At 34.9% G+C, this 72,089-nt stretch overlaps 1 protein-coding gene and 1 non-coding gene across 2 annotated transcripts; both read left to right on the top strand.

Moving 5' to 3' along the window:
• Positions 1 to 34,133: 34,133 nt before the first annotated feature.
• Positions 34,134 to 34,241, top strand: LOC112715994 (small nucleolar RNA R71). The gene has a single exon (XR_003160124.1). It is a non-coding gene; the product is annotated as a small nucleolar RNA R71 (small nucleolar RNA).
• Positions 34,242 to 48,407: 14,166 nt separating this feature from the next.
• Positions 48,408 to 50,157, top strand: LOC112800240 (LOB domain-containing protein 38). Its single transcript, XM_025842412.3, has 2 exons — positions 48,408 to 49,107; positions 49,284 to 50,157. The coding sequence occupies exons 1-2, from the start codon at positions 48,924 to 48,926 to the stop codon at positions 49,808 to 49,810; spliced, it is 711 nt and encodes a 236-aa protein (XP_025698197.1). The 5' UTR covers positions 48,408 to 48,923; the 3' UTR covers positions 49,811 to 50,157.
• The last annotated feature ends 21,932 nt before the right edge of the window (positions 50,158 to 72,089 follow it).

Raw genomic sequence — 72,089 nt, 5'->3', positions numbered from 1 at the left:
GATGAATTGTATTCTTTTTTAGTCATATTTTAATATCATCTTATAATTATTCACATACAATAAAATTATATTTTAAGTGTATATTCATAAATTTCAATAAAACCTTTGAGGATACAAAGTATTTTTTTAGACTGTATTGAACCCTTTGAACTTCATGATATTATATTTTTTAATTATTTTTTAAGATATTATTCCTTCAAATAATCAATTCTCTCCTCTTATTTATTTTGGTTACATATATATATATATATATATATATATATATATATATATATATATATATATATATATATATATATATATATTATGATATTAAAATGCATTTATATTTATATGATTTGAACATAATTATGTACTTATATAAAAAATGAATAAAAGAATGTGATTGTGCATAAAACTTGTTTCTTTAAAATATTTGTTCATTTTTCATAATATTACCTCATCCTATGTTTTATTTATGTTTATTAGATCATTTTAGATAGATTAGATCACTTTTTTAGAGAAATAATTGTCCCCAAATTTAGTTGCTATAGAGTTTATGACAATACTTTCCTAAGATACAATGAAACTTAAGAATTTCTTAATTAGTAATAGTAAAAAATTCTTAACTCTCTTGAACAAAGAAAATCTCTTGATAGTTGAGCAAAATATACACTTAATCTTGTGTTTCTGAAAGAGTGGACAAGGACTTATTTATTATATTGCACGTAGCAATTATAATTAGTTACATACACAAATGGTTGTGTCTTTTCTATTGCCAATAGATACAATGTTTTGAAGATATATAATTCTTAAAGAGTTGTCTCTCTTTAGCCAATAAACACAATGTTTTGAACATATACAATTTTTAGAAGGTTGTGTCCTTTCAGCCAAATGGTACTAAACGGTTAGTAACCATTTATTAATATTAATAATAATATCAGTAATATTAATAATATTAATTAATCAAATTTGTAAATGCCCTTCAATCTCCCACCATTTACAAAATTTAAATGTCATACAAGTATATGCATAAAGAATATGTCACTAAGATTAAACATTCTTTTTGTGTAAATTTTTAGAGTTCTAATGAAGTAATAGGTGTCTAATCGATTAAACCTATACTCCATATGTTAGTACCAAAAATCACACACATTACTTATACCCTCAAAGTTCAAGAGTTTATAATTTAAGCACTTATATGGCCTTATACTCATTCTAGTTTCATGAATATTTACGAGAATAAAACATCTAAAATTCTCGATTAGAGCGGCACCACTCCTATATTCATATAGGTGGAATCTTTTGATAAATAAAATTATCATTCCATTAAGAGTTTTAACTCACCCTCCTAATTTATTGTAAATAGCACTAAATCCTATATCTTAGTGCTCCAATTGCTAAATAACTTGTTATTACCCACTAAACCTTAAAACTAGTGGTCTACTAGAATAAGGTTGGGCTCCCATCATTTAGCAATAATAGGTTTTAATCCCATTTTAGTAGTAGTCTCTTTGATTTTATCCCTTGACAAACCTTTAGTCAAAGGGTCTGCTAAATTTTCTTGAGCTCTTACATGAGTGATGGTCATTACACCATCATCTATTAGTTGCCTCACAAACTCATGTCTCAAACTTATATGTCTAGACTTTCCATTATAAACTTTATTAAATGCTCAAAACATGATTGATTCACTATCACAGAAGATTGAAATGGCTGTCATCTGCTGTAGACATAGCTTTATATCATACAACAAATTTCTTAATCATTTTGTTTCTTTACTGCGGCTGATAAAGCTACAAACTCAGCCTCCATAGTAGAATGTGTAATACATGTTTGTTTCTTTAAGGCCCAACTTATTGTTCCACCACCTATGGTGAAAATCCATCCTGAAGTGGATTTGTTTTCACTAAGATTTGTAATCCAACTTGCATCAGAATAACCTTCTAAAACTGCAGGATAATCACTATAATGTAATCCCAAGTTTATGGTTTTCTTGAGATAACCAAGAACTCTTGTTATAACTTTCCAATGTTGATTGCTAGGCTTTCCTGTAAACCTTGATAATTTGTACATAGCAAATGCTATATCAGGTCTAGTATAATGCATTGCATACATTAAACTTCCTATAGCATTAGCATATTCTAATTGTGCTATAAGTCTTCCCATGTTTCCTTCTAATTTAAGATTAGGATCATATGGCTTATTGGATTCTTTAATTATGAGATTATCAAACTTTTCCGATACCTTTTTGATATAATAAGATTGACTTAAAGTAATGCCAACTTCATTTTTATGCACCTTTATACCTAACATTGTATCAACTTCATTTAAATCCTTCATCTTGAATTTAGAAGTTAGATACCCCTTCGTTACACAAATTCCTTCTAAGTTTGTTCCGATGATCAACATATCATCCACATATAGACAAATGATTACTCCATAATCTTTAGTAAATTTTGAGTAAATACATTTATCCGCACTATTATGAGAGAATCCATTTGATAATACTACTGAATCAAACTTCTCATGCCATTGTTTAGGCACTTGTTTTAGTCCATACGAAGAATTAATTAATTTACAAACTTTATTTTCATTTCCAGATAGCACATAGCCTTCCGGTTGCTCCATATAAATTTCTTCATTAAGATCTCCATTTAGAAAAGCCGTTTTAACATCCATTTGATGTATATGAAGCTTGTGAATGGATGCTAATGCTATAAGAGTCCTAATAGAAGTCATTCTTGCCATAGGTGGGTAGGTATCAAAATAGTCTAGACTTTCTTGTTGTCTAAACTCCTTGGTCACTAACCTTGCTTTAAAGGTTTGTAATGAACCATCAGTATTATACTTTCTTCTAAATACCCACTTACATCCTACAAGCTTTGATCCTAGAGGCAAATTAACCAAGACCCAAGTATTATTTGATAATATTGAGTCCATTTCATCATTTATTGCTTCTTTCCAAAAAAATAAAATCTCTTGAAGCCATAGCCTCTTTGAACGTTTGAAGATCACCCTTTATGTTCATCACAATAGGAATCTTGTTTGTCATAAAATTCCTAGTTCCTTCTACCAAAAAGGTGATATCTTGAGAAGAAATAAAATCTAGACCCATGTCCTTTTCATTTCTTACTCTCAAGCTCTTCTTTGGTTCAATCAACTCTTTGTCGCTTAGACGTTTATTATTTTGATTATTTATTTCTTGTGAAATATTAGTATCATTTTCAAGATATTCTGAATTAGAAGTTGAATCATTGATAAATTTATTTTCAATAAATTTTATCTCTCTTGATTCAACAACTACATCGGACACTAAGTCTAATATTCTATATGCTTTAGAATTTTGAGCATATCCTATAAAAGTGCCTTTTATACCTCTTGGCCCCAATTTGGTTCTCTTTTGATTAGGAACTTGATAAAAAGCTAAACACCCCCACACTTTAAGATAATTCAAATTAGGTTTCCTTCCTTTTCAAATTTTATAAGGAGAAACCTTTCTATGTTTTGATAGTATCCTATTATAGATATGACATGATGTCAACAATGCTTCACCCCACAAATTGTAAGGCAAGTTTGCATTTAGTAACATTGAATTAACTATATCCATTAAGGTACGGTTTTTCCTTTCTGCCAAACCATTTTGTTGCGGAGCATATGAGCGGAAGATTCATGCACAATACCATGTAATTCACAAAAAGTTGTCAAATTCATTAGAACAAAATTCTCCACCTCGATCACTACGAAGAGCTTTTATTTTCTTATCATGCATATTTTCTACTTCCATTTTGTATTTCTTATGTAATACCCGGTCTAACCGAAATTGATTAAATAATAAGTTAAGTAGGAGCGAATATGGTTGGAAGATTTTGCAATTGGAATTTGATGATTTAAATATGATATTTGGATTCAGTGAATTTTTCCGAGTCGGAAAACATAGTTTTCTGCGTAAAAGCGCGCAGTGGAATTTTGACCGGAAGTACCGGCTGAGATTTGTCTGGTACTACAGTTGAGAAAATTGATTATGGGTAAATAAGATTAAGAAATGAGGAATTATAATTAGGAGAGGTAGAAATATTTGAAGTGCGATTTAGAGCGCTAATCTTAAGGGTTTTGGTCCAAAATTGGGCCAACGGACAAAAATAAGTGAACCGGGCCTAAGTGGGCCCAAGACCCAACATATATAAACATTAGTTATGAGCATTTCAGCTCATTTTGCCCTAAAGAAGGGGTGTTGGGCGCTGAAATTGAGAAGAAAGAAGAGAAGAGAGAAAACCTAACTCCCTTTGATCTTCAAACCACCATAACTTGAGCTACGGAGCTCCGATTGACGAGCCGTTTGCGGCCACGCATCGCTCTTCTCATCCTCTACAATTCTATCTAAGTTTTGTGATGAGTATTCCATTCATCTCTGCCCAGTTTTCGAAATTCTCCACTGTTACACGTTTTTGGGTAGTTAGTGTTGAAATCTTGTGATTTTGGGTGTTTAGGGATACTCCAACATGGATTCTAAGTGGGTTCTATCCCTACTTCATATGGGCTGAGGTAAGAAGTGCTCAAACCCTTGTGATTTGTCATTTTTATGAGCCCTAGGTTGATGTATGTATGTGATATTGGTTATGTTAGTGTATTTGATGATCTTGGTGCACAATTGGAAGATTGGTGTTGCTTGAGGAGCTTTGGTGAGGCTTGGGACTAAGATTGGTAGAGACTTCTAAAGAAGAGGCTCAATTGATTTGGCTACAAGAGGTACGGTTTAAGTTTCATTTAAGTATCGTGTGGTGTGATGAGAATTTCTAGGCTAGATGCCCTAGGATTAAGTTTGGATTGTGCAAATGGTTGGTGCTTATATGCATAGTTGGTATGTAATGTGAATCAATGATTGGGTTGAGAATTTATGTATTGGGTAATGAGTATTGATTTGTGGTTTATGCATTTAAATTGTGAAATTGGGCCGGAGGCCGTAAATTTTGGGCCGGATGCCGGAAAGAGGTAAGGAAGGTAAGTTGATGTGTGCATTGTATGATGACACAAGTGATTGGATGAATTTCAGATAATGAATATGCGAATGCTTGGGTTGATTATTGAATAATAATGTTTGAGGAGTTGAAGTGTGGAATTTGGTAATTTTGGGTGAAAATTATGTAGATGAGGTATGTTTGGTTTTGGTTGAGAAATATTATGTGGTCATATATGTGACTATGATTATTGATGTCTTGATGGTATGATGATGCATGAGTGGTATATATATTATGATATATGCTTGAGGAATGATTAAGGTTGATTTGTGGGTGAAACCACGTGATAGTGAGTATGATATTGATTATGTGTAATGATGATTGATTGGAAATGGTATTGTTGGAAATTGGGATGAGGAAAGATGTATGACATGTTAATGTGTTTGTAATTTAGCCATTTGTTTGAAATGGGTAAAAATGGTTATATGGCGGTTTTGTGAATCGTGGCAAATTGTTAATGTATGAATTGAGGAGGCTTAATGTTGATTTTGGCATATTTTGATTGATTGCAAAAAGGGTTGAAACTAGCATGTTTTGGTTGATTTTAAAAAGGGTTGAAAATGGCTTGTTTTGGAAAAGGGCACCTTGTGGTTTTGTATGAAAACATGGTTTTTGGGCATAATTTGATGGGACATAACTTGGACTCTGGATCTCCGTTTTGTGCCAAACTTGTTTAGAAGTGAAATTGGATCCGGGATGTCCATGCCGTTCGAAGAACGGGCGAAAAATGATTTAAAATGAGAAAGTTATGTCCATCGGAAGATTGGGGGTTGAATCTGTGAATTCTGCAGCTTTTAACTTAGAAAAAATTTTAGCAGAATAACCCCTTGCGCGTGGGCGCACTTGGCGCGTACGCGCCGATCTTCCAGAAAGCACCATCCACGCGTGCGCGTGATGTGCGCGGGCGCGCCGATTGTGCTGCACCCAATGCCCAGTCATTTTCCAGAGAGTTGTGCCAGAACTGTGCCATCCTTGTGCCTGGGGCACGGGAGTATCCATGCGTATGCGTGGTTGACGCGTGCGCGTCGATTGGAAAAATTTTATTCCACGCGTTAGCATGCATGACGCTTGCGCGTCGATGAGTTTTCGAGGCCATCCACGCGTGCGCGTGGAGTGCGCGTACGTGTGGCCCTGTTTTCATCCCAAAGTTGATTTTTGAGTTTCAAAAGCCAAATCTCATACTTTTAAGCCTCCGATCTCACCCCTTATGTATTGAATCATTATGATATGCCTAGCAAAGAGGAAAGAGCTAGGGGATGTGGTAACTTGCGAATGAAGCAAGGGGAAAAGTTGTGATCAATGATGATTATATGAGATACGGAGGATGGCGGTAGAAGTACCGCGTATGCCATGAGCCGAAGGGCTACAATTATTGATAAATGGTTGGTTCTTGAATGAACCACGAGCCGGATGGCTGAGTTATTGCTGGATACGGCGGAGCCATGTTGATAAATTGGCTAGTTCTGGATTGAACTGTGAGCCGAATGGCTGAGTTATTGCCGAGTTACGGCAAAGCCATTATGGATTATGGCTGAGTATAAAGGCATATATGATAAATGAATAATGATGAAAAATGTTGAATGTAAGCATGCTTGTGTTTTCTCTCTGGTTGTAAGGGTGATAGGGCACCGATACCCTCTAATGGCGACAGGGCGCAGATACCCTCTAATGGCGACAGGGCACATATTCCCTCTAATGATATTAATACGCAATAGAGAGACTATGCCCGGGTTAGCTACCGGACACGTCGGGTTGGTTTGATAACCGACAGATGATATCATCAGCCATAAGGCAGGCATACATCATTTGCATATGTTTGAATTGTTTGGGTTTGCCTATTTGTTTTGGATTTCTACATCATATATGCTATGTTACCTGATTATGTGCTACTTGTTCTACTTGTACCTTAATTGTGTATTAGTTGTCTGTATTGTTTGTGTTTGTACCACTGAGAGATCCCTTATGTTGGCGTCGTGGATGTTGATGGCTGTTCTTGATGAGATGAATTGATGATGCGATTGCATGATGATAATGATTTTTGAATGGGATAATTTGAGCCCCCCTGGGTAGACGCAGTGATGTGATTTCACTAGCTCCAGGCGAGGGTACGATGTATTGATATAGAGTTGCTGAGGCAGAACAACTGGCGATGGTTTTGCTTATGATTCTGAGTTTGATTCGTGGAAGAATCAGCGAGTCGGGAAACATGTGTAACATGTACTAGATTTAGTATCCCCTTGTCACAGATGCCTATTTATGGATTAGTGAGAATCTAGGCTGGATACTTGGTGAAAAGGAGTTTAGGATGCTTAGTGAGTTTTTATTGCAGTGCATTGTATTTATTTGGCACTTTTACCGTACTGGGAACCCATGGGCCCGGGGTTCTCATTCCGTATATATCTCTTGTTTTTCAGATACAGGTTCAGGTGCTCAGAAGTGAGCTGCGGTTCGTCCGAGAGACGGCGAAGATATTTATTTTCCCTACTTTGTGTTTTGCTTAGAATCTCTCCACCTTTGTTTTGAAAAGATTATATTATGTATTGAACTCTTTTGGAACTTGCCTATAGAGGCTCTTATGTTTCCTTTGGGAGAGATTAGGATATTCTGTTGTCAACTGCTTTCATACTCTACCCTAGCCGGCCTAAACTTCGCGGGTCGCGACTAGTGGCTATTACTTATGTTATATATACATCTATCCATTATCTATCTCTTAATCTCCTTTATGCCTTGTCCGTATATCGCTTTCGACTTCACAGTTTAACTTTTCGTTGTCGAAACGTGAGTGATGTGTTTTCGCGATTTTATTTCTACTCTTTTCAGGCTTCTCGATTAATACTCCTTTCGAAATTACCTATATTTATATATTAAAAATCCACCTGAGGGTCGTACCACCGTAATATCATTGACTTATGACTTGAGCATAAGGATTTGAATATTAGGGTGTTACATCTTAAACATTTCAAAAGCTTCATCTTTATTTATAAGCAAATACACATAAGTAAATATAGAAAAATCATCAATAAAAGTTATAAAATATCTTTTTTCCTCCTCTTGTAATATTGCCATTTAATTCACAAATATCACTATGAATCAATTCTAATAAATGTGTATTTCTTTCAACTTTAGGAAAAGGTTTCTTAGTAATTTTGGATTGTATGCAAATATCACATTTCTTATTAAAATCCTTGTTACTAAAATCAATATAGTTATTTTTTTGCATATATTCAATTGATTTGTAATTTAAGTGTGCTAATCTACTATGCCATAAATCATAAGAATCAACACTATACAAGGAAACATTCACTTTATTAAAACTATATTTAAACATGCCTTTAGTACAATATTCTTTTCCTATGAATACATCACTCTTAAGCAATATCACTTTATCGGATTCTATTACAACTTTGAATCCTTTCTTACACAAGAGACTAACGAAAACTAAATTTTTTCTCAAATCTGGAACATGAAGTACATTTATTAAACTTAATTTCTTTCTAGGCGTAAAATTTAATTGCACAGTTCCTTGACCACAAATTTTGGCTGAGTTATCATTGCCCATCAAAACTTCTCTATTGTTCACTTTTTCATACGTTTTGAATTGGTTGCGACCATTGCAAACGTGAATAGTGGCCCTAGAATCTAACCACCACTCAAGTGATTTTTCTTATGTTGCTATGTTGACTTCTATAACCATGCCAATATGCATATTTTGTATTTTTTTCTGCAACCATAGCAATTAGATCATTCTCTTCCACTAAGTTGGTCTTTGGTGCTTCCTTTTTCAAAAATCTACATTCTTTGATGTAATGTCCTTTCTTGTGACAATGATAACACTCTCTTTGTCTCTTCTTATCTTTCTTTGAATCTTTAGAGAACTTTCTTTTCTTCTTATTGGTGATGTTTTGACCAATATGATTCACTTTAGGACTTTGAGAAAGATACACATGATCATGTTTTCGAGTTTCCTCCTCGATACGTATATGCCTTAGTAATTTCAAAATTGTGAAATCCTCACCAAGATGTAAAAGTTTCTTCCTATAACCATTCCAAGATGAAGGCAATTTTGAAATAATTGCTCTAGCTTGTAATGATTCAGGGATCACCACTTGTAAATCACAAAATCTACTTACAAGGATTTGTAATTCATGAATTTGATCCATGACAGGCATAGTATCATTCATAATAAATTCAAAATATTTCACCATAATAAATTTATCTGTTCTTTGTCATTTAGTATTGTACTTTCTTCCAAAGATTTTCAAATCTCCAATGGTGATTGAATTGACATATAGAGATCATAGAGTTGGTTGGATAAAGTATTGAGAATATGACCTCGACATGCAAAAGTATCTTTATCATGTTTCTTCTTCAAATGAACAATCTTTTCTTTCTCTTCCGATGTGGAATTTTTAGCTCCATCAGCAATTGGTGTAGTCTTTCGGTCAATCACATATGCAAGATTGAGAACTGAAAGAAGAAACATCATCTGTCCTTCCAACCGTTGAAGTTCGTCCCATCAAAGTGATGTAACTTGACAAACTCTTGATTCATGCCTTTGAACGTGGTGTTTTGATATTGTGCTATCTTCAAGTAATATCTCTCTAAAATTATTGGGTATATGAGATGGTTTCAAAGCATGATTAGATCGCTTTCTTTAGAGAGATATTTGTCCCCACACTTAGTCGCTATAGGATTGATGACAATACTCTCCCAGGATACAATAAAACCTAAGAATGTCTTAATTAGCAATAGTAAAAAATTCTTAACTCTCTTGAACAAAGAAAACCTCTTGATAGTTAAGTAAAATATACACTTAGTACTTGTGTTTTTGAAATAGTGGACAAGGACTTATTTATATATATTACACATAGCAATTATAATTAGTTACGTACACAAATGATTGTGTCTTTTCTATTGCCAATAGATACAATGTTTAAAGATACACAATTCTTAAAGAGTTGTGTCCCTTTAGCCAATATACAATGTTTTGAACATACACAATTCTTAAAAGATTGTGTCCCTTCAGCCAAATGGTACTAAACGGTTAGTAACCGTTTATTAATATTAATTAATCAAATTTATAAATACCCTTCATATTTCTAATTAGATAGCTTTTTCTATATTTTAAATCTAATCAATCCACTTTTACCAATTTAGTTTCAATTTAAAAAGATGAGCTCAAGTCCTTAAAGTGTTCTCTTGAATTTCATCCTTTTAACCCGACATTCATATGAAGAATTTTATTTTATTTTTTTAGCCATATTTAAGTCATCTCGTAGTTATTCACATACAATAAAATTATATTTTTAGTGTACGATCACTCTTCAATATAACTCATAAGTTGATATTAAACTTGACAATATAAGTGACTTCAAACACCTTTCTTATGTGGAGAGATACTCAAAAATTTTTTTATTATAAATTAAAATAAATATTTATTTTTTAAAACAAATAAAAAATCTTTAACTATGAAAATTTATTTTTTTTAGTTGGAGGACATTAGGCAATCTAAGTTCTAGGATAGCCCCCACATAAAAAAATCATTTTTTATGGATAATTAGAAAAGAAATTAATAAATGCTTTTTTATTATTTTAAAAGATTATATTTTATACTTACAAATATCTATATGTCATTTATAGATGTATGTTTACGCTGTAAAAGATACATAGATATTTATAGATATTAAAATATAATATCTTATTACAAGAAACATCGTTAAAATCAACAGCCAAATTGACGGTAAAGCCGTCGATAATATTAAAAATTGACGGTAAAATCAACAATATTAGCTGTTGCTTTAAAACGAGTCAATTTTTCAAAAAAAAAAACTAACAAAAGCGACAACTTTTCAGGTTGTCGATAAACTTTCAATAAAATCGACAGCTACCGTGTCGATAATATAGGTTAAAGATTTTTACATATTTACTAAAAGTGACACCTTAGTTGTCGATAATGTTATCTAAAATCGACGACGCTTGTATCGATATATGATTTATTAAAATTGACAAATTAGCCATCGATTTAATTATTAAATTACCGACATATTTTTCATTTTCTTTTGTCTATTTTACATTAAAAATTGACAACATTGCCGTCAATTTTTATCTATATTAAATTTAAAAAGCAACAACATTGCCATCGATTTTAATAGCCATATATTATTAGTTTTTCCATATCTTGTTTCTCCTTTTACAAGATCTCTAATATATTTTGCTTCTATTATTAATATTTGGATCTATTCCTTGCTTCACTAGTAACCAAAGAATCCAATCATCTTAACATATAAATAAGTGTGCCTAATGTTTTTAGAAATAAAAACTTCTTATAAGATACAAATGAACTACTCACAAGATATGCTTTTACAAATAATTCAGAATAACCCCTTGTCTTTATGAATTGCTCTAAGGTCTCATTACGCTCCATATCCAGTTTGTTATCTAGCATATCAATATAGCTTCATTTTTTAGTATCTATAAATATTCATGACCATAAACCTATTTTTGGAATGTGATTAACCTATCTAAATATTTAATATAGTTGCATTTTTTAGTATCTCTAAATATATCAAACATATCAATATTGTTATCAATATATCAATAAAGCTATCACATTGCTATCAAGACCATCACCATCTCTGCTATCTGAGAGAAAAATTGCACCAGGTCTGTCAATGGACACCATGTCTACTTTCTTTGGTCTTCCCCATCCAAAATCACTTCCATAAACCTCAAACCTTTGTGTGCCAGTAGCACCAGTAATCTTCATTTCTTCATCACTGTATAGCCCATCATGCAAAAATGATGACCAAGTCTTAGCTTCATTCAGAACCCCATCCTTTAGTGTCTCCAAAGCAAAACTCAGTGATTCTACAGCCACAACTACTCCACCATCTTCATCCAAGAATTCTCTTGTTTTAGCAAATGCAATTCTTGCACCGATGCAGTTTCCAAAGTATGTTTGAGGAACAGGTGGATCTAATCAGTTCCTGCAATCAACATTTATAGCCATACCAACTTTCTTGCTCTTAGTTTCTTTAACTTTCACCTTGCAAACCCAAGCATATTTAAGAGATACAACAAAACTTAACAAGTGAAGATTATGACTCCCTTTCTGTCTTGAAAGTACAAAGTTCTTGAGCTTCTCAATGTTTGATCTAGACAATTTGAACAAACCCCTTACAAAATTCTATTCTTACAGAAAAGTCACAAGACATGAGAAATCTTAGTAACAATAGCCATTTTCTCTTATATCAGTGTCCTTATCATTGAACTGTATTTCACTTCAAAACCAAAAAATAAGAGAGAAGAGAGAGATGGATCAATAAAAATAGTAAATGTCATGTTAATACCAATAGCAAAGAAAAGAAAAATCACCATACCAAACTTATAGAAGAAATATAAACTGCTCAAGATATAGCATGAGCCATTTAAATAAACGTAGATATCAATAGGATAAAGTACTATTATCATGTTTATCGAAAATCAAGTTATGAAGAGTTACCTCACTTGTTTCTCTATAATGCACAAGAACAATATGCTCATATGCCCTGCCATGAAACAACAGAACATCAGTTATTCTGAACAACTATTACAATAACATATGCACAAACATATCTCAAAGAGCAGTTATGTGTATATTAGGTTCATTATTCCAGAGCTAAGAAAGGTTAATTTCAGAAGTTCTTCTTCAACATTTAATTATCCCCAGTATGAACTTTTCCCCCACAATGGTGCTGATTGGTAAAGTAATAGTTGAAATTTACTCATGGATCTAACATTCAATAGCTCCATCTCTGGAAAGTAAGGTTCTGCTCTCCATGTGTATAGTAACAATTTAAAGGTTCGAGAGTTCCAACCTAATGATGCAAATCATTATAATTGAAGATTGTGGAAATCAATATAGGGATCAAAAGGCAAATAAGTATTCTATAAATAAAAAGTTGCAAATCACCTTAAGGAGTTCATGTGCCTCTCCGACAGTCCTTCCGTCTTTCTTCTTGCGCCAGTTATGGCCATCTCTACGAAAGAAGCGCATGACTCTTTTGTTAAAAAGAAAAAGTGATCCACCTGTTGTGGAGAAAAATGAAACAAGATTAAATCATTTAAAAGAAACAAGAATGAAATTGATGAGCATAATTTGATGCCAAGTTGCATAATCCATCTATAGAATCCATCTATAAACAAGACACCTGATGAGCATAATTTAAACCACCTGTTTGATCTAGACAATTTGAACAAATCCCTTACAAAATGCATAATCTTAACAACTTAACCGCATAGAAGACTGATCATAAATAATAAATTTAACTTGAATGCTAGACATTAGACAACTTTGTTTAAAGCATATCTCCCATAATAATTTATACGCTTTTTGGCATTGTTTGTAGTATGTTTTTAGTATGTTTTAGTTAGTTTTTAGTATATTTTATTAGTTTTTAGTTAAAATTCACTTTTCTGGACTTTACTATGAGTTTGTGTGTTTTTCTGTGATTTCAGGTGTTTTCTGCCTAAAATTGAGGGACCTGAGCAAAAATCTGATTCAGAGGCTGAAAAGGACCGCAGATGCTGTTGGATTCTGACCTCCCTGCACTCGAAGTAGATTTTCTGGAGCTACAAAAGCGCAATTGGCGCGCTCTTAACTACGTTAAAAAGTAGACATCCTGGGCTTTCCAGCAATATATAATAGTCCATACTTTGCCCGATATTTGATGGCCCAAACCGGCGTTCCAAATCAGCTCAAAACTGCCCGGCGTTAAACGCCGGAACTGGCACAAGAATGGGAGTTAAACGCCCAAACTGGCACAAAAGCTGGCGTTTAACTCCAAGAAGAGTCTCTACACGAAAATGCTTCAATGCTCAGCCCAAGCACACACCAAGTGGGCCCGGAAGTGGATTTTTATGTAATTTACTCATCTTTGTAAACCCTAGGCTACTAGTTCTCTACAAATAGGACCTTTTACTATTGTATTCTGATCTTGGTAGCTATCTTTGAGTAGTCTTATGCTATCTTAGATCATGGGGGCTGGCCTCTCGGCCATGCCTAGACCTTGTTCTTACGTATTTTCAACGGTGGAGTTTCTACACACCATAGATTAAGGTGTGGAGCTCTGTTGTACCTCAAGTATTAATGCAATTACTATTGTTCTTCTATTCAATTCAGCTTTTTCTTGTTCTAAGATATCACTTGTTCCTCAACTTGATGAATGTGATGATCCGTGACACTCATCATCATTCTCACCTATGAACGTGTGCCTGACAACCACCTCCGTTCTACCTTAGATTGAGTGGATATCTCTTGGGTTCCTTAATCAGAATCTTCGTGGTATAAGCTAGAATTGATGGCGGCATTCAAGAGAATCCGGAAGGTCTAAACCTTGTCTGTGGTATTCTGAGTAGGATTCAAGGATTGAATGACTGTGACGAGCTTCAAACTCGCGATTGTGGGGCGTTAGTGACAGACGCAAAAGAATCACTGGATTCTATTCCGACATGATCGAGAACCGACAACTGAATAGCCGTTGATGAGCGGATATTTTATACGCTTTTTGGGAGTAATTTCATGTAGATTTTAGCATATTTTAATTAGTTTTTAGTTAAATATTATTAGTTTTTAGGCAAAAATCATATTTCTGGACTTTACTATGAGTTTGTGTGTTTTTCTGTGATTTCAGGTATTTTCTGGCTGAAATTGAGGGAGCTGAGCAAAAATCTGAGTTAGGCTGAAAAAGGACTGCTGATGCTGTTGGATTCTGACCTCCCTGCACTCAAAATAGATTTTCTGGAGCTACAGGAGTCCAATTGGCGCGCTCTCAACGGCGTTGGAAAGTAGACATCTAGGTCTTTCCAGCAATATATAATAGTCCATACTTTGCGCGAAGATAGATGACGTAAACTGACGTTCAACGCCAGTATCATGCTGCTGTCTGGCGTCTAGCGCCAGAAACAGGTTACAAGCTGGAGTTCAACGCCAGAAACAGGTTACAACCTGGCGTTGAACGCCCAAAACAACCCCAAGCACGTGAGAAGCTTAAGTCTCAGCCCCAGCACACACCAAGTGCCCCAGAAGTGGATTTCTGCACTATCTAGCATAGTTTACTCATTTTCTGTAAACCTAGGTTATTAGTTTACTATTTAAACAACTTTTAGAGATTTACTTTGCACCTCATGACATTTTCAGATCTGAATTTTATACACTTTGATGGCATGAGTCTCTAAACTCCATTGTTGGGGGTGAGGAGCTCTGCAGCGTCTCAATGAATTAATGCAATTGTTTCTATTTCATTCAAACGTGTGTGTGTTCCTATCTAAGATGTTCATTCGCGCTTAATTGTGAAGGAGGTGATGATCCGTGACACTCATCACCTTCCTCAATCCATGAACGCGTGCCTGACAAACACCTCCATTCTACATCAGATTGAATGAGCATATCTTAGCTTCCTTAATCAGAATCTTCGTGGTATAAGCTAGAATTGATGGCGGCCATTCTTGAGGATCCGGAAGGTCTAAACCTTGTCTGTGGTATTCTGAGTAGGATTCAAGGATTGAATGGCTGTGACGAGCTTCAAACTCGCAATTGCTGGGCGTGATGACAAACACAAAAGGATCAATGGATCCTATTCCAACATGATCGAGAACCAACAGCTGATTAGCCGTGCTGTGACAGAGCATCTGGACCGTTTTCACTGAGAGGATGGGAAGTAGCCACTGACAATGGTGACACCCTACATACAGCTTGCCATGGATGTAACTTTACAAACAATTGAGTTGAATATTACATTGCAGAAATTCAGAGGACAAAGCATCTCCAAAGCTCCAACATCTTCTTCATTAATAAAGTAACAATTCCTTATTCCAAACACTTTTACTTCTTACAATTAAATCCAAATAATCTTATTGGCATCCTGGCTAAGATTAATAAAATAAACATAGTTTGCTTCAAACCAATAATCTCCGTGGGATCAACCCTTACTCACGTAAGGTATTACTTAGACGACCCAGTGCACTTACTGGTTAGTTGTACGGATTACAAATTCGTGCACCAAATATCTATCTAAATGGTGTAATAACTCAAATTTTTAAAATTTCTATTATAAATTATTTATGGCCTATTTATTAGTTTGAACTATTTATTTAGAAACTATTTTGTTAGATAACATCAAATTGATTTTATGACTATCGAAGTTTAAATTGACTAGAATTATCATATATAATCATATTATAATAAAATATTTTATAATCGAAATTAGAATTTCAGTAACTAATAGACAATAAAAATTATATGATTTAAATTACGTAATTAATATTTTGCTAAATATCTTATTTTAAATTATTAATTATGAATAACTTGTAACTTATTTTATTGGAGCTTTTATTTTTGAAAAACTGCTTTATGCAAGGTTTTGAGAACTGGATCGGTCATCGAACTGTTCTAATTATTGGTTTATTGGTTCACTAGTCTAATCGATCGAACCGTAGTTCAATCGAAAAAATTGTTTTAAAATAAAATAATAAATAAATTATAAATAAACATCCTAAAATATAATTATAGTCTAATGTAAATCTTAAAATATTTTCTAATTTAAAACACTATATGAAATATTATCAACCAAAAATTAAAAAACAACACCAGTAGCATAAGTGCATAACAATGTTAGAGACAAGCAAAGTAGACGATATGACTTGTTAATTTCAAACACATTAATTTTAGAAATTATTAATATCATAGTTGATCAATCAACATTCATCAGTCTCCAAGAAATATTCCATCCTGCAGTAGTTAAAAATTACCAGTAATAGATGAAATTTCCTCTACTTGGTCATAGGAAGGTACCTTCCATAGGAGAAAAGAATATTCCTCTTGAACACTTCCTTTTGAATAATTGGAACATAGTGAAATTAGATACGAGTATTATGTTTAAGTGTTTTCCTGGTAAAATAACCAGCAAACAACCTTCTTTGACATCCCGAATATTATCCTCAAGAATTCACAATTTCACCCAAAGAAGCTCTAAATTCCAAATCCAACAAAGAAAGAGCAAAAATCACCAAGGAAGCTCTAAATTCACAATTAATCACCTTAAACAAAAAATCAATAAATATATCAATTAAAATTCAAAACTAGCATATTCACTTTCTTAGAAATTAAAAAGAGCAGCAGTAGAGTAACAAATCCATTTTTAACAACACAAAATCAACAATTTAATTTCAATCCACATTCAGAAATTAGTAAATCACTAAATAGAGCATAAAAGCGAGACCCAAAAAAGTGAAAAACCCTGTAAGCAGTGCCACTAACCTCCGATGGAGAGTAGAGCATCGAACAGATGATGGCAAACGGCGAGATGACGACGAACGGATGACAAGCAGCTCCAACCCTCAACCAGACGACATGCCGAGCTACAAGAGAGTGGCTGACTTCGAGACAGGGGGAAGGAGGAAGCTACAGAGACACCGACAACAACAGACAGTGGCGACAGAATCCTAATTTTTTGTTAGAACTTAGAACCCTAATTTTTCAACTTTCAAGCTTTGCTTTTCAATTCTGAATGTCACGAAGGGGGTGTTGGGGGAAAGGGGTGGGTGAGGGTGACGTGTTTACACGTTGGTTTTTTTTTTTTCAAAAAAGCTCAAAACCACGACATTTTTAAGAACCGGTCAGTTCCTGGTCATCAGTGACACTCATCCTTCCCTAACTCACCCACGCTCCTTCACTCATCACCACTCATTCTTCTATATAATTCCCTTCTTGCTTCTTACTGAATTTCATAACAATAACAACACATATTAGTCTAATTTGATTGTACTCATTCTAATTCAATTTTAGTCTATGATTTATCTTGAATTTCCAGAGCCGTTTCTGCTTCCGATTCCATTGAATTTGAGTTCTTTGTTTTGCTGCAACCATGGTCACTGCTGTGGGAACTAACTCTGCTGCTGTCCCGATTTTTTTGGGCGCAATGTTGCTTCTATCTTGGTTTAAACTGTTGCGGTATTATTAGTGGTCCAACCAGCCTTCACGCTATAATTCCACCTCCGATTCCTCTTAATTTCGGCTAACTGAGGTAGAAGATTTATTTTTAAAAGTAAAGGCTTTAAATTATAAATGGCAATAAAATCAAATGAGTAACTACAAATGATTTATGATTGCTTTGTGTGAATAATTAATGGAATTGAGTTTATTTATAGCTGTAATTGGTGATTGGTTTGACAATTTAACGTTGTAATTGTTGATGGTGATGTTGCTGAAACTTCATTGGGTAAACCAAAACTATGAACTTGTGTTACTGATGATATAATATGTATTTACTTGTTGATGATGTTGCTGAATTTTCTATTTTATTGATGCAAAAGTTATGCTTGTCTATATATATATATATATATATATATATATATATATATATATATATATATATATATATATATATATATATATATATATATATATACTTGTTTTTAAGTGAAAGATATGGATTAATGATAAAGATGTGATGCGGTTTGAATAATATGCGCGATGGAATATTTAATGACGATGATGTTGATGATGAATGACGTTGAAATCTTGCTATGAACCTTATTGAAAATTACTTAGTGAGATGAATGTAATTCATTGGTAGGAATTTCAGATAAGCATATGGAGATGCTTTGTTCCTTTCGAATCCCTGCTTTCCTACTGCTTTCATCCAGTCATGCGTACTCCTTTCCATGGCAAGCTGTATGTTGGGGGATCACCGTTGTCAATGGCTACTGTCCGTCCTCTCAGTGAAAATGGTCCGGCTATGGGTTACGTAGGGCTAATCATCTGTCGGTTCTCACTTGTGTTAAAATAAGATCCAATTATCCTTTTGTGCACTGTCACTGTGCCCAGCACTCGCGAGTTTGAAGCTCGTCACAGTCATCCCATCCCAGATCCTACGCGGAATACCACAGACAAGGTTTAGACTTTTCGGATCTCAAGGATGCTGCCAATTGATTCTAGCTTATACCACGAAGACTCTGATCTCACGGAATGGAAGGCTCTGTTGTCAGGAGAGGCAACCATCCATCGTGGACCAAAAGGCCAAGTGATATACATTCAAGCTTGTTTTCAAGTAGAACGGAAGTGGTTGTCAGGCACGCATTCATAAGTGAGAATGGTGATGATTGTCACTTGATCATCACATTCATCATGTTGAAGTGTGAATGAATATCTTAGAATAGGAATAAGCTTGAATTAAATAGAAAATAGTAGTAATTGCATTAATTCATGAGGAACAACAGAGCTCCACACCTTAATCTATAAGGTGTAGAAACTCCACCGTTGAAAATACATAAGTGATGAAGGTCCAGGCATGGCCGAATGGCCAACCCCCTAAGCATGATCAAGAGATCAACAGTGATACAAAGATAGTCTCAAAAATGATCTAAAGATCTCCCCTTTTAAAATACAATAGTAAAAGGTCCTATTTACAATGACTAGTAACCTAGGGTTACAGAGATAAGTAAATGATGCAGAAATCCACTTTCGGGGCCCACTTGGTGTGTGCTTGGGCTGAGCATTGAAGCTTTCATGTGCATAGACTTTTCTTGGAGTTAAACGCCAGCTCTGGTGCCAGTTTGGGCGTTTAACTCCAGCTTTTATGCCAGTTCTGGCATTTAACGCCAGAAAAGGGTAGAAAGTTGGCGTTAAAACCCCAGTTTGCGTAATCAAAACTCGGGCAAAGTATGGAATATTATATATTGCTGGAAAGCCCAGATGTCTACTTTCCAACACAATTGAGAGAGCGCCAATTGGGATTCTTTAGCTCCAGAAAATCCATTTCGAGTACAGGGAGGTCAGAATCCAACACCATCTGCAATCCTTTTTCAGCATCTGAATTAGATTTTTGCTAGGTCCCTCAATTTCAGCCAGAAAATAACTAAAATTACAGAGAAACACACAAACTCATAGTAAAGTCCAGAAATGTGATTTTTGCATAAAAACTAATAATATTTAACTAAAACATATTAAAAAATATGTAAAAATAATGCTAAAAAGCGTATAAATTATCCGCTCATCACAACACCAAACTTAAATTGTTGCTTGTCCCCAAGCAACTGAAAACAAAATAGGATAAAAAGAAGAGATATACTATAAATACCAAAGTATCAATGAAGCTTAGTTCAAATTAGATGAGCGGGGCTAGTAGCTTTTTGCTTCTGAATAGTTTTGGCATCTCACTTCATCCTTTGAAGTTCAGAATGATTGGCATCCATTAGGAACTCAGAATTTAGATAGTGTTACTGATTCTCCTAGTTCAGTATGTTGATTCTTAAATACAGCTACTTTATGAGTCTTGGTTGTGGCCCTAAGCACTTTGTTTTCCAATACTACCACCAGATACATAAATGCCACAGACACATAACTGGGTGAACCTTTTCAGATTGTGACTCAGCTTTGCTAGAGTCCCCAATTAGAGGTGTCCAGAGTTCTTAAGCATACAATCTTCATGCCACAAGCACATGGTTAGAGACAGCTTGATTTAGCCGCTTAGGCCAGGATTTTATTCCTTTGAGCCCTCTTATCCACTGATGTTGAAAGCCTTGGATCCTCTTTACCCTTGCCTTTTGGTTTAAAGGGCTATTGGCTTTTTCTGCTTGCTTTTTCTTTTGTGTTATTTTTTTTGCCATTTTTTTTGCAAGCTTGTGTTTTTCACTGCTTTTTCTTGCTTCAAGAATCAATTTTATGATTTTTCAGATCATCAATAATATTTCTCTTTTTTCATTATTCTTTCAAGAGCCAACAAATTTAACATTCATAAACTTTACTATCAAAAATATACACTGTTCAACCATTCATTCAGAAAACAAAAAGTATTGCCACCACATCAAAATAATTAAACTAATTTCAAGATAAAATTTGAAATTCATGTATTTCTTGTTCTTTTGTAATTAGGAACATTTTTTATTTAAGAAAGGTGAAGGATTCATGGAATTATTCATAGCTTTAAGACATAGACACTAGACACTAATGATCATGTAATGAAGACACAAACATAGATAACACATAAAGCATAAAAATTGAAAAACAAAAAGATAAGAACAAGGAAATCAAAGAACGGGTCTACCTTAGTGATGGCAGCTAGTTCTTCCTCTTGAAGATCCAGTGGAACGCTTGAGCTCCTCTATGTCTCTTCCTTGCCTTTGTTGCTCTTGTTGAGGTCCATGAGTGAGATTTCTTATTTGCTCCATCCTCTTTTTAGTGATGGACTTGTCCTCTTCAATGAGGATATCTTCTCCTATGACAACTCCAACTAAATTGCATAGGTGACAGATGAGATGAGAAAAGGCTAACCTTGCCAAGGTAGAAGTTTTGTCAGCCACTTTGTAAAATTCTAGAGATATGACCTCATGAACTTCTACTTCCTCTCCAATCATGATGCTATAGATCATGATAGCCTGATCTACAGTCACTTTAGATCAGTTGCTAGTAGGAATGATCGAGTGTTGGATGAATTCCAACCATCCTCTAGCCACGGGTTTAAGGTCATGCCTTCTCAATTGAACCGTCTTGCCTTTGGAGTCTCTTTTCCACTGAGCTCCTTCCACACATATGTCCATGAGGACTTAGTCCAACCTTTGATCAAAGTTAACATTTCTAGTGTAGGGGCATGCGTCTCCTTGCATCATTGGCAAGTTGAATGCCACCCTTACATTTTTCGGACTGAAATCTAAGTATTTCTCCCAAACCATTGTAAGACAATTCTTTGGATTCGAGTTCAGACTTTGATCATGGTTCTTGGTGTCCATGCATTAGCATAGAACTCTTGAACCATTAAGATTCTGACTTGTTGAATGGGGTTGGTGAGAACTTTCCAACTGGTGCGTGAAATTGTGAACAATACTTTTCACAACTCTCATAATCCCCGGTCATGAACCCCAAAAACTTGGTGTTCAATACCATGGCATTACACAACATCGCACAACTAACCAGCAAGTGCACTGGGTCGTCCAAGTAATAAACCTTACGCGAGTAAGGGTCGATCCCACGGAGATTGTTAGTATGAAGCAAGCTATGGTCATCTTGTAAATCTTAGTCAGGTAAACTCAAATGGATATGGTGATGAACGCATAAAAACATAAAGATAAAGATAGAGATACTTATGTAATTCATTGGTAGGAACTTCAGATAAGCGCATGAAGGTGCCTTCCCTTCCGTCTCTTTGCTTTCCTACTGTCTTCATCCAATCCTTCTTACTCCTTTCCATGGCAAGCTTATGTAGGGTTTCACCGTTGTCAGTGGCTACCTCCCATCCTCTCAGTGAAAATGTTCATATGCTTTGTCACAGCATGGCTAATCATCTGTCGGTTCTCGGTCAGGCCGGAATAGAATCCAGTGATTCTTTTGCGTCTGTCACTAACGCCCCGCCTGCTAGGAGTTTGAAGCACGTCACAGTCATTCAATCATTGAATCCTACTCAGAATACCACAGACAAGGTTAGACCTTCTGGATTCTCTTGAATGCCGCCATCAGTTCTAGCCTATACCACGAAGACTCTGATCTCACGGAATGGTTGGCTCGGTTGTCAGGCGAGCACTCGGTTGTCAGGCGATCAACCATGCATCGTGCAATCAGGAATCCAAGAGATATTCACCCAATCGAAGGTAGAACGGAGGTGGTTGTCAGTCACACGTTCATAGGTGAGAATGATGATGAGTGTCACGGATCATCACATTCATCAAGTTGAAGAACAAGTGATATCTTAGAACAAGAACAAGCGGAATTGAATGGAAGAACAATAGTAATTGCATTAATACTCGAGGTACAGCAGAGCTCCACACCTTAATCTATGGTGTGTAGAAGCTCCACCGTTGAAAATACATAAGAACAAGGTCTAGGCATGGCCGTGAGGCCAACCTCCCAGTGATCTAAGATAGCATAAAAATGAAGATAGCTACCAAAGTCTACAAATACAATAGTAAAAGGTCCTACTTATAGAGAACTAGTAGCCTAAGGTTTACAGAAATGAGTAAATGACATAAAAATTCACTTCCGGGCCCACTTGGTGTGTGCTTGGGCTGAGCAATGAAGCATTTTCGTGCAGAGACTTCTCTTGGAGTTAAACGCCAGCTTTTATGCCAGTTTGGGCGTTTAACTCCCATTTGGGTGCCAGTTCCGACGTTTAACGCTGGAAATCTTGAAGGTGACTTTGAACGCCGGTTTGGGCCATCAAATCTTGGGCAAAGTATGGACTATCATATATTGCTGGAAAGCCCAGGATGTCTACTTTCCAACACCGTTGAGAGCGCGCCAATTGGGCTTCTTTAGCTCCAGAAAATCCACTTCGAGTGCAGGGAGGTCAGAATCCAACAGCATCTGCAGTCCTTTTTAGTCTCTGAATCAGATTTTTGCTCAGGTCCCTCAATTTCAGCCAGAAAATACCTGAAATCACAGAAAAACACACAAACTCATAGTAAAGTCCAGAAAAGTGAATTTTAACTAAAAACTAATAAAAATATACTAAAAACTAACTAGATCATACTAAAAACATACTAAAAACAATGCCAAAAAGCGTACAAATTATCCGCTCATCACAACACCAAACTTAAATTGTTGCTTGTCCTCAAGCAACTGAAAATAAAATAAGATAAAAAGAATAGAATATGCAATGAATTCCAAAAACATCTATGAAGATCAGTATTAATTAGATGAGCGGGACTTTTAGCTTTTTGCCTCTGAACAGTTTTGGCATCTCACTCTATCCTTTGAAATTCAGAATGATTGGCTCTTTAGGAACTCAGAATCCAGATAGTGTTATTGATTCTCCTAGTAGAATATGATGATTCTTGAACATAGCTACTTATTGAGTCTTGGCTGTGGCCCAAAGCACTCTGTCTTCCAGTATTACCACCGGATACATACATGCCACAGACACATAATTGGGTGAACCTTTTCAGATTGTGACTCAGAGTCCCCAATTAGAGGTGTCCAGGGTTCTTAAGCACACTCTTTTTGCCTTGGATCACAACTTTATTTCTTTTTCTTTCTTTTTCTCTATTTTTTTTCGTTTTCTCTTTTTTTCTCTCTCTTTTTTTCGATTTTTTTTTCATTACTTTTTCTTGCTTCAAGAATCATTTTTTTTTATGATTTTTCAGATCCTCAGTAACATGTCTCCTTTTTCATCATTCTTTCAAGAGCCAACATTCATGAACCACAAATTCAAGATACATATGCACTGTTTAAGCATACATTCAGAAAACAAAAATATTGCCACCACATCAAAATAATTAAACTGTTATAAAATTCAAAATTCATGCAATTCTTTTCTTTTTCAATTAAGCACGTTTTTATTTAAGAGAGGTGATGGATTCATAGGACATTCATAACTTTAAGGCATAGACACTAAGACACTAATGATCACAAGACACAAACATGGATAAACATAAGCATAAAATTCGAAAAACAGAAGAATAAAGAACAAGGAAATTAAAGAACGGGTCCACCTTAGTGATGGCGGCTCTTTCTTCCTCTTGAAGATCCTATGGAGTGCTTGAGCTCCTCAATGTCTCTTCCTTGTCTTTGTTGCTCCTCTCTCATGATTCTTTGATCTTCTCTAATTTCATGGAGGAGGATGGAATGTTCTTGGTGCTCCACCCTTAGTTGTCCCATGTTGGAACTTTAATTCTCATAGGGGGGTGTTCAGTTGCTCCCAATAGTCTTGTGGAGGAAAGTGCATCCCTTGAGGCATCTCAGGGATCTCATGATGAGAGGGGCCTTCTCAGTTGAACCGGCTTCCCTCTTGAATCTCTCTTTCATTGAACGCCCTCTTCACAAATGTCTATGAGGACTTGGTCCAACCTTTGATCAAAGTTGACCCTTCTTCATGGCCACAACTTCATAGAAGTGGTCTTGATGCACCCTTGAGATGAATCTCTCCATCTCTCATGACTCGGCGGTGAAAGCTTTTGCCTTCCCTTTCCTCTTTCTAGAGGTTTCTCCGGCCTTGGATGCCATAAATGGTTATGGAAAAACAAAAAGCAATGCTTTTACCACACCAAACTTAAAAGGTTTGCTCGTCCTCGAGCAAAAGAAGGAAGAATAGAGGAGAAGAAGAAGAAAATGGAGGAGATGGAGGAGGTTGTGTGGTTCGGCCAAAAAGGGAAGAAGTGGTGTTTTAGGTTGTGTGAAAGTGAAGGTGTGAAGAAGGGTTTTTTAGGGAAGAGGTATTGAGGTGATTGGTGAATGGGTGAAGAAGAGAGAGAGTGGTGGGGTTGGTGGGGATCCTGTGGGGTCCACAGATCCTGAGGTGTCAAGGAAAAGTCATCCCTGCACCAAATGGCATGCAAAATCACGTTTTGAGCCAATTCTGGCGTTAAACGCTGGGCTGGTGCCCCTTTCTGGCGTTTAACGCCAGGTTCTTGCCCTTTCCTGGCGTTTAACGCCAGTCTGGTGCCCCTTTCTGGCGTTAAACGCCCAAAATGGTGCCAGACTGGGCGTTAAACGCCCAACTGCTACTCTTACTGGCGTTTAAACGCCAGTAAGGCCTTCCTCCAGGGTGTGCTATTTTTCTTCCTGTTTTTCATTCTGTTTTTGCTTTTTCAATTGATTTTGTGACTTCTTATGATCATCAACCTACAAAAAACATAAAATAACAAAAGAAAATAGATAAAATATAACATTGGGTTACCTTCCAACAAGCGCTTCTTTAATGTCAGTAGCTTGACAGAGGACTCTCATGGAGCCTCAGAAATGCTCAGAGCCATGTTGGAACCTCCCAACTCCAAACTTAGAGTTTGAATGTGGGGGTTCAACACCAAACTTAGAGTTTGGTTGTGGCCTCCCAACACCAAACTTAGAGTTTGACTGTGGGGGCTCTGTTTGGCTCTGTTTTGAGAGAAGCTCTTCATGCTTCCTCTCCATGATGACAGAGGGATATCCTTGGGCCTTAAACACCAAGGATTCTTCATTCACTTGAATGATCAACTCTCCTCTATCAACATCAATCACAGCCTTTGCTGTGGCTAGGAAGGGTCTGCCAAGGATGATAGATTCATCCATGCACTTCCCAGTCTCTAGGACTATGAAATCAGTAGGGATGTAATGGTCTTCAACTTTAATCAGAACATCCTCTACAAGTCCATGGGCTTGTTTTCTTGAATTGTCTGCCATCTCTAGTGAGATTTTTGCAGCTTGCACCTCAGAGATTCCTAACTTCTCCATTACAGAGAGAGGCATGAGGTTTACACTTGACCCTAAGTCACACAAGGCCTTCTTGAAGGTCATGGTGCCTATGGTACAAGGTATTGAAAACTTCCCAGGATCCTGTCTCTTTTGAGGCAGTTTCTGCCTAGACAAGTCATCCAGTTCTTTGGTGAGCAAAGGGGATTCATCCTCCCAAGTCTCATTTCCAAATAACTTGTCATTCAGCTTCATGATTGCTCCAAGGTATTTAGCAACTTGCTCTTCAGTGACATACTCATCCTCTTCAGAGGAAGAATACTCATCAGAGCTAATGAATGGCAGAAGTAAGTCCAGTGGAATCTCTATGGTCTCAGTTTGAGCCTCAAATTCCCATGGTTCCTCATTGGGGAACTCATTGGAGGCCAGCGGATGCCCAGTGAGGCCTTCCTCAATGGCGTTCACTGCCTCTTCTCCCTCCCAAAATTCGGCCATGTTGATGGCCTTGCACTCTCCTTTTGGATTTTCTTCTGTATTGCTTGGAAGAGTACTAGGAGGGAGTTCAGTAATTTTCTTGCTCAGCTGTCCCACTTGTCCTTCCAAATTTCTGATGGAGGACCTTGTTTCAGTCATGAAACTTTGAGTGGTTTTGATTAGATCAGAGACCATGGTTGCTAAGTCAGAGGTATTCTGCTTAGAACTCTCTGTCTGTTGCTGAGAAGATGATGGAAAAGGCTTGCTATTGCTAAACCTGTTTCTTCCACCATTATTGTTATTGAAACCTTGTTGAGGTCTCTGTTGATCCTTCCATGAAAAATTTGGATGATTTCTCCATGAAGGATTATAGGTGTTTCCATAGGATTCTCCCATGTAGTTCACCTCTTTCATTGAAGGGTTCTCAGGATCATAAGCTTCTTCCTCAGATGAAGCTTCCTTAGTACTGCTTGGTGCATTTTGCATTCCAGACAGACTTTGAGAAATCATATTGACTTGTTGAGTCAATATTTTGTTCTGAGCCAATATGGCATTCAGAGTATCAATCTCAAGAACTCCTTTCTTCTGACTAGTCCCATTGTTCACAGGATTTCTTTCAGAAGTGTACATGAATTGGTTATTTGCAACCATTTCAATCAGTTCTTGAGCTTCAGTAAGCGTCTTCTTCAGATGAAGAGATCCTCCTGCAGAGCTATCCAAAGACATCTTGGACAGTTCAGAGAGACCATCATAGAAAATACCTATGATGCTCCATTCAGAAAGCATGTCAGAGGGACACTTTCTGATTAATTGTTTGTATCTTTCCCAAGCTTCATAGAGGGATTCTCCTTCCTTCTGTCTGAAGGTTTGGACTTCCACTCTAAGCTTACTCAATTTTTGAGGTGGAAAGAACTTTGCCAAGAAGGCATTGACTAGCTTTTCCCAAGAGTCCAGGCTTTCTTTAGGTTGTGAGTCCAACCATGTCCTAACTCTGTCTCTTACAGCAAAAGGGAATAGCATAAGTCTATAGACCTCAGGGTCAACCCCATTAGTCTTGACTGTGTCACAGATTTGCAAGAATTCAGCTAAAAACTGATGAGGATCTTCCAATGGAAGTCCATGGAACTTGCAATTCTATTGCATTAGAGAAACTAATTGAGGCTTAAGCTCAAAGTTGTTTGCTCCAATAGCAGGGATAGAGATGCTTCTCCCATAGAAGTCGGGAGTAGGTGCAGTAAAGTCACCCAGCACCTTCCTTGCATTGTTGGCATTGTTGTTGTTTTCGGCTGCCATATGTTCTTCTTCTTTGAAGAATTCGGTCAGGTCCTCTAAAGAGAGTTGTGCTTTGGCTTCTCTTAGCTTTCTCTTCAAGGTCCTTTCAGGTTCAGGATCAGCCTCAACAAGAATGCCTTTGTTTTTGCTCCTGCTCATAAGAAAGAGAAGGGAACAAGAAAAAGTGGAATCCTCTATGTCACAGTATAGAGATTCCTTTAGGTGTCAGAGGAAAAGAAAAGTAGAAGACGGAAGTAGAAAATTCGAACTTATCAAAGAAGATGGAGTTCGAATTTTGCATTAAGGGATAGTGTTAGTCCATAAATAAAAGGATGTGAGAAGGAGGGAAGTGATTTTCGAAAATTAAGTAAAAAATTTTGAAAACATTTTTGAAAAACATTACTTAATTTTCGAAAATGAAAGTGGAAAAGAAATCAAGTGATTTTTTGAAAAAGATTTTGAAATTAGAAATCAAAAAGATTTGATTGAAAACTTATTTTGAAAAAGATGTGGTTAAGAAGATATGATTAGTTTTAAAAAGATGTGATTGAGAAGATATGATTTGAAAAACATTTTAAAAAGATTTGATTTTGAAAATTAAAAACTTGACTAACAAGAAAAGATATGATTCAAACATTAAACCTTTCTCAACAGAAAAGGCAACATACTTGAAATGTTGAATCAAATCATTAATTGATAGTAAGTATCTTTGAAAATGGAAAGAAATTGATTTTGAAAAAGTTTTGATTGAAAAATTGATTTGAAAAAGATTTGATTTTAAAAAGATTTTGAAAACTTTAAAAAAAATGAATTTGAAAGCAAAATCTTCCCCCTTGTGCCATCCTGGCGTTAAACGCCCAGAATGGTGCACATTCTGGCGTTTAACGCTCAAAATGCTACCTCTTTGGGCGTTAAACGCCCAACCAGGTACCCTGGCTGGCGTTTAAACGCCAGTCTGTCCTTCTTCACTGGGCGTTTTGAACGCCCAGCTTTTTCTGTGTGATTCCTCTGCAGTATGTTCTGAATCTTCAATTCTCTGTATTATTGACTTGAAAAGACACAAATTAAAAATATTTTTGGATTTTTAATAATGAGGAATAATCAAAATGCAACTAAAATCAAATAACAATGCATGAAAGACACCAAACTTAGCAGTTTACATACTACTGACACTAATGAGAATGCATATGAGACACATAAAACACTCAAGTCAATAGAATTCAAAGATCAGAGCATGAAAATCATCAAGAATTACTTGAAGATCTTTAAGACACATGAATGAATGCATGCAATTGACACCAAACTTAAGATGAGACACTAGACTTAAACAAGAAATATTTTTTGTTTTTATGATTTTGTAAATTTTTTTTTTGGTTTTTTCGAAAATTTAAGTAGGAAAGGAAATAAAGATATCAAAATTCTTAATGAGAATTCCAGGAATCATGCAATGTTAGTCTAAAGCTTTAGTCTAAAGGAATTAGACATGGCTAGCCAAGCTTCAGCAGGACATTGCATTCAAGAGCTAAATTGATGAGAATCAATCAGCTTTGGTGATGATAAGAACATCACCTTGAAACACTAGAATTCATTCTTAAGAACTCTGAAGAAAAATACCTAATCTAAGCAACAAGATGAACCGTCAGTTGTCCAAACTAAACAATCCCCGGCAACGGCGCCAAAAACTTGGTGCTGTTGCCGGATCAGAAATTTGGCACTGATGTTACCGGACCAAAAGCTTGCCGAAAACTCGAACAATCCCCGGCAACGGCGCCAAAAACTTGGTGCGCGAAATTGTGAACAATACTTTTCACAACTCTCATAATCCCCGGTCATGAACCCCAAAAACTTGGTGTTCAATACCATGGCATTACACAACTTCGCACAACTAACCAGCAAGTGCACTGGGTCGTCCAAGTAATAAACCTTACGCGAGTAAGGGTCGATCCCACGGAGATTGTTAGTATGAAGCAAGCTATGGTCATCTTGTAAATCTTAGTCAGGTAAACTCAAATGGATATGGTGATGAACGCATAAAAACATAAAGATAAAGATAGAGATACTTATGTAATTCATTGGTAGGAACTTCAGATAAGCGCATGAAGGTGCCTTCCCTTCCGTCTCTCTGCTTTCCTACTGTCTTCATCCAATCCTTCTTACTCCTTTCCATGGCAAGCTTATGTAGGGTTTCACCGTTGTCAGTGGCTACCTCCCATCCTCTCAGTGAAAATGTTCCTATGCTTTGTCACAGCATGGCTAATCATCTGTCGGTTCTCGGTCAGGCCGGAATAGAATCCAGTGATTCTTTTGCGTCTGTCACTAACGCCCCGCCTGCTAGGAGTTTGAAGCACGTCACAGTCATTCAATCATTGAATCCTACTCAGAATACCACAGACAAGGTTAGACCTTCCAGATTCTCTTGAATGCCGCCATCAGTTCTAGCCTATACCACGAAGACTCTGATCTCACGGAATGGTTGGCTCGGTTGTCAGGCGAGCACTCGGTTGTCAGGCGATCAACCATGCATCGTGCAATCAGGAATCCAAGAGATATTCACCCAATCGAAGGTAGAACGGAGGTGGTTGTCAGTCACACGTTCATAGGTGAGAATGATGATGAGTGTCACGGATCATCACATTCATCAAGTTGAAGATCAAGTGATATCTTAGAACAAGAACAAGCGGAATTGAATGGAAGAACAATAGTAATTGCATTAATACTCGAGGTACAGCAGAGCTCCACACCTTAATCTATGGTGTGTAGAAGCTCCACCGTTGAAAATACATAAGAACAAGGTCTAGGCATGGCCGTGAGGCCAGCCTCCCAGTGATCTAAGATAGCATAAAAATGAAGATAGCTACCAAAGTCTACAAATACAATAGTAAAAGGTCCTACTTATAGAGAACTAGTAGCCTAAGGTTTACAGAAATGAGTAAATGACATAAAAATCCACTTCCGGGCCCACTTGGTGTGTGCTTGGGCTGAGCAATGAAGCATTTTCCTGCAGAGACTTCTCTTGGAGTTAAACGCCAGCTTTTATGCCGTTTGGGCGTTTAACTCCCATTTGGGTGCCAGTTCCGGCGTTTAACGCTGGAAATCTTGAAGGTGACTTTGAACGCCGGTTTGGGCCATCAAATCTTGAGCAAAGTATGGACTATCATGTATTGCTGGAAAGCCCAGAATGTCTACTTTCCAACGCCGTTGAGAGCGCGCCAATTGGGCTTCTGTAGCTCCAGAAAATCCACTTCGAGTGCAGGGAGGTCAGAATCCAACAGCATCTGCAGTCCTTTTTAGTCTCTGAATCAGATTTTTGCTCAGGTCCCTCAATTTCAGCCAGAAAATACCTGAAATCACAGAAAAACACACAAACTCATAGTAAAGTCTAGAAAAGTGAATTTTAACTAAAAACTAATAAAAATATACTAAAAACTAACTAGATCATACTAAAAACATACTAAAAACAATGCCAAAAAGCGTACAAATTATCCGCTCATCACCAACCTCTTCTTCAAATCTCATGTCGGATCTCTGGTTACTCATTCCTTTTGAGCATGAAAGGGACCTCGGGGATCACCTTCTTCTTGGCCACAAATTCATTGAAGTGGTCTTGATGGACCTTTTGAGATGAATCTCTCCATCTCCCATGACTCGGAAGTGGAAGCTTTTGCCTTTCCTTTTCTCTTTCTAGAGGTTTCTCCAGCCTTATGTGCCATAAATGGTTATGGAAAAATAAAAAGAAACGCTTTTACCACACCAAACTTAAAAGGTTTGCTCATCCTCAAGAAAAAGAAGAAAGAAGGACGGAGAAGAAGAAGAAATGGAGGAGAAGGAGGGTGAAGAAAGGTTCGACCAAAGAGGGGGAAAAGTGTATATGATGTGTAAAAATGAAGGAGTGATGAGGGGTTTATATAGGAGTGGAAGGGAGGGGTGTCCATGTGTGAGGGTTGGGTTGGGAGGGAAAATTTTTGAATTTTGAATGGTGGGATAGGTGGGGTTTTGGGGAAGAGTGGGTGGATGTGGATGGTAAAGAGGTGATAGGGAAGAGAGAAGGAGGTGATTGGTGAAGGGTTTTGGGGGAGGGTGTTATTGCAATGTGAGAAGAAGAGAGAGATTGAGTTGAGGTAGGTGGGGATCCTGTGGGGTCCACAGATCCTGAGGTGTCAAAGATTTCTCATCTCTGCACCATTCTGGCATGTAAACTCCCCTTTGAGTGTCAATCCTGGCATTAAACGCCAGATTGCTACCCATTTTTGGCGTTTAACGCCAATTTTTCTTCCCTTTCTGGCATTTAACGGCAGCTTGGTGCCCTTTTCTGGCGTTAAACGCTAGTCTGGTGCCCTTTTCTGGTGTTAAACGCCTAGAATGGTGCCAGACTGGGCGTTTAACACCCATTCTGCCACACTTACTGGCGTTTAAACGCCAATAAGCTCATCCTCTAGGGTGTGCTATTTTTAATGCTGTTTTTTATTTTTGCTTTTGTTTTTGTGACTCCACATGATCATCATCCTAAAGAAAACATAAAATAACAATGAAAAATGGAAATTTAACATAGATAAGTAAAAATTGGATTGCCTCCCAATAAGCGCTTCTTTAATGTCAATAGCTTGACAGTGAGCTCTCATAGAGCCTCACAGATATTCAGAGCATGATTGTGGCCTCCCAACACCAAACTTAGAGTTTGAATGTGGGGACTTGGTTTGACTCTGTATTGAAAAAAGCTATTTGTGCTTCTTCCCCATGTGTACAGAAGGAGATCCTTGAGCTTTAAACACAAGGTAGTCCTCATTCACTTGAAGAACTAGCTCTCCTCTGTCTACATCAATCACAGCCTTTGCTGTGGCTAGGAAGGGTCTTCCAAGGATGATGGATTCATCCTCATCCTTCCCAGTGTCTAGGATTATGAAGTCAGCAGGGATGTAAAGGCCTTCAACCTTTACCAAGACATCCTCTACAAGTCCATAAGCCTGTTTCATAGATTTGTCTGCCATCTCTAGTGAGATTCTTGCAGCTTGTACCTCAAAGATTCCCAGTTTCTCCATTACAGAGAGTGGCATGAGGTTTATGCCTGACCCCAGGTCACACAGAGCCTTCTCAAAGATCATGGTGCCTATGGTACAGGGTATTAAGAATTTTCTGGGATCCGGTTTCTTCTAAGGTAATGTCTGCCTAATCAAGTCATTCAGTTCATTGGTGAGCAAGGGGGGTTCATCCTCCCAAGTCTCATTACCAAATAACTTGGCATTCAGCTTCATGATTGCTCCAAGGTACTTAGAAACTTGCTCTTCAGTAATATCTTTATCATCTTCAGAGGAAGAATACTCATCAGAGCTCATGAATGGCAGAAGTAGGTTCAATGAAATCTCTATGGTCTCTGTATGAGCCTCAAATTCCCTTGGTTCCTCAAAGGGAAACTTCTTTTCGTTCAGAGGACATCCCATGAAGTTTTTCTCACTGGGAATCACGTCCTCCTCACTCTCTCCAGGTTTGACCATGTTGGTCATGGTTATGGCCTTGCAGTCTCCCTTGGGATTCTCTTCTGTATTGCTTGGAAGAGTGCTAGGAGGAGTTTCGGTAACCTTTTTACTCAGCTGACCCACTTGTGCCACCAAATTTCTAATGGAGGATCTTGTTTTATTTATGAAACTTAGTGTGATCTTAGATAGATCAGAGACTATGGTTGCTAAGCCAGAATGACTCTGCTCAGAGTTCTCTATCAGTTGCTGAGAAGATGATGGAAAAGGCTTGCTATTGCTAAACCTATTTCTTCTACCATTATTGGTGTTGAAGCCTTTTTGAGGCTTCTGTTAATCCTTCCATGAGTGATTTGGATGATTTCTACATGAAGGATTATAGGTGTTTTCATAGGGTTCTCCCATGTAATTCACCTCTTCCATTGCAGGGTTCTCAGGATCATAAGCTTCTTCTTCAGAAGATGCTTCTTTATTACTGGTGGATGTAGCTTGCAATCCAGTCAGGTTCTAAGAAATTATATTGACTTGCTGAGTCAATAATTTGTTCTGAGCCAATATGGCATTCAGAGTATCAATCTCAATAACTCCTTTCTTCTGGATTGTCCCATTGTTCACAGGATTTCTTTCAGAAGTGTACATGAACTGGCTATTTGCAACCATTTCAATGAGTTCTTGGGCTTCTGCAGGCATTTTCTTCAAATGAATAGATCCGCCTGCAGAATGGTCCAATGACATCTTGGATAACTCAAACAGACCATCATAGAAGATACCTATGATGCTCCATTCTGAAAGCATGTCAGAAGGACACCTTCTGATCAATTGCTTGTATCTTTCCCAAGCTTCATAGAGGGATTCACCTTCCTTCTGTTTGAAGGTTTGAACTTCCACTCTAAGCTTACTAATCTTTTGAAGTGGAAAAAATTTAGCTAAGACGGTATTGACCAGCTCTTCCCAAGAGTTCAGGCTATCTCTAGGTTGTGAGTTCAACTATATACTAGCTTTGTAGACCTCGGGATCAACTCCATTGGTCTTAACAGTGTCACAAATTTGCAAAAATTCAGCCAAGAACTGATGAGGATCATCCAATGGAAGTCTATGAAACTTACAATTCTGTTGCATCAGAGAAACTAATTGAGGCTTAAGCTCAAAGTTGTTTGCTCCAATGGCAGGAATAGAGATGCTTCTCCTATAGAAGTCGGGAGTTGGTGCAGTAAAGTCACCAAGCACCTTCCTTGCATTGTTGTTGTTGGGTTCGGCCATGTCTGTTTTGTCTGCTTCCTTTTCAAAAATTTCTGTCAGGTCCTCTTCAAAGTATTGTGCTTTAGCTACTCTTAGCTTTCTCTTCAGAGTCCTTTAAGATTCAGGATCAGCTTCAACAAGAATGCCTTTATCTTTGTTCCTACTCATATGAAAGAGAATAAAACAAAGAAAGTATGGAATCTTCTATGTCACAGTATAGAGATTCCTTGATGTGTCAGAGGAAAAGAAGAATAGAAGGATGAGGTAGAGAGAAGAATTTGAACTTATAGAGAGGGAGGGGTCCGAATTATTAAAGGAGAATAAGTGTTAGTGATTAAATAGAAAGAGATGGGAGAGAGAGAATTTTCGAAAAATTTTTTGAAATAAAAAGAGATTAGAATTTAAAACAATTAGTTAATCAAAGAGAATTTTGAAAAAGAGGTTAGTGACCTTCGAAAATTAGAGGTGAGAGAAGTAGTTAGGTGGTTTTAAAAAAGATAAGAGATAATAAATTTTGAAAAGATAAGAAGTTAGAAAGAGATTTTGAAATTAGAATTTAAAAAGATGTGATTTGAAAAATATATGATTTAAAAAGATATGATTGAAAAGATATTATTGAAAAACAATTTAAAAAAAAGATTTGATTTTTAAAATTGATGACTTGACTAACAAGAAATTAAAAGATATGATTCTAAAATTCAAATATTGAACTTTTCTTAACAAGAAAGTAACAAACTTGAAATTTTTGAATCACAACATTAATTGTTAGCAAGGATTTTTGAAAATATTAAAAGAAAAATGAAACAGATTTGATTTTGAAAAAGATATGATTGATAAGAGAGGATATGAAAAAGATAAGATTTTGAAAAATTAGTTTTAAAACTTGAAAAATTGAAAAAGATTTGAATTGAAAACAAAATTACCTCCCTGGTGTTATCCTGGCGTTAAACGCCCAGAATGGATACCATTCTGGGCGTTTAACGCCCACTAGGCTACCTCCTTGGGCGTTAAACGCCCAGCCAAGTACCTTGGCTAGCGTTTAAACGCCAGAAATCCTTCTTTACTAGGCGTTTTGAACGCCCAGCTTTTTCTCTGTGATTCCTCTGCTGTATGTTCTGAATCTTCAATTCTCTGTATTATTGACTTGAAAATACATAATTTTGATTTTTTTTTGAATTTTTAATGATGAGAGAGAAAAGTAACAGAATGAAATTAAACATGAAAAACTAAGATCAAAACAAGGAATGCATGCAAGAACACTTTGAATGTCAAGATGAACATCAAGAACACTATGAAGATCATGATGAACATCAAGAACATATTTTTGAATATTTTTAAGAAAAGAAAGACATGCAAGACACCAAACTTAGAAATTTTCATACTAGAGACACTAACAATTTGAGAATGCACATGAGAAACAACAAAAGATACAAAACAATAGAATTTAAAGATCAGACAAAGAAAATCATCAAGAACAACTTGAAGATCAATGAAGAACACAAGAACACACTTTCGAAAAATGCAAGAAGAATAAAGACATGCAATTGACACCAAACTTAAAAATTGACACTAGACTCAAACAAAAAACATAAAATTTTTGTTTTTATGATTTTATAAATTTATTTGTTTTTTTTTTCGAAAAAATTTTTGAAAAAACGAAAAAGAAGAAAAAATTTTTTGAAATATTTTTGAAAACTTTTTGAAAATAAAATAAAGGTTGAAACAAGAAGAAAATTACCTAATCTAAGCAACAATATGAACCGTTAGTTATCCAAACTCGAACAATCCCCGGCAACGGTGCCAAAAACTTGGTACGTGAAATCGTGAGTTCACACTTTTCTCACAACTCCGCGCAGCTGACCAGCAAGTGCACTGGGTCGTCCAAGTAATACCTTACGTGAGTAAGGGTCGATCCCACGGAGATTGTCAGCTTGAAGCAAGCTATGGTTATCTCTTAACTCTCATTCAGGCAGATTCAAATGGTTATGGGGTGTTGATAATTAAAAGACAGATAAAACATAAAATAGGATAGAGATAATTATGTAATTCATTGGTAGGAATTTCAGATAAGCATATGGAGATGCTTTGTTCCTTTTGAATTCCTGCTTTCCTACTACTTTCATCCAGTCATGCGTACTCATTTCCATGGCAAGTTGTATGTTGGGGGATCACCGTTGTCAATGGCTACAGTCCGTCCTCTCAATGAAAATGGTCCGGCTACGGGTTACGTAGGGCTAATCATCTGTCGGTTCTCACTTGTGTTGGAATAAGATCCAATGATCCTTTTGGGCACTGTCACTGCGCCCAGCACTCGCGAGTTTGAAGCTTGTCACAGTCATCCCATCCCAGATCCTACTCGGAATACCACAGACAAGGTTTAGACTTTCCGGATCTCAAGGATGCTGCCAATTGATTCTAGCTTATACCACGAAAACTCTGATCTCATAAAATGGAAGGCTCTGTTGTCAGGAGAGGCAACCATGTGTCGTGGACCAGGAGGCCAAGAGATATATATCCAAGCTTGTTTTCAAGTAGAACGGAAGTAGTTGTCAGGCACGCGTTCATAAGTGAGAATGGTGATGAATGTCACTTGATCATCACATTCATCATGTTGAAATGCCAGTGAATATCTTAGAACATGAATAAGCTTGAATTGAATAGAAAACAGTAGTAATTGCATTAATTCATGAGGAACAGCATAGCTCCACACCTTAATCTATGAGGTGTAGAAACTCCACCGTTGAAAATACATAAGTAATGAAGGTCCAGGCATGGCCGAATGGCCAGCCCCCTAAGCGTGATCAAGAGATCAACAGTGATACAAAGATAGTCTCAAAAATGATCTAAAGATCTCCCCCTTTAAAATACAATAGTAAAAGGTCATATTTATAATGACTAGTAACCTAGGATTTACAGAGATAAGTAATGATGCAGAAATCTACTTTTGGGGCCCACTTGGTGTGTGCTTGGGCTGAGCATTGAAGCTTTCATGTGCATAGGCTTTTTTTGGAGTTAAACACCAGCTCTGGTGCCAGTTTGGGCGTTTAACTCCAGCTTTTATGCCAGTTCTGGCGTTTAACGCCAGAAAAGGGTAGAAAGTTGGCGTGAAAATGCCAGTTTGCGTTATCAAAACTCGGGCAAAGTATGGACTATTATATATTGCTGAAAATCCCAAGATGTCTACTTTTCAACGCAATTGAGAGCGCGCCAAATGGGATTCTATAGCTCCAAAAAATCCAGAAAAACACAAAAACTCATAGTAAAGTCCAGAAATATGATTTTTGCATAAAAACTAATAAAAATTTACTAAAAAGTAACTAAAACATATTAAAAACTATGTAAAAACAATGCCAAAAAGCGTATAAATTATCCACTCATTAGGGAGTAATAAACAATTCTCATCACAACTGATAATGATAACTAGGATGAGATTTCCAATTCTCATACCTTGCAAGGGTGTTCATGATAATTAATTTACTTTATTGCTAATTTATTTCCTTGTTCCCTATTTCAAAAACCCAAAAATATACCTTTTTCCATAAGCAATAATAAATCATACTTCCCTGCAATTCCTTAAGAGACGACCCGAGGTTTCAATACTTCGATTATAAATTTTATTGGGTTTGCTTTAGTGACAAACAAGTTTTTTTGTACGAAAGGATTTTTGTTGGTTTAGAAGCTATACTTTCAACGAGAGCTTATTTGTAAAATTCTTTACCGGCAAAAGTCCGTTCGCCAAAATGGTGCCGTTGCCGGGGAGTTGCAAACGTGTGCCTTATTATTGGTTATTGTAAATATCTTCTTTTCCTGTTTATTTGTTTTTTGTTTTTATTCTTGATTTTAATTTTTATTCACTATTATGAATTCTCACCCCTCTGGCTTTAAGTTTGGTTCCAATATTGTTACAAGGAATGGAAGCTATAATAGGAACATGCATCAAGGTCGAAACAATCAAAGATGGGATGAACCACAAGGATTTGATCAACTCTCTTGGCAACAACCCCCTCCAATGCGCTATAACCAACAACCATTCTATGATGCATACCAAGACAATAGTTATGGTGGACCTTTTTCTGACAACCAACCTCCACCAAATTACTATGGTCAAGAGCCATTCCGAGGTACGTACCAAGATGATAGATATGGTGGACCCCCTTGTAGTTACCAACAAGTCCCACCATATGCTTATGAACCACCTCCTCACCATAACTTTGAACCATCATACTCACAAGCACCTTACCACCAAACACCTCCATATGACCCTAATCCTTACCCACCATACCAAGAGCCTTATAAGCCATATCTAGAACCACCACCTCAATGTATACCATCTCCATATCCTTATCAAGAGGACCCACCTTCGTGTTATGAGCCCTTTGTCCAACAAATGAACCCTCCTATCCACCCCAAACCTCCATGGAGAACACACTTACCTCTCTCATTGGTCTCACCTTTAAACTCCAAAATCTTATATCCCGCATGAACCACCCCTCTACCTCCAATATTCAACTCTCAAGCTCTAGTGCACTTTCATTTCAACCACATAATGATCCACCCATCCCATCACCACCCTCCATGAAAGAGCACCCACATCCATCAATCCAAGAACAACATTATCCCAATGATGTTATTGACATGGAATAAGAGAAAAGGGATCATCTTAGGGATGCAATGGATCGGTTACACACGGCCTTATTTCTAAAGGAGTAAGAGGAGGCCCAACATGTGGAGGTAGGAGATACCCTTGAAGATGAAGGAGTAGTTGAAGGGAGTTGTCATGTAAAGGTAATCATCAAGGAGGAGTGCGATTTTATGCTAGAACAACTGGACAAAGCTGCAATAGTTAAAGAGGAAGTGGTTGAAGATTTCGGAGATGCGGAACCTCCATTTGAACCTCAAGTCATGGAGCCTCCTTCCAAGACGGTTGCATTTGATGTTGAGGAGGGTGTACAACCTCCAAGGCATGTCATGGTTGAAGACTTGGAAGAGGTTGATCAAGAGATAGAGATTCAAGAAGAAGAAGCACAACCTCCCATGCCATTGGTAAGCAATGAAGAAGAGACTGGATTGGAAGAAATCTACCAAGAGGAAGAGGTTGATGTTGAAGAAGCTTGCAACGAGGTGGAGGTTGTCAAAGAAGAGCACAAGGGAGTGGAGCTTGCAAGATCATTAGAAACACCTCTCCCAAGGCCATTATCGTCTAACACAACATTCAAGTGGGTAAAATTCTTATCCTTGACCTTTACTTTCCCACTTGAATATGGGCTACTGGAGACGGATGGTTAACTTAGAGCTCTATGTGGCTTTAAGAGTAAGAGGGAGATGGTTAGATGTAAGAGTTGTCATACAAAGTTCATTATGGTTGCACGCTCTAAGTTGAAGTGTAAGGATTGGTGTAGAGCTCGATTGAATGGGTCTAGGAAGTTGTTTGGACGCCTCAGTGAGAATTCAAATTGCTTGCCACCCGGTTGGAACAATGATGATCAACAAGAAGACGGGTGCAAAAGTAAGGTTTGGGACCCCAGAATGCAGTCTAGCAATCAACACTCTTGGGGCCTTGTCACTTGTTTTAACTTGCTTGAAGGCTCTTTGCGCCTAGTTTGGGACCCCGGAGGCTATTGGAGTTACAAAAATTGGTGGAGATTCCGGGATGAGTTCAAGCACAAGCCACCATGACAAGGGGCTCACCGAATGTCCAACTTAAGGACTATAACTAAAAGTGCTAGGTGGGAGACAACCCACCATGGTATAATCGTTCCTTTTTATTCTTAATCCTATTTTATTTTATTTTTACTAGTGTTCATTCATAATTTTTGCATTTTCACCTGCATTCTACATTTACATCTGCATATTGCATAAAAAAAGTGGCAGAGAGTTGTGTAGGAGCAATGCAAAAAGTGTGCCAATCACATAAGCATCACCACGCACACGCGTCCTTCACGTGTGCGTGTCATTTTGAACATTTGGCACTTCACGCGTACGCGTCAATGACGTGCACGCGTGACCTAGGAAAATCGGTGTAAAGAGGTGTCGGGCCGAAATTTGTGATGGCCTGGTGCGGGCACTGTGCCCAAGGGACAAATTCACCCACGCGTACGCGTCCCTGACGCGTGCGCGCCATTTTCAAATTCTGACCACTCATGTGTACGCGTCAATGACGCGTACGCGTCACATGTTATTTTGGCACACATCCCAAGACAAACAGAGAGTTGTGTGCGCGCAAGGATGCCTTCGTGCGAGTAGCACAAACACGGTCACGCGTACGTGAGACCGATGCCCACGCGTCACCTTCCAATTTTTGGGACCCACGCGTACACGTGGAGTACGCATGCGCGTCACTAGCACAACACTACCAGATCCCTGCGCTGACACTTTTCTTATCTTTTCTTTTCTAATCCTTATTTCTTTCTTCTTTCTTTCTCTTCTTTCTTTTTTATTATCCATTCTTTTTCTCCTTCTTCTTCCTTTACTTTTGCTTCTTCTTCCCTCTTCCATCATATCTTCTTCACCTCACATTCTCCATTATCTCTCTTTGTCCCCTTCTTCTCAAGGTTTTTTCTTTCTATTTTCTTTCTTCTCTTCTTATTATTTATTTATTTTTACATTATTTTACTTGGTGTTAGAAATCTAATTGGGTGATTGTTTTCTTCTATAATTTCTTGTGGATTATTAAGGAGTTGTTTGATAATTATCACTAATTATTTTTGGATTGTTTGCATGTTCAAATTTAATACTTTCAATAACATATTTACCATGCATGCTAAGTGTTTGTGAAAAGTCCGTATAGCATTATGAATTCTTAATTATTCTATCATTTCACTCTAATGCCTATTTTTCACAAAATCCTTCCAAAATTTTATTAATTAAATATAATTGTCAATACAAACGTTATTGTTAGTTTGTTACGACTGATAATACATTTTGGCTTTTAATGCTTGATCTATGCTACTCATGCCTTTGCCAGCATGCCAATAAACATCTTGCATTTAATTGCCTCAATATATCATGCTATATTTTCATTGATGTCCTAATTACATGGAGTCGCGACCATGTGTTAACGACATTCTTCTTTACCTTGGCATGATTATCACTGGTACTACCCCCTTTCTTGCTCTATCCCTTTGAATTCATGTCCCTTTCTCTTTTCCCTTTTCAGGATGGCCACTAGGAAGGGTACAGAGAGAGCCTCTAACAAGTCACTGGCAAGGAAAAGAACAAAAAGCACAAGCACCTTCAACAAATCAACTGCTCCCTCAGATACTTTAGAGGTTGGACCGACGGGATCGGCAGGCGAAGTGAATGGAGCGCCGTAACAAGCGCCAATTTACATACCTCAAGGAGCTGATTGTTGGCAACCACCCACTTGAGGAAGACCAAAGGACACACCGGACTCCACCTTACCTACCAGCATCGGGAGCTATGACGGTCTCGATTGTGGAGATGCTGCTACCAGCCCCCTTTGTTCCTGACTGATGGCACCGAGGACGGTGCCAAGCTTTAAGTGTAGGGAGGTCGGTCAGTACCTGACTTCCGGAGGTAACTTTTCTCTCTTAACACCAACATTTTTAGTTTTTCTTTTGTTAGTTAGGATAGATTGCATGTTAATAATTGCTTGCATGTATGTTTTGCTTGGTTAAAGTAATGAGTTTCTTTTCAAGACCCTTTTTATAGTATTTCACTAATTTAAATCAAAATTTTTGTATTAAAACTTGTTGGCAGTTATATTTGGAACATGAATTATAACTAAGAACACATAACCCTGTGAGATTTGAGCTTAATTACATGGTTACATTATTTAACCATAATATTTTATTCTTGTGTGTTTTCTTCTCTATGATTGTAATCTATATTTTGTTCCATTCTATATGTCCAATATTTAGTGTATTTAAATGCATGCATATGATTGAGGCCATTATTTGATTACTTGCTCACTTGTCCCAAATAGCCTACCCTTTCATTTACCTTTGTTAGCCACTTTGAGCTTTTTAATCCTCGTTTGTTCTATATTTTACCACATCACTAAGCCTTAAACAGAAAAATAATTAATTACCCCAAATGAATCTTTGGTTAGCTTAAGTTAGAGATTGTGTGTCAATTAAGTGTGGAAAAACTGTGGGAACATGGGTTGATAGGAATATGTTATATTTTTACTTTATTTAAATATTGGGAATTTGGGTACCTACTCATGTGAGATAAAAAAAATTTTAAAAAAATCCATGTGCATTGATATGTTATGTTTACTTTTATATTTTTAATTCAAAAAGAAAAAAAAAAGAAAAAAAAGAAAAAAATATATATATATAATATAAATAAATAAATAAGTGGACAAAATTACCCCAATGTTAAGTTAATAAAAGATCAATGCATATGTGATACAAATTAAAAGAAAAGTTGATACATGAGTATATGATGCAAAAATGGGTATTTTGGGTAGCTAGGCATGATTTAAGAAGCTATATAGAGCGTGTATGTGTTTATGTGAGAGCTTATGTTAGTCAAGGATTCAATTTATAGCTCACTTAGTCATACATATGTCCTTACCCTTATCTTGATCCCATTACAACCTTAAAAAGACCTCATGATGTTTGCATTGGTACATTAAACACTTGTTGATTAGTTAGGTGAAAACCAAGGTTTAGAAAGTATGATTAGAGAAGAGTAGAGTGAATTACCCTATATACTTGAGAGATTAGAGTGCACATACACTACCAGTGAGGGTTCAATGCTTGATTCTATGTTCCCTGCTTTCATAAGCTGTCTTCTTACAAGTTTACTTATCTTTACTATATGATTTGAATTAGTGAAATTTGATATATGTTTGTCTAGGAGAACTTGTTTACTTTTAACCAAGTAGATAGAAACATCTTAGCATATAGTTGCATTCACATATAGGTTGCATTTCATACATTTTACCATTCCTCTTCACTCCTTTATAGCTTCTCTTGGATTAAGCATGAGGACACGCTAATGTTTAAGTGTGGGGAGGTTGATAAACCACTATTTTATAATTTATATTATGATCAATTAAGTGATTTCTATCAAGTCTTTGCTCACTTATTCATATAAATTGCATGGTTTTACAAATCCTTCCTTATTCCTTAATATATGTGAAAAATATGTTTCCTAGACCATAAAATTATTAATTTTAATTATCCTTTATTACCATTTGATGCCGTGATCCGTGTGTTGAGTATTTTCAGGCTTTATAAGACAGGAATGACTTAGAGAACAGGAAGGAAACATGCAAAAGTGGAAGGAACGCGCAAAAATGAAGTTTTGAAGGAAACGACAGCGACGCGCACGCATGGACGACGCGGACACGTGACTTGCGCAGAACCCAAGCAACGCTCGCGCATGGACGACGCGAACGCATGCCTAGCGCAAAGCACAAGCGACACGTACGCATGACTGACGCGTACGCGTGACAAGAAAAACTTCCAAATGACGTGCACGGGTGACGGACACCACGTGCAGAAAATTGCAGAAAACGTCCCCAGCAATTTCTGGGCTATTTTTTACCCAGTTCTCGCCTCAAAAAACATAGATTAGAGGCTATAAAGTGGGGAAATCCATTTATTCATAGGAGAGGCTCATAATTCAAAATTTTTAGGTTTTAGATATAGTTTCTAGAGAGAGAGGCTCTCTCCTTTCTCTTAGTTTTTAGGATTTAGGATTTATCTTAAGTTAGGTTTACTTCTTCTTCATTCCAGGTTCAATGTTCCTTTACTTTAATTTCTCTTCTATTTTTATTTATTCTATTACTTTGGTTTATAAACTCCATGTTAGGATTGATTTTCTTATTTAATACACATTAAGGTATTTCAGATTTATGATTGCTTTCTTCTATTTAGGATATAAATAATTTGGATTTTCTCCTCCCTTTGCTTTGGTTGAGTAATTGGTGACACTTGAGTTATCTAGCTATTGATTGATATTTGAAGTTTGCTGGTTGATTTGGATCCCTCTAAAGTTAGTCTTTCCTTAGGAGTTGACTAGGACTCGAGGAATCAAATTAATTAGTTCACTTGACTTTCTTTTACTTAGTAAAGGTTAACTAAGTGGGAGCAATAAACAATTCTAATCACAATTGATAAGGATAACTAGGATGGAATTTCCAATTCTCATACCTTGCAAGGGTGTTCATGATAATTAATTTACTTTATTGCTAATTTATTTCTTTGTTCCCTATTTCAAAAACCAAAAAATATACCTTTTTTCATAACCAATAATAAATCATATTTCCCTGCAATTTCTTGATAGAAGACCCGAGGTTTCAATACTTTGGTTATAAATTTTATTGGGTTTACTTTAGTGACAAACAAGTTTTTTGAACGAAAGGATTTTTGTTGGTTTAGAAGCTATACTTTCAACGAGAGCTTATTTGTAAAATTCTTTACCGGCAAAAGTCCGTTAGCCACACATCCTTTTATAACTATTGAAAATTTGTCTTATTATATCTTATTTACACTGTGCTATCTTGTTTATACTATAAACAATATAAGACATACTATGTATTTTTGTAATTATTTTTAAAATTTTTTATTTCAGTAAATAAAATATTTTTTAATTTATTTAAATAAAAAATTCGACTTCTATGCACATGTTAGTCGAAGGAAATTTTTTTAATAGAGTGAAATTTCAAGTTAATTTTTTTATGATTTTTTAGTCTTAACTTTTGTTGAAAATTAAAGTATTTATCAAGATTCAGAACGTTTAAAATTTTATAAATTTTATTAAAATTTAAATAGAGTTGAATCAGATATAATAAAATAATATATTTATATATAAAAAATATATTTTTAAAAATTTTTTTTATAATTTATTATTGTAAACAAATTTACTGCTAAACAACAACAACAAAGCTTTGTCCCATTAAGTGGGGTCAGCTACATGAATCAAACGATGCTATTGTGCTTTGTCATATATCATATCTACAGAGAGACCGTTTAATTTACTGCTAAACAAATTATACTAATTTTATTAATTAATTTTTTTAATTTTTTTATTTTTGATTGGCTTATACACTCACACACACCTATACACACATGATATCCCCTCTCCCCTTTTTTTTATCAAGTTTGTACTAAATGAGACTCGAACGTGAGACCTCTTAGTAAGAAAGGAAAACATATGCCACTTGAGGTAAGGCTCATTGGCCTGATTTTCAATTAATAGGGTTGAATTGACAAATTTGATTTGGTTCTCATAGTCACAATTTAATAAAAAAATTAGACACTAATTAAGATAATATTTAACCATGAAGTATGGACATTTTGCTGAGTTGTTATGTCTGCGTGTTGAATACTTTTTGGACACAATACTCACCGACACTCGTCTGGCATGCATGTTTGCTGTGTTCAACTGTGTCTTAATAAAAAATAAAATTTTTTTCTCTGAACGCGCTTAGACATACCTAAATACCATCACGTGTCAGCATGTCCAATTTTTTTTTAACATGTATTTTTAAAATAAATTTAGAAATAATATATATCATTATTTATTAAAAAAACAAATATTTTAAATACTTTATATAATTAAAATAAGACATTAAAAATAATTAAAAAAGGGATAAGTACGAAAATCGTCCCTAAGGTAGGGGGCGAAAATCAAATTCGTCCCCGACCTTTTTTTGTTATTAAAATCATCTCCAACGTTACAAAACGTTATAAAATTGTCCTTTTTTATCTCAATTTTATTTTTTGACCAAATTACCCTTAACTATTAATAAAAAATAAAAACAAAAACAAAAACAAAAACAAAAAACTCCTCCCCCACCCCACCCCCACCTCCACCTCCGATGTCTCTTCCCAGTGAGAAAACCTAGCTTCTTCCTCTTCTTGTTCAACTTCAACACCGCCACCCTCCTCCGCCCTCCCCTCGCGCTCTCTCTCCTCTACTCCTCCGTCACCAGCAACTCCATTCTTGATCCCTTAACACCTCTCACTTCTTCCAACCCTTCCTTCGCCACACTCACTAGCCTTGGATCTTGATATCCCCTCCCTTTTGCTCTTTGCAAACTTTTTCTTCCTTCCCTTCTCCCACCAAAGAAAATCTCAAGTCTTCTTCTCTCCTTCAGCAACAACAACAACTAAATCTAGCAACAATAATTCTTTTTCTCTTCTTCACCAGCAACAACAACAAATCCAGCAAATTGAACAATAACAAATTCATCAAAATAAATCACTAATAAATTTAAATTTGACAATAGTTCAACAATCATCAATTGCACTTCAAATCCAAAATCAACAACCACAGAAATTAAAAAGAATTAAAAAAATGATATTCATGTTCTTAAATTTCAACATGTCGAACATCGAAGCTGAGCACCGCGAAGAGGAGGAGGCTCCTGCCGGCGAGGACGAGGACACCGGAGCTCAGGTAGCTCCGATCGTCAGACTCGAAGAGGTCGACATCTCCAGTGGAGAATAGCATCTTCGTTTTTTTCGCCAGTGGAGAAAGTTCAAGCAGAAGCAGAAAGAGAAGCAAAGGCAGTCAATCACAGAAGAAGAAGCAGCGCCGTCAGAGTCCCCTTCCCGACGACGACGTGACGGCGGTGGTGGTGGCGAACCCTAAACGAATAAGTAGGGCGGCGGCGACGGCAAGAAGAAAAATTGAAGTTGAAATTGGGGTTGGAGATTTGAAGAGAGGGGCACGAGGAAGGGGATGGGGGGTTACAGGAGTGGGGTGAGGGAGTTACGAGAGGGTGAAGGGGTGAGGGAGTTACGGGAGTGGGGAGTGGAGAGTGGGGAGTGGGGTGAGGGGTGAGGGGTGAGGGGTGAGGGGTGAGGTGTGTTTTAATTTTTTTAATATTATTTTTAATTATTTTTATTAATATGAAGGGTAATATGGTAAAAAAATAAAATTAAAGTAAAAAATGACGATTTTATAACGTTTTGTAACGTTGAGGATGATTTTAATAACAAAAAAAGGTCGAGGACGATTTTGATTTTCATCCCAAACCTTAGGGATGAAAACAGTACTTAACCCTTAAAAAAATTTATGTTTTAATATTAAGAAGAATATAAAAATATCACTACGATTTATCTAAAAAATAATTTATATTTTATATGTATGCGTGTTCTCGTGTCATATAAGATTTTAAACTTCACGTCTCAGCGTGTCTTGTGTCGTATTGTATCTGATGTCCGTGTCAATATCCGTGCATTATAGATATTTGAGAAGAGTTAACTACTAATTTAGTATAAAAAAGATTTAGCTATTAATAAAAAAAGTCCATAAAAAATATTATCAACAAAACAATTTTTGACTAATTTAAAAATATGAGAAAAATAACTAATAAATATTATATTTTTATAAGTTACAAAAAAATTTTATGTTTAGATTTGTTCATTTGATTTGAATTTTTGTGACAATATTTAAATAAAAATTTAGAAGATACAAAAATATTGATGTCTAAATTTTTTATTTTTTAAAATAATGTGGACATTTATAATAATTTTTTAAAATATTTATTTGATCTAAAATTATCAAAATTTGAAGATGAAAAAATCTTACTTTTTGAATAATGTTTGTAAATATTTGTATCTAAATCTAATCTTTAAAATTATTTTTAAAATATATATTTAATATTTAATTTTTTATGATAATTTTAAATTTTTTGAAAATTTATTTATTATTAATATATTTTGAGATTATTTTTGTTAACAACGTCAACTTTTAATATTATTTTAATAATTTCTTCCATTTAATAATTTAAGAAAGATATCATGAAAAATAGAGATCCAACCGTGGAGGAACACCCATGCGCGGAAACACGGAGCCGCTCACGCCCAAGACCTTGGAATCTCACCCTCCCATACATACAGCACTGTCAACACACCCCCCAAAAAGAAGTATGAGTGCATGTGATGACGCACACAAAAAAAAAAAAAAAGAAAAAAAACCCCGCAGTGCTCTCAGACACACACTAGACATACACACACTCACGCACTACCTCTCACTAACTTGCACACACTACCCACTAACCCAACCACAGTTAAATCTAACTCAACCACCCCCAAAACCTCATTCCTCTTCCTTCTCTTTATTTATATCCCAGCTGCACCTCAATTCGCATTCTCTCATTCCCTCTCTTTCTTTATTTTACCCCTCTCCTCCCTCTGTTTCCCAAACCTCCACCAGTCCACCATCATTCCTTGTAGCCAAAGAAAAAAGAAAGAAACCCATCCTGGTTCCTCTTCTGCCCTCACCCTCCTTTCCTAATTCGTGTTCATGTAAGGGCAATTCGGTAACTTAGCTGTCAGAATAGAACCACAAAATTAAAATTAAAATTAAAAAAAGAGAGAAGCGAAAGAAAAAATAAATAAGAAACCCGGAGGCATGAGTTGCAACGGTTGCCGAGTTCTCCGAAAGGGTTGCAGCGAGACATGCATGTTGCGCCCTTGCTTGCAGTGGATCGAGACACCCGAGGCCCAAGGACACGCCACCGTCTTCGTCGCCAAGTTCTTCGGCCGCGCCGGCCTCATGTCTTTCATTTCCAATGTACCGGAGGCCCAAAGACCCGGTAATTATACCACCTTTCTATAAAACATACCATCTTCAAACGCTTCTATCATTTTTATTTGTTGCGTACTTCTCTTGGTAGTCAACTCCATTGAGACTTCTGTATTGTTATTCAAATTTAAAAAAAAAAAAGAAAGAAACTAACGCTTCTGTGTTTTCTTTTCTCTTATTATTCAGCTCTGTTTCAGTCACTGCTGTTTGAAGCATGTGGAAGAACCGTGAATCCGGTTAATGGTGCTGTGGGGCTCTTGTGGACGGGGAACTGGCACGTGTGCCAGGCGGCAGTGGAGACGGTGCTCCGCGGAGGCACGTTGAGGCCCTCGCCGGAGTTTATGGGGATGGAATCGGCGGGTCCGGTGGTGGCCACCGACGAAGCATCGGAGGCAGAGGTCACGTGCGGTGACATATGGAAGAAGGTTCGAGATCCGAACCCGAGTTGCAGGTTCACAAGCTCACGGTCTACACGTGTTGCTGCCGGCGCCGCCGGGAAGCGTAAGCGGCTGGAGGAGGTGACGAAGGTCCAGACGGCGGCTGATCTTGATCTTCGTCTGACGCCGATCTTCCTTCAGAAGATCGCCGATTACCGGCGCCGTCCAGGATCGCCGTCGATGACGTCGGAGGAGTCCGTGACGACCACGGCGGAGATTGGAGGAGATCAGTGGGGTCACAGCGGTGAACGGAAAGTTCTCAACCTTTTCATTTGAGAACTCTCTCTCCCTCCCTCTGTTATAAATGATTCATGTTTTTGTGAATCAAATTAAAGGAGCAGAGGTCTCTTTTGTGGTTTACTTTTCTTTTGTTTTCTCTCTGTGTTTTGTTTTGGGGAAGAGGGTTTTTGCTGGGTTTGAGAACTCAGCGAGATTTTGCGAGATACCGGCACAGGATTTCTCTCTCTACGGAAAAGAGAAAGATGATGGTTCGTCGGTTATCCTTTCTCCGTTTGGGTTTTTTTTTTTATCCTGCCAAAAATGAAACATGTAATCAGTCTTGTGATGACCGTGGAACATGAATTTTTAATAAATATAATAATATTTTGTTCTTTTAATTGTTAGGAACTTGTGTTAGAATTCACTTGTATATTTTTAAACTCTTTACGGATGGATCTGCAAGGTGAATGATTATAATGAACGCAATTCATGGAAGAATTTACAGCTTTTCATGATATAAATTAACATGATTCATTTTATATAAAAATTCACATGCAGTGGAAGCTGATAATGAATTGATAATTGACAATCAGTAAATAATAATTTAATCAAATTTATTAAATTATTAAACTATTTTTAAATATCAAATTTCACGTAAAAATAACTGTTTATTTTATTTTTTTACTAGGGTAGCATGTGAGGAAATTCCAATGTTCTAAATTTAAAAATTAATTATTAAAAAAAACTACTATTAAATAAAATATTTGGCGGTCCATTCAATTTGTGTGTGACGAATTTCTGCTTTAAAATAGAAACAAGATGAAATGATTCGGTGGTAGTTAGGTTTCCTTCATGTAGTTTTGGCCGTGGTCCAATTTCAACTGCATATTTGACTGAAGTACTGAACTAATGGCAAATGAACTACCAATAACATAACATTCAGTGGAATTTTTATATAATAATACACACGGTGGTTCCTCACCGTAGACCTTGCATTCGAAGCAGTTAGGAAGATTGAGCTATTCCAAACCATGTTTGACCGTAAATAAAACCCATATAAATGAAGTAGTACACTAGTACTAGTGGAAAAAGAAGTGAGTTGGAATCTTGGAGTTGAATAACTAAATCAAATTAAAAAAATACTAGTATGTTTGAATTTTGACGTCACTGAAGGAGAAAACAAGTTGGTTGGAACTTGGAACACACAACTACACAAGTAGACAACCTTTGTGGGTAAAGTTGTCGAGTTCCCACAATACCAGCAATTTCTCTGAGACTGTGAAATCACTCCAATGTATGCTGGGCGTTAATATTAATGTTGGAAATGGAACGAGGATCTCTGTGGAGACAGCACAGAGATTTTGTTGGATAGTTTGTCCGAGTAAATGAGCATTGGCCATAGTTGCAGTAGTGGTAGGAAGATAGTGACAGATAATTGAGAGAAAAGAAAAGAATTGAAGAAGCTAAAATCGCAAGCGTCTTTTGGAGGATGCTAAGAGGCATGTTATTATGTTATTACAACGATGGAGAAGGAATCATCAAAGATAGGATTAAATATATTTTGGACTGTATATAATTTGATTTATTAACCATGGCTAAGCGCCTAAACCAAAGACTTAAGACTCAAAGTGTACGGCTATGCCAACTTCGAGTTTTGGTTCTCTTTTCTTGTGCTATCCAAATCTTGTTATGTATTTTACTATAATTTTAGAAAAACAAAGAAAAAACAGACAAAATTTATTTTATTTAACATATTAATTATCGTGATAATTAATAAATATTAAATAAAATAAATTATGAATATTTTTTTAAAATTTTTTCAGTTATCAAATATTTTTAATATTTTATATATAAAAATCTTGTAGATCCGTACATCTTCAATTAAGTTTTTGTCTTTAAATATTTATTTAAGTTAAGAAAATAATTAAAATATACTAAAATATTAAAATTTAAAAAAAATTATAAATGATAAAAATAAATAAATTTATTGAATTATGTTTATTAATAATTATTCTTTTTAATTATTTTAACTGTTTATTTTTAGAAGAATTATGAAAAATAAAAACTGCTAAAAAAGACCAAATATGCTAAAATTGTTAATAAAGATCATAATAAATTTTATTTAAAAAGAATATAATGTTATTAGGTCATCCATTTATAATATTTTAGTTTAGTTGATCCTTTTTATTAATTAATATATGCTAATCGTTCCTTACGATAATTTTTTTTATTTTTTTATTCATTTAGTGATGGGTATAAGTAAAAAATAAAATTGTTATAAAGATTTGTTAAATGAATAATTATTTTTTTAAAATTAAAAATAGAAACTTCACTACTATACAAATAGATAGAGACAAAATATTATATTATATATTTTATAAATAATAAGAGTTTTACTGACATATGTTTTAAGGATATATTTTAAAAATATTATAAAAATGTATTTTACTAAAATTTATTAAAAAATAAACATTTTATATTAAAAAAGTTCAGAGAACAATTATTTTTATTTATGTTGGCCAACATTTTTAACAAACATTGTATTTATATAATAACATTTTATTAGTACATTTGTACTTTCTTTCTACATCGGTGAGTTTGTTAATTGACTATTGGCCGAAAAATAATAAATTATTTAATATTTTATGACGGTTGTTTTACATTTTCAATATATTAAATATATTAAAATTTTAAAAATATTTTTTATATTTTGCTCTTAACATGTATTTTAGGACACAAGTTAGTTATATCTATATAACAAATACCTAATTCAATCATCAATACTCTTTGGACAAATCGAATTATAACCAGAACAAAAGACAGCTCGGTCTCTAAACATAAAAACCTGCTGGTACCCAGTATATATTTTTTCATATTTTTTAATTTACAGTTAAAAATCGAATTATGTATGTGTGTATATTCATTATTTAGTACAATAATTATGTAATTTATTCATTGGGTAAACTCTTATATATTCTAACATAAACATTATTAGAATTTTACGTACTTTTAAAATCATAATATTAAAATATTCACACCTATTAAAAGAGGAGATTGTTTAATTAATAATGTTTTCAGTATACATGCACAGATGCACTAACGATGTTATGCATTTCTCTCATATTTATTGGTGCGACAACGCTAAGAAGTCGATTTGAAATTTTTTGAAACAAAAATAGAATATTTTAAACATTAAAGACAAATTTAAAATTTGATCTAAACATTAAATGTAACAAAAAATTTACATAAAGTTTATATTATTTAATTTGATTTTGATAAATGACGATCATAAAATAGTATACACAATAATAATAAAAGCAACATATGAAAACAAGAAATTCAGGTCCAAGGTTGTGAAGAAGTTTACTGATTTATGATTTAAATAATTTCGATTATATATATATATATATATATATATATATATATACTAAAAATTATTTAAAATATGAAAATGTTAAAATTGGTTTATTAATAACCAAGTAATCGATTGGTTGAGTAAAAAATAATTCTAATATTTCATACCACGGCTTATATGAATATTATCATCAAGTTCCCCTTATATGTAAATATATTTCGAGAATATATAGATCTTTTAAATTTTTCATTTAATTATTTTGTTAAGTATAATTTTTTATTATTTAATATTTTTTTCATATATTTTATTTTAATTTTATTTGAAAAATATATAATAAAAAATTATATTAATAAAATGATTAAAGGAAAACTTTAGAAGATCCATGTTCATATTTTTCTCCCATCGATATCTCCTATATAGTTTCTTTGGTTCCTCCTCCAAATCTGACAATAGGGTGAAGCGAGTGGGATCCACTTCATCACCAAAAAGCCAAAGACAGTACAATATTTTGGGAATCTCGGATGGTGATAAATTAATAATAAATAAGCATGAATAATCCAAATAAAAATGCGGAGAAAAGAAAGGGGTGGAAGAAAGAAAAGAAAAGAAAAGAAGAGGCAATTGTGGTTGAGTTGAATGGGAAAGGAGAAACGCAAACGCAAGTGCAAAGGAGAAGATGAGAACTGAGATGATGGCTTTCTCTTTCTTTCTTTCTTTCTTTTGTTTCTGCGATGCTGCGTCTCGCCGCATTTATCGTGGACCCCACGGAACCTTCCCCATTCTGTTGTGTGGGACCCACATACACCTCAGCTTCCACTACTTCCTCAGAGTCTTTGATATTCTCACCTTTGGTTATTAATAAACTTATTAATTATATCTCGTAAAAAAAAACTTATTAATTATATCCACTACACTACTCTCTCTTTTTTGTTGCCCCTCGTTTTCCTCCTTAGTTGGAATAAAAATGATGAACCTGCGCAATAATAACACTCAAGACTCAAGAGTCAAGACTCATCACCCTTTTTTTTGCCTTTTTATTTCTGTAAGCAAGAATTCATTAATAAAAAGTTAATTTTTTTTATATGAAAAAATATTAATACTTTGATTGAAAATAAGATTATTTGATATAATTAGAAAGGTGTGAATTTTAAAGGTGAAAAATTATCACACAAAGTGTATATTGCAACTCGCATAGTGCATATTGAACACGTGTTATCATTCTAACAACACGTAAAATTTGTATTAGACACATGTCATTATTCTAACGCGTATTGTTCTGTTGGATATGTATTAACATTATGGCCAACACGCAAGAATATGTTGAACAACTTTTTTTGTATATCCGCAATACTATAATAGGTTTGAAATATCAATATTCAACTAACATATTATTTTTATTTTTATATTAAAAATAATTTCCATTAATAAAAGATGTCGAATTATTTAAATAGCATAAATATATTAAATTTAGATAAAAAGGTAGACATATTTTTTAGTTGACTAAAATATATAAATTTCTATTGCAGAAAATATTTAACCATAAATCGTAGATAAATTTTATATTTTTTTAGTTTTCAAATACATAGAATAATACTGCAATATAATAAAATGTTCTTTGATGTATAAAATGTGTTGATAATATATTAAAAAATTAAAATTTATCATTCTTGTTTGTCTATCTAATACGTTTAGAGCACTTATCAGCAAATTTCTTTATTTTATTTTCTCCATTTTAATTACTTTTCTTGTTTATATAAAGGAAATTTTATCATATCTATATTGTTTAGTTATTCTGTTATAATTTCATCATTTTTTTAATTTGGTGTTTATAATTTAAAATTTTTTAATTGAATTTTTAAAAATTTAATGAAATTATAAAGACTAATACAATAATTAAATCATTTAATAGTAGGTAAGAGAATGAGTCTAATAATATTTTAAAAAGATATTAATTTGTTTTTCTTATTATATTTTATTTCAAATATGATAATTTTTTAATTATATTTTAAAATATAAATTCAATCCATTACTCTTTTTTACATGTGTATTTTTATTAAAACTGAGAAAATAATACTTAGTACTGATAAAGCATTACTAAAGTTAAGTGCATGCTTGGAAGGTCACTACTGCTATTAGTAGGAAGCTTCATCCTATTAAATATGAGGGACAACAATTATGTGCATTTTTGAGGATGGTTATTGGTTTTCTAATGAATTAGTTTCATAATGCTCAATCAATTATGGGTTACTTCAAAAAAATTATGAAACATTTATTTTACATTTGCTATTAAAGGATTAAGCAATCTTTTTTATCCCAAATATTTTGGGTCAAAATTAAAATGATCTCTAATATAATTTTTTTTATTAATATCATTTTCTGTGTTAAAAATTATTTTAAAATCAACTTTTTCACATGAAATATTAATTACATGATGATTTTGTCCCTTAATAAAATATTCTCTTTCTCTCACTAGTTATTCCATCGTCATTTGATCATTATCATTATTATTATCACCATTTCTTTCTCTTTCTCTTCACAACTAACGCAATTCAAGCTAAACTTGTATAGTAGTTGTTGGATTCAAATTTTGATTTTCTTTAAGACAATATTATTGAAACTGTCATAAAAGCTGCGATCTCTAGTAACGACAACAAAGGCGACAAAGTTGATGGACCTGATGTCCATAAGGGGACGATGACATTGTCATCTTGGAGACGACAGTTGATGTCATGCAAGACTTTGACGAGCATTTTGATGAATGGTTTGTCATTTAGGACGGCTTTTTGGGCTCGTCGAATTCTGGCAGCCATGACGTGCTTCATGGCTTATGAATGTTCTTAACGATATCAATTTTCTCTTAGAGTTTTCTAATGGCGCAAAAAATAGAGAGAGAGAGAGATATGAGTAAATAACGACAATGGAATGGTTAGTGGGTGGAAGATGATATTTTATTAAGAATAAAATTATCATGAAATTAACATTTCATGTGAAAAAAAAAATAATTTTAAAACGATTTTTAATATTAAAGATGATGTTAATAAAAAAATGTCGGAAATAATTTTAATTTGTCCCAAAATATTAAAGAAAAAAAATACTTAACTCACTATTAAATTGCAAAAAAAAAAATATTATGGTTAAATCTTTTAATAAATAAGTCAAATTAAGTCTTACTATATTTTTTCAAAAGAGTTTATGCATTCTTTTATTTGTATTGTCATCTGAAAGTTGTAGTAGGCTTAAAGAAGGGGGTTGAATCTATGCCTTCCTTTTAAGTTGCTGTTTTGACCTTTTACAACAAAATTTTTAATTCTGATTCTGTTTGTACTCAGCAGTAGAAATTTATGAGACAATTTATTTTTGTCTCATGAATATCAGAAAACAGAACACAACAGAGAAGAGAAAAGCTAACACTAGCATATATCCTGGTTCGGTTGCCTTGTGCTATGCAACCTACGTCCAGTCTCCTCCACAACAATGGAGGAATTTTCACTATAGTTAAAAGTATTACATAAACCAATTTCACACTCAAGTTCTATCCTAACTTGACATTGGCTATGCTAACACCTAACTATTCACTCTTAGTGCTAACCCAACTAAGAAAGGGATACCTAACAAGTACAAGATACAAGACACTTAACCAACCTAAAGAAATCAGAAAATAACTCTAGACTTTTCTCTCAAGTGTATCACTCAGCCTTTTTCAATTCATGGCTTTTACTTGAGCTTTCTCACAATGCCTTTTCTCACAAGAAATTACAGAAAGATAAACATGGAAAAATACATTACAATCAGTAAAACATGAAGGAGATTGACTTCATCAACAGCCTCTTAGCTATGTGCATAACCAGATTCGCAAACCTCAGATTGAGTTCTTCAGTGTTGGCTGAATGCTTCTTTGAAAGAAAGCATTATCCAAGTAGAGGAACTTCTTTTCAGAACACAACTCTCAAACTCTGGTTTTCTCTCCTTGCCTTCTGAATGAACAACAAGCTTCTTTTATCTCCTTGCATGTTCCTTGGTTCTTCTTCCAAGGTCAACACCTTGAGCCTTGAGCTTCACCAACCCACAGATTCACTTTTTCTCCTTAAACATCAGAGTAGGACTTTTGCTTCTGACTTTTTCAACTTGATCGAAAGCCATAAAGCAGCAACCACAAGAATCTTTCAATAGTCAACTTGATCTGAGCTCTTGAAAACCAACTTGGTCTCCAAGTCATGTTTAAGGCCGTGGATACACAGCAGAGAAGAACATAGACTAGCTTTCCTTTGTATCCCATTTTGGATAGAGCAAAGAGTTGGAAAGAAGAGAAGAAGATCTGATACATGCAAGAGGAAATGGGTTACCTTTAACCTAAGCTTGATTTAGTTTGAACTTGGTGATTTGACGTTTGCCTTTCAAGCTTAATCCTTCTCTCTCTTGCTTCTTTGGTGATTAGCTTAGGGAAGAAGCTCTTTCTCTCTTTCTAGCTTTTCTGACCAACTCACAGAGGTGAATGTTGCTTTTGGTTATACAAAAGAGAGGGATTTGCTTTTCGGAAATCAAATCGGGGTTGGATTGGGTAGTGATATGCTTGGGCCGTTTTGATTTCTTTGGCTTCTTTCTTTGCTTTTCCTTGGGCTCTTAATTTTGCTTTCAGCCCAACATCCTTGCTGATTACTTTTCATTCCATTTGGGCTATTGAATTTTGGCCTGCAACAATAAACAATTAGTAATAAGTAATTATAATTAATCAACACTAATTATTTATTTTGCCCAAAAATAATATTTATCATCACTAATTAATTTAGTTAATTTCTTAACTCAACAATCTCCCCCTTGATGACAAACATGATATAAGCAATAATCAAAAGGAAACAAATTTGAGTAGGTTTAGAAACTCCCTTTGATTGTTGTCATTTGCTTTTATGTTGCTCCCCCTTTCCTTTTCAAAATTAGCTCCCCCTGGATTTATGCTTTTCTCTTTGTTCCTGTTTTCCATAGTACTCAAAGAGAACACTATAGAGAGCTATGCACAATAATTTTGTCTAAGGGATATCACACGAGCAACACCATATTATTAGCCCAACATCAAGCTAATATTAGCAGCTAAAAGATTCAACATGTGATCTCAAATATTAATGCAGCAACCAGACAAAAAATCCCAAAAGAAATACTAGTAGCTGCAGTAAAAAAATTTCTAAGGACACACATCCTATTGCTTTTACTCCCCCTTTTATCATTAAGGCGGATAATAAGCATTATCAACAAAAGCAATGGCTTGTATCCTGCAGAAAAGAGTTAGATCACAATTCAAAGAACTAACTAAACTACCAAAAGTACAGCAGTATTTAGAGTTATTACAGTCATCCAAAAAGAAATTGTGAAACAGTTGTAAAAGAAACATAAATCAGGAGATAAAACAGAAAGCAGCAGTAGCAGTTTTCATGAGACAATTCCTAGGCATCAGAACCATTCCCCTCCGAATCAACTTCCTCTTCAACATCAGTAGCAGGGTCTTCATCTTTTTGAAGGTTATCAATGAATGTCATGAACACAGCCACTCTATCCCTTAATTTCTTTAGGAAATTCTCATGCTTGCTAGCTAATTTCCTTTACTCTTTGCTCATCGCAATCATGTGATTTGATTGGAAAATGAACTCCTGAACAACATCTTTTACCACATTCAGCAAAGCAAATTTCTTTCCAGTAGAGATGGATGTACCCTCAGTGGAGAGAGACGGAGAATTCTCAGGAACAAAGTCATCATCTTCATCATCTAAGACCACCCTTTTAGATCGAGTAGGTTCTTTGTTCTGTTTCACTGAACCACCTCCCTTTTAGGTATGAATGTCTATTTCATATTTCTCATTGGTCAAGTCAACACCAAAATACTCAAATATGCAAGTTAGAAATATGCCATAAGGAAGTACTTTGTCTTTTTCACTCCTAACAGAGTCAAACATATATCTAACCATCAAGTATGAAAATGAAATTTCAATTTTGGTGAGAAGGGCATATAAAACAAGAGTATTAGTGTAGGAAACCCTTTGATATGAGCCGCTTTGAGGTAGAATAATGTGGTTGACCATTCGGTGCAACTAAGCACGCTCATATCCTAGGGCTTTGTGAGTGGATGTAATACCATCAATTAAAGAAACATGTTCACAAATGTGAGCCAATACATCATGAAAAGAAATTCCAACTCCTTCATCCCACTTAACTGAAGTGTAAGCACAAGGCCCAACATCCGTATACTTCAAAGCATCACTGATAATTTCATTGTTTAAAACTATGTCTCGACCCTTTACATATGAATGAGCAGTGCCTTCATGATAAGTCATGTTTGCATAAAATTCTTTGACCAATATGGGATAAACAGGCTTTTTGATGTCAAAAAGATGATTCCAGTCCAGAAAAATCAAGTTATCAACAAATGGAAAACCTTTTCTTTTCAAAGATGGCAGATCAGCGAGAAAAGATGGACATAGGGTGCGATACTTGATAACTCCATCATAAAAGTCATTATTCATGGAATATTTGAATCTATAGGGGTTATAGTTCGAGTGAGAGGTCAAAAAGTGAGCTTTGTGATCAAAAGGTCCAATGTCTGGTTCTTTAACATTTTTGAGAAGGACTCGAGTGTTACCTTGTTGAGAGCGCACAGGAACCGACCTGGATTTTGGTTGTGTTGGTTCGGGAACAGGTTCTTCAGCCGCCGGACATTTTCCCTTGGAGGAGCTAGGCTTCGCAAAACCAGGTTTTGAGGAGCCTGGCTTGGAAGTTGTGACCTTCGGTGGTGGTGCCGGCTTGGCAGGGGCAGGGTACCTTGGCGTGGTCTTGGTTCGTGCCATGGGAGTAGTGCGAGGAGGAGAGGTAGGAGGAGAAGGTGAAGGAGTGAAAGTGGGGTCTTGAGAGCGAGTTGATGGTCTAAGAAGCTTATGGATCTTTTCACACGGTGTTCTTTTAGCGATAACTTTCTTCCCCATTTGGTTAGATTTAGGCTTTTGAGGGAAGAGAAGCAGTGGAGTGAGAGGGAAGAAACCGAAGGGTTTGAGGAGAAGTTATGGAGGGAAGAGAGGGAGTGTTGGTAACCGTACCCAAAAGTGGATTTTCAAAACCATGCAATTGCATCACCTTTTGAAATGACATGAAAAGACCTGACCTCATAAAAGAAAGATTTTATTTTATTAAAAATTAAAACAGGAAATTAATTTTTAAATTTTGAAAACTTTTAAAATTTAAATCAAACTGAAAATCTTTTTGTGTCAAGAACATTGAATGAAAAATTCTTTCAAAAAAAAAGCACGCAGCCCAACAAACACAACAACCAAACAAAAAATTGTAACATTCATATATGGGCCAAGAGATGGTTGGATTTAAGGAAACACATTGGACCACTCTAGATCTGATTTTGAGGTTAGTCCAGATTGACTTTCACTTGAAACAAGCCCAGAACACGCTGATTTGAAGGAAACGTTCATCACCTGTCCAAAATTGTCTCATACCTGTTTATGAGACAAAAAGCTCCAGCAAATACATCATCCTTTTTCAAATAAGGAATCATAACTCAAAATTCCTAGACAAGTCCTAAGTATGCAAAATCTATCCTCAGCTAATGGTTTTGTGAAAATGTCTGCTAATTGCTCCTCATATTTAACAAATTGAATACTAATATCCCCTTTTTGGACATGTTCTCTTATTTAGTGAAATTTCACTTCAATATGCTTAGTCCTAGAGTGCAAAACTGGATTTTTAGAAATATTGATGGTACTCATATTATCACACATCAAGAAAATATTTTCAGTATTTAATTTGTAATCAGCAAGCTGTGTTTTTAACCATAAAAGTTGAGAACATCAAGAAGAAGCAGCTATATACTCAGCTTCTGCAGTGGATAAGGCCACTGTCGGTTGCTTCTTACTTGACTAAACATTTAAGGACTTTCCAAGGAAACAACATAGGCCTGAAATGCACCTTCTATCAACTCTATCACCAGCAAAATCTGCATCACAATAACCAACTGCAAAAAAATCATCAATCTTAGGATACTAAAGACCAAAATTGGATGTGCCATGAACATATCTAATGATCCTTTTAACTGCTGAAAGATGTGACTCTTTAGGTTTGGATTGGAACCTTGAACACAATCCAACACTTTGCACAATGTCGGGTCTAGAGGATGTTAAGTACATAAGAAAACCAATTATTCCTCTATACCTAGTCTCATCTACATCTTTCTCAGTTTCTCCCTTATCTAATTTAGAATTAGGGTGCATGGGAGTTCCCGTGGGTTTGGCATTTTCCATACCAAATTTCTTAACTAATTCCTTGGCATACTTCTCTTTATGAATAAAAATGCCATTTTCAGTTTGTTTAATTTACAGCCTAAGGAAAAAATTAAGTTCACCCATCATACTCATGTCAAATTCACTTGTCATGAGTTTTCCAAATTTAGAACAAAGGGATTCATTTGCTGATCCAAAAATAATGTCATCAACATATATTTGGACTAGAATAAAAGACTCATTAGAATTCTTGATAAATAGAGTTGTGTCTGTGGTGCCTCTTTGAAAACCATTTTTCAAAAGAAAAGAGTTAAGTCTCTCATACCAAGCTCTAGGAGCTTGTCTTAAACCATAGAGAGTTTTAGATAATTTGAAAACATGATCAGAATGCTCTTTATTTTCAAAATCAGGTGGCTGCTCCACATACACTTCTCTATCTATCACACCATTCAAAAATACACATTTCACATCCATTTGATATAATTTAAAACCATAAAATGCAGCATAGGCTAAGAGAAGTCTTATGGCTTCCATTCGGGCAACATGGGCAAAGGATTCATCAAAGTCTATTTCTTCTTCTTGGTCATATCCTTGTGCCACAAGCCTTGCCTTATTTCTTGCAATGCTGCCATCTTCTCCTAACTTGTTCTGAAATATCCACTTGGTGCCGGTCACTTTCTTTCCACTTGGCCTTGGAACCAAAGTCCACACTTGGTTCTTCTCAAACTCAAGAAGCTCCTCCTCCATTGCTTTAACCCAAGAAGGGTCACTAAGGGCTTCCTTGACATTTTGAGGCTCTATTTGTGAGAGGAGGGTAATGTTTGATTCTTCATTTGCCTTTCTAGTGGATGACCGAGTTCTAACCCCTTGAGAGACGTCCCCAATGACAAATTCCTCTGGATAATTCTTCAAGAATCTCCATTCACGAGGTCTGGTGGACTTGGAGGCAGATTCAGTTACCAAGGGATTTTGGGTGCTGCTGGCTTCAGGATCTCCCTCAGATTCATGAGACAAAATAGAATTGTCTCTCAAATTTTTAGCAACTGCAGTTTCTGGGTCAGGTTGAGCAGAGTTTCTATTTTCTTGATTTTGCCCAGTTTCAACGTCCTTTTGAGCTTGATTTCCTGCATCACAATCTTCCAAAATGCTTTGCACCAAATTAGTATCACAAAATATAACATATATGGACTCCTCAATAATCCTAGCATCTTGATGATAAACCCTATATGTTTTACTAGTTGTGGAATATCCAACAAACAAACACTCATAAGCCTTTGGATCAAATTTATCCAAATTATCCTTGTTATTTAAAATAAAACATTTGTATCCAAAGATGTGTAAGTAGTCTAAGTTTGGTGGGTAGCCTTTCCAAAGTTCATAAGGGGTTTTCTTCAAAAATTTCCTTATGATTGTTCTATTCAAAATGTGGGAAGCCGTGTTAACTGCTGACCCAAAGGAATTTTGGAACATTACTCTCACAAAGCATAACTCTTGTCATCTCTTGTATGCTTCTGTTTCTTCTTTCCACAACACCATTTTGTTGTGGTGTTCTTGGACAAGAAAAGTTGTGAGATATTCCAAATTCCTCACAAAAGGATTCAAATAAATTATTTTCAAATTCAGTTCCATGATCACTTCTTATAGAGGAGATTTTTAAATCATTTTCATTTTGAATTTTCTTGCAAAAAGGCTCAAAGGCCGAAAAGGCTTCATTTTTGTGTGCAAGAAATAAAATCCAACCAAACCTAGTATAGTCATCCACAATTACTAAACCATAATGTTTACCACCTAGGCTTTGCGTTCTTGTTGGACCAAATAAATCAATGTGTAGAAACTCAAGTGGTCTTTTAGTAGAGATGTCTTCCTTTGGTTTAAAAGAACTTTTTGTTTGTTTTTCCATTTGGCAAGCATCACACGTGATGTCTTTGTCAAACTTTATCAACGGAAGACCTCTTACTAATTCTTTCTTTACAAGTTTGTTTATTTGAAACATACTTGCATGGCCCAATCTCTTGTGCCATAACCACTTTTCAGATACTTTAGAGTGAAGACAAGCTACATTTTGATCCTTTAGTTCATCAAGAGTAAGTCCATACATATTATTAAAACGCTTGGCAACAAACATTACTTCATTTATCTTTTCATTTACAACACAGCATTCAAATCTTTTGAAAGTCACTAAATATCCTAAATCACACAGTTGACTTATACTCAAAAGATTATGTTTCAAACCACATACCAAAAGTACATCATCAATGAAAATAGATTGCTCATTACCTACTTTCCTAACAACAATGATTTTACCTTTACCATCATCTCCAAAGGTCACAAAACCTCCATCATACTTGTTTAGTTTGATGAAGTAAGTTGACCTTCCAGTCATGTGCCTTGAACATCCACTATCCATGTACCACATGTCCTTTTTGTTCTTGGATGCTAGGCAAATCTACATGAAGAGTTTCAAGTAGCCTTAGGTATCCAAATTAATTTGGATCCTTTGAAGTTAATCCATCTTGGTTGCCCAAGTGCATTGAAATCACAAACAACATTGTAAACTTTGTTTTCTACAACTCTCTTTTCAATGAAGCATTGTGCATATGAGTGACCAAATTTCTTGCAATTAACACAATAATTTTTTTATGTGTGTTGCTGAAATTGAGGTGAGTTATATTGCTTGAAGTGATTAAATGGTTGAAATTTTCTGGTTTTTGGAGGAGATGGATTTCTTTTGACAAACTGATTTTTGTTATAATTATTCCTCCTTGCAAAAATATTTTCACCAGAATTTTTGAAACTCTTTGGATTTTTCGAAAATGAGGTTTTTTTGTAGAAAATTGGTTTCTTGAAAGCAGCCTCATTTTTCGAAATGTAACCCAAACCTGGCCTATTTGAAGTAGGTTCGGTTCTTGGTGAAGGTTCAGTTTCGCTTGTGTGAACTTCATCAAATTTCTCCTCAAGTGTGGGAACATACCTAATACCAGATTTGTTAGATGTGTTTTTTTTTTTGCATTTGATGAAGAAGCCACAAACTTTATAGAGGAAATATTGGAAACTGCATCTTCCTTGGCTATGTAGCCTAAACTAGATTTTTCAAACAATGGTCTTTGACTTGCAATTAATTTGTCTAAGTTACTTGAACCTTCAGCAAATTTTGCTAAGTCACCATTCAAGCTTTTAATCATATCATTTAATCTTTCATTTTCAGCAATTAACTCATGAGAAGGATCCATGATGTGCTTTCCTTTTAATTTTTCAAGTTCAGATTTTAAAAATCTATTTTCTTCAATAATGTCCAAAGCACATTCAGTTTCCTTTACTTTTTCTTTCAAAAAATTATTTTCAGCTCTTAAGACATTATTGTATTTACCTAGTAGTTTTGATGTATTTAAGGTGAGATCATCAATAATAGCATGTAAATCATCTATGGTTAAATCATAGTAATTTACCTCATCAAAATTGTTGTTTCCAGCCATGAAACAATCTTTGTCTTCACCTTCAGATTCTTCTTCTTCATTTGAGTCATTCTCAAGATCCTCCCAAGCTGCCATGAGTACTCTCTTCCTTTCCTTCTTTTCTTTGTCCTCCTTCTTGAGCTTTGGACAGTTTAGCTTGAAGTGTCCAGCCTCCTTGCAGTGATGGCACGTCACCTTGCTCAGGTCGAACTTGTGGTCCTTTGAACTTGAGCCCTTGTATTTGCCCTTGTTCTTTATCATCCTTCTAAATCTCCTAGAAAAAAAAAAACAAAATCTCATCATCTGAAATACCATTACTATACTCACTCTCTTTTGGTTCTATCTGAGACTTGAGGGCTATTCCCTTTTTCTTTGAGTCTGTGTTTGTGTGTATGGCTTCATAGGCAAGGAGTTTTCCTCCCAGCTCATCATAGATTATGGGACTTATGTTGTTGCTCTCGGTTAGGACAGTAGCAGTGTTTTCCCATTCTTTTGTGAAGCTTCTAAGGAGTTTTTTCACCAAGATTTATTCTGCATAGTTTGTACCCATAGTATCAAGGTTGTTGATTATGATTGAGAATCTCTCAAATGTTTCATCAATGCTTTCTCCATCCTTCATGCTGAACATCTCGTACTCTTTTTGCAGCATATCAATCCTCGTTTCTTTAACTTGTTTAGTGCCTTCGTGTGTAACCTGGAGTTTTTCCTAGATTTCTTTGGCTATCTTGCATCTAGACACTTTCTGGTACTCTTCAAAGCTGATAGCACAGTGAAGAAGGTTGATTGCTTTAGCATTCAGCTCTATCTTCTTCTTGTCATCTTCGTTCCACTCAGCTTCTTCTTTTGGAGTCACCACTCCATCAGCACTTGTTTTTGTTGGGATCTTGGGACCGCTCACAACAATCTTCCATATGTTGTAGTCAATGGATTGGATGAAGATCCTTATCCTTTCTTTCCAGTAGGAATAGTTCTTCCCGTTGAAGAAAGGTGGCCGGTTGTTTGACTGGCCTTCAGTGAGGGTGTAGGCAACTGTGGTTGTGCCCAAGTTGTTTGCCATTGGATCTTTGCTCAAAGTGGTTAAGCTTGATTCTTGAGACCTTAGCTCCTGATACCAATTGAAGGTTGTGGTAGGCTTAGAGAAGGGGGGTTGAATCTATGCCTTCCTTTTAAGTTGCTGTTTTGACCTTTTATAGCAAAACTTTCAATTCTGATTCTGTTTGTACTCAGCAGCGGAAATTTATGAGACAATTTATTTTTGTCTCATGAATATCAGAAAACAGAACACAGCAGAGAAGAGAAAAGCTAACACCAGCATATATCCTGGTTCGGTTGCCTTGTGCTATGGAACCTACGTCCAATCTCCTCCGCAACAATGGAGTAATTTCCACTATAGTTAAAAGTATTACATACACCAATTTCACACTCAAGTTCTATCCTAACTTGACATTGGCTATGCTAACACCTAACTATTCACTCTTAGTGCTAACCCAACTAAGAAAGGGATACCTAACAGGTACAAGATACAAGACACTTAACCAACCTAAAGAAATAAAAAAATAACTCTAGGCTTTTCTCTCAAGTGTATCACTCAGTCTTTTTCAACTCATGGCTTTTACTTGAGCTTTCTCACAATACCTTTTCTCACAAGAAATTACAGAAAGATAAACATGGAAAAATATATTACACTCAGTAAAACATGAAGGAGATTGACTTCATCAATAGCCTCTTAGCTATGTGCATAACCAGATTTGCAAATCTCAGATTGAGTTCTTCAGTGTTGGCCGAATGCTTATTTGAAAGAAAGCATTATCCAAGTAGAGGAACTTCTTTTCAGAACACAACTCTCAAGCTCTGGTTTTCTCTCCTTGCCTTCTGAATGAATAACAAGCTTCTTTTATCTCCTTGCATGTTCCTTGGTTCTTCTTCCAAGGTCAACACCTTGAGCCTTGAGCTTCACCAACCCACAGATTCACTTTTTCTCCTTAAACATCAGAGTAGGACTTTTGCTTCTGACTTCTCCAACTTGACCGAAGCCATAAAGCAGCAACCACATGAATCTTTCAATTGTCAACTTGATCTGAGCCCTTGAAAACCAACTTGGTACCTAAGTCATGTTTAAGACCGTGGATACACAGCAGAGAAGAACAGAGACTAGCTTTCCTTTGTATTCCATTTTGGATAGAGCAGAGAGTTGGAAAGAAGAGAAGAAGATCTGATGCATGCAAGAGGAAATGGGTTACCTTTAACCTAAGCTTGATTTGGTTTGAACTTTGTGATTTGACGTCTGCCTTTCAAGCTTAATCCTTCTCTCTCTTGCTTCTTTGGTGATTAGCTTAGGGAAGAAGCTCTTTCTCTCTTTCTAGCTTTTCTGACCAACTCATAGAGGTCAACGTTACTTTTGGTTATACAAAAGAGAGGGATTTGCTTTTCTGAAATCAGATCGGGCTTGGATTGGGTAGTGATATGTTTGGCCCGTTTTGATTTCTTTGACTTCTTTCTTTGCTTTTCCTTGGGCTCTTAATTTTGCTTTCAGCCCAACATCCTTGCTGATTACTTTTCATTCCATTTGGGCTATTGAATTTTGGCCTGCAACAATAAACAATTAGTAATAAGTAATTATAATTAATCAACACTAATTATTTATTTTGCTCCAAAATAATGTTTGTCATCACTAATTAATTTAGTTAATTTCTTAACTCAACATCAACTTCTGCTTCTTTATTATATATATATATGTATATATTCTTCTTATTTATTTTTCATTTTTTTCTATTTTTTAATTTGTTGTTTCTAATGCATAAGAAATAAATTATAGCATTTTTTTATGCTAAACATAGATTTTCTTTTAAAGTAAATATAAAAATTTTTAACAATGAACATAGAAAAAGAAATTACAATAAAATCACTATTGTACCATAAAATTTAATTTAATTTAGAGTAAACTACTATTTTTACTCACGAAAGTCTTAAGCACTGATAAATCTACTTACGAAAAAAGAATTACAATTATACCATAAAAGATGGGTTTCGCAAAATTATCCAAACGCTCAAAAATCACCTAAAAATTTCAAATTACCTTTTTCCAAATCCTAATCTCAACACCCCTCTTTCAAATTTCAACCCTTCCTTTATTCTTTTCATGAATTTCACCATCTCCTTCACCAACCTACAGCCACAGCCACCGCCACCAACCGTCAGTCTCACATTTCTCCTTTTTCACTGTCACAACAACAACAACAATAATGATGATCCTTTGCTTTCTACAACCTTTGCTTCTTGCAACTGCTCCTTTGCTCTACACCTTGCGTTCTTTTTCTCTGCCAACTCCAATGTGAGACGACACACCTCTTTGCGACTCCTTTCAATCTCCAATTTCATGAAATCAGCTCCCTCTTAATCCAAAAGGCATTGGCCTTTACAAACTGGGCAACGGAGGAGTCACCGACGCGATGAAATTGGTCCTAGTCACTATAAAAGAATAAATGTTGGCGCAGGTGACTGTCGAAATTGAATCGATTATCCCAAAGTGAAACAACTGTTCTCCTGTCTTGAAAATTATGCAATCTTTCTATTTCGTTCTTCTTCCCCCTCTCCATCTCCAAATCCACTATACTCCTTTTTTGGCGAGGAGAAGCACTACTACTCTTCGGTGAAACCTTTTGCTTCTTCTTTTCCACTTCCACGTCCCTATCAGCACCGGGTTCGAATAACGCTTTCCTCCTTAGTTTTATCTTTCCAGAAGAAGATACTTCCTCTTCCTCCTCTTTTTCATCATCATCATCATCTTCTTTTCTTCATTCTTCCTGAATGAATTATTAATAATTAGTTCTAACTAACAACATCAAACGCCATGGCAGATCAGATAATTGTGCATCAAACTACAGTACACCATTGTTGCAAACCAAATATGCGGAATCAAAACCGAAAAGAATAGAGACATTGTGGACAGCAGTGGCATAACTTAGATGGATTGGAGACCCTTTCGCAATGCTTCTCTTCGCTTTTATAACTTTTTTTTTTGAAAAAAAATATAAATACTTTTGTGGTTTGATTGCTTGTAGTTATTTATAATTGTGACAGTAAAAATAGAAGAAGGTGAGGCTGATGGCTAGTGGTGGTGGAGTTAGTAATGTTACTGAAGAAGGTGGTGAATTCTTGAAAAGAATAAAGAGATGATTGAAATTTACGAGAAGGATATTGAGATTAAAGTTAAGAAAAGAGTGATTTCGAATTTTTAGATAATTTTTCAGCGTTTGAATAATTTTATCGTACGAAATCTATTTTTTATAAGTATAATTGTATTTTTTTGTGAATAGATTTATTATCGTTTAAAATTTTTGTCAGTAAAAATAATAGTTTATTCTTTAATTACACTTAATTATTACAATTTTTTGTTCATATATAGCGAGACTCTCTTTTAAATTATAGTACGTATTGTATTTCAAAATAATTAATTCTGTAAACGTTTTTCCAACTATACACCGATTCATGTAATCGGATAATATGTTTAATTATGTGCGTATATAAATAAATGTCTATAGTAAATAGTTTTAAAATTTTATAATATTTAAAAGTTATTTTATTAATTTAAAACGAATATATAATTATACTTGTTCATAAAATAAGCGAAATAATGCTGAAACAAGTAACAATTTCTCATAATAATATGGTCCACTTACTATACAATATTTTAAGGACATCTTGGACCTTTATCCCATAATGGAGAGGATTCTTCTCCCATTCCTTTTGCTTACGTTTCTCTATTATATAATAAATTACTCTGATCTCTAAACTTTATTTGTCTTAGCTTGCAGGGTTGGAATCAGTTAGGAACATTTGTTGCCAGGTTACGCCATTATACACTCGAACAATAATTGTCGCCAGAGAAAAACAAAATCATAATCAAGATGCACGTTATCTTCGGTAACTTTTGGTGATATAAATACGTTAATATAGGTTAATTATTTAGAATTTAGATCCTTTAAATTTTAGATTTTTAATTTTAGAGAATAAAATAAAATTTTTTATTATTAAATATATTTTTTTAATCTTATCTATAAAATAAATAATGATAAATTATATTTTATTCTCTAAAATAAAATTTAAAATTTTGAGAATCCAAATTCATTATGTGTTTATTGAAACATAAATTTCAAATAAATACATTAATACATAAATATATATAAAATATATATTTAATATTTTTTAAAATATTAAGATATAAAAATACAATTGCAATTTTTTATACTTTATTTTTTATTAATTTTTACACAATTAATATTTACACTTTTATTTCTTATCAATTTTTTTATATATTTATTTTTTATAATTTTTTATAATTTTATTTTTTATTAATTTTTATAAAATATAAACTTTTTTAATTTTATTGTGTCTTATTTAATATTTTATTACATACAATATATATACAGTAATAATTTGTATTTATGCCTTTAATATTTATATTTTTGTGTCTCTACCTTAAGATAAAAAGACATAAATCAAATGCTATCTTATGTCACCTTTAGAGTATGTAAAATAAGTATTATTCCTTTTTAATTGAAAAAGTAGATTTGATAAAATGAAGAGAAGAGGCTGATTTCTATAGAGTTTTAGCAAAACGGAAAAAAGTTACATTCACAATTCATATAGACAACTACACTAACAAGTAACATTTATAATATTTTTGTTCTTTTGTTATTTTGGTTCTTATTTTATCTTTTGTTTCACTTGTTGTGTTGTGTTGAATTTTTTTGTTAAAAAAAGAAAAAACAATTATACAAACCAAAAGCAACAACATATTATTTTGTGTCTTCGAACAAGAAAGGGAGTAAATTAGGTATGTATATTTATACCTACAAGATCAACATCGATATAGACATATAAAATTATAAAATTATATTTGACAGATGAAATATAAATTTAGATGTTATATTTTAAAATATTAAAATAATATATTTTATATTTTTTATAAAAAATATAAAAATACTAGTAAAAGACATCATTTATTTTTTTCTTTTCATTATTTTTATTTTTTTATAATCATATTATTATATTTTTTCACTAATTTTTGTATGAAAAAAATAGAATAAATTAAAATTTTATTATTTGTTTATTTTTATATTTCGATCATTTATATTTTTTTAGTATATTTTTTTATTCTGTTCTTAAAATTAAATACAGTTTTACATAAGTAGTTTATTACTCGTCTATAATAATTATTTATCTAAATTATTATAAGTCTCACATCTCTTAAAAATATAACTTTAAAATAATTTATAAATAAAATATTATTTACATATTGAGTTCATTTTAAAAATGAAGTTTAGTGTATATACTAAATTTTAAGATGAGTTGTTAACATAATATTATTCGCTAGATCGAAAAATCTAAACTTATGGTAATTGAGACCATAAATGGCAACATAATTATTTAATTTCAAATTTTAAAAAAATTTTAAGTTTAAACTCCTGGTTTTTTTTTTTTGAAATGGAATAACCGTGTGTGCTATTCTTTGATATTCCACTCTCTGGTGTTATTCCCTAATATGCATAATTTTTTTTAATTTTAAAATACAAATTGAACCCAATAATTTGATCATTTGAAATAAAATCGAATGGTTTGATTTTTGTAGTTTAAAGATGTTTTCTAAGGATAACCAAATCAAATCCAACGATTTGTAATAGTAAATTTTTTTTTTAAGATCTGGAAATATAGATTGTATTGTCCGATTTGAGAGTTACAAGAATTTTTTAAATTAAAATGCTAATCGACACCCGATTATATGATTTCATATTTAATTTTAATAAAAAAATAGAAATCGGATTAGGGGGGGAGGTAAGTAGTGGTCTTGGCTCCCCCAACAAATTTTAAACTCATATACTATTATAATAGATGCATTATATAGAATAAAACTTAATAGTGTAGTGACAATAAAAAGAATTGATATTCTTTATGTATTAAGGTTCAAATCTCTCTACAAGAATTTATATTATTTAAATTTTTTATTTGATTTATAGTTTTTTTTTACATTTTTTAAAGTTACTTTTAACATTCATAATCATATAAAAAATATTTTAATATTATTTATAATAATATTGTTTTTTTTCCTATTTTTACTTAATTGTTTTTTATTATTTTTTATTAATTTTTACCTCTATTATTATATAAAAATACTTTAATATATTTTAAATTCACATAACAAAATTATTAGTGCAATTAATTTATATTATTTTATGTCATATTTTTTAATGATATAAAATATAAAA

The sequence above is a fragment of the Arachis hypogaea genome, chromosome 1 (assembly GCF_003086295.3).
Source record: "Arachis hypogaea cultivar Tifrunner chromosome 1, arahy.Tifrunner.gnm2.J5K5, whole genome shotgun sequence".
NCBI lineage: Eukaryota > Viridiplantae > Streptophyta > Magnoliopsida > Fabales > Fabaceae > Arachis > Arachis hypogaea.
The sequence above is the reverse complement of the archived record's forward strand: the minus strand, read 5'-3'. Positions and strand labels throughout refer to the sequence as shown.

Bases quoted from the DNA above. Each gene is read 5' to 3' on its own strand.
- LOC112800240 (XM_025842412.3), top strand. From the start codon at position 48,924: ATGAGTTGCAACGGTTGCCGAGTTCTCCGAAAGGGTTGCAGCGAGACA. The intron at 49,108-49,283 runs GTAATTATACCA...CTTATTATTCAG, and splicing joins ACCGGAGGCCCAAAGACCCG to CTCTGTTTCAGTCACTGCTG.